Source organism: Schistocerca serialis, chromosome 1, assembly GCF_023864345.2.
Source record: "Schistocerca serialis cubense isolate TAMUIC-IGC-003099 chromosome 1, iqSchSeri2.2, whole genome shotgun sequence".
Classification (NCBI taxonomy): Eukaryota; Metazoa; Arthropoda; class Insecta; order Orthoptera; family Acrididae; genus Schistocerca; species Schistocerca serialis.
This window is the reverse complement of record NC_064638.1, coordinates 342,060,512-342,132,600: the sequence shown is the minus strand read 5'-3', so window position 1 is coordinate 342,132,600 and position 72,089 is coordinate 342,060,512. Positions and strand designations below refer to the sequence as shown.

The 72,089-nt window shown below is 43.9% G+C and overlaps 2 protein-coding genes across 3 annotated transcripts in view; both read left to right on the top strand.

Annotated features, from left to right (window-relative positions):
- The window catches only part of LOC126471567 (putative inactive carboxylesterase 4), a 164,236-nt gene extending 160,989 nt beyond the window's left edge, over positions 1–3,247 (top strand). Inside the window, exon 8 of the mRNA XM_050099829.1 lies at positions 2,961–3,247. Coding sequence (XP_049955786.1) covers positions 2,961–3,247 — 287 coding nt within the window. The remainder of the gene's footprint in view (positions 1–2,960) is intronic.
- A 33,867-nt stretch (positions 3,248–37,114) lies between these two features.
- LOC126457373 (bile salt-activated lipase-like) lies at positions 37,115–56,120 on the top strand. Of its 2 annotated transcripts, none has more exons than XM_050093638.1 (4): positions 37,115–37,232; positions 39,226–39,358; positions 54,453–54,582; positions 55,722–56,120. In XM_050093638.1, the coding sequence occupies exons 2-4, from the start codon at positions 39,238–39,240 to the stop codon at positions 55,873–55,875; spliced, it is 405 nt and encodes a 134-aa protein (XP_049949595.1). In that variant the 5' UTR covers positions 37,115–37,232; positions 39,226–39,237; the 3' UTR covers positions 55,876–56,120. The 2 variants fall into 2 exon arrangements, with proteins under 2 accessions (XP_049949595.1, XP_049949585.1); XM_050093628.1 differs by having other exon boundaries at positions 37,201–37,236.
- Positions 56,121–72,089: the final 15,969 nt, after the last annotated feature.

The following is a 72,089-nucleotide window of genomic DNA, read 5'->3' as shown; positions in this document are numbered from 1 at the left end:
CCTATATAGATGCTGCCACACGCGCAAGGAACAGGGAACCGACGCACACTGGTCGAAATTTGAATGCCGATAGTTTTAATCACCCAGTACACAAGAAAGCGGCCCTGAACATGCCAATTCACAGAGAAATAGTTATTTAGGATGACGACCACCTACAATCTGTATTGCAGCACTTCAGACACGTTTTCAGAGGTCATAGTTATAGCTAGAGAGACACTGCAAACGCTTTCAGGTGCCACCAAAGAAGGACGCCTTGTGAATCGGCAGAAAAAGCTAAGGAGGCGGCTTTCCTGCCGTACTGAGGGGCAACAAGCAGCAAGTTAGCATGTGTACTGCAGAGAATTGGACTGAGCCCAGCTTCCGCTCGCCTCCAAGATAAGAGATATGCTGCGTCCTGCTAAAGACGACATAGCTCTCCATGTGCCCTGTGCGTATGCTGTCCCTTTCGAGCGCGGCAGCATGTATTTAGGTCAGAATATTCGCACAACTATACAGCGCTGTACCAAGCACAAGAGTCATACATACTAAGCAAAGGGAGCTTGAAAAGTCAGCCAGTGCTGAGCACTGCCAGGAGAAGGGACACAAGATACAGTTTTAGAACACGAGACTCCTGGCTCATGTGGCAACTTACTGAGATTCTGTTATAAAAGAGGCAGTTGAGATTAGAATGAACAGCAACAGTATTAACAGAGACCAGAGGTACACACTGAGTTGGGAGTGGGGGCGGTCTTTGTATATTGAAAGGAATCAGCGAAGAATGCTTAATGCTTGTAGGAAGGCAGGAGATGCAGTTTCAAACGTGGAGCCACCGGACGTCACTAGGTCCCGCGACAGGCCGGAGCTACTAAGAGCTGCCCAACTCGCATTGTTTTGGCCTTCTCTGATTGGTGCCAGCGGGCGTAATCGTGAGCACATAAGCGGAACATCGCACCAGCCCTGGCAGTCGGTAGTTTTACTCCTGAGGACGAAGGTGGAGATAGTGATTTTTTTTTTCCTTTATTGAGTTTCGATTCCCCCCAAAGGGGGCGGGCTGGCAGCAGCTTAGTACGCTGCTCTTCAACCTACAGAATTTGTTTTTAAAAAATGAAGATAATAAATAATAAAAGCAGGCGATGAAATCGGTGACTAAAATGGTAAAATGGTCGAGAATTGTGGAACTTAAAACATAAAAGAAAGGGTTGATGATGCTAATAAAATACACAAGAAGCAGACAGGTAAAAAAATAGACAGACAATTAAAAAACACGGTGACAGTCTGGTTTCTGTTCGCAAGAGATATGAAAATCACACCCAGTGACAGCATGATTTCTGTTCACAATACTTTGGAAAGACACATAACACTGAACATTCACTTGAACACCGCACTAAAAAGTTGGCACAAATATGACACACCACAGCCGAGAGCAGACGGGAAGCGAAGGGGGGGGGGGGGGGGGGACCTGGAGACATGGTGGGAAAGAAAAAGGGGGAAGGAGAGGAAAAACGAAGTGGGGGGAGGGGGGAAGGAGCCGACGGAGGACGACGACTCTTAAGAGGGGTGGAGGGGGCTGGACAGACACGAGAGGGAGTGGGGAAAGGCAGAGGAGGGGAATGCAAAATGACTCGGAGGGGGGGGGGGGGAGGCAGAGAGAGGGTAGGCAGGGAAAAAGCAGGATGGAAGGGGGCAGGGGAAGAGGAAGCCCGGAGAAAGGATAGAGGAAAGGAGGGGGAGGTGAGGATCAGAGTTGATAGGCGGGATAAATGGAGGGAGAGACGGCATCATCCAGGAGGGGGAGTTGATGGAAGACACCTTGGGAAAGGAGATGAAGGGTGTAGAGGTGGAGGGTAGGGGGGACACAACAGTGAAGGCGCGGCAGAGGGTGGGGGTTGAAGAGGAGAGGAGCAACCAGGGGATGAGGGGGATCAAGGCGGTGGGAGGTGTAGAGGATGCAGATATGTTCGAGGAATAGGAGTAGATAGGAGAAAGGGATGAGGTGATATAGTCATCGAAAGCTCTAGAATTTTATTTGAATAGACATGGCTTGCAAACCGAGAACAACTCCATTTTGAACATGAGCGAGCAGTGTAGGGGCAACAGTGTGAACCAAGAGCACTGTTGCCACATAAAACAGGTTAGCGACGTTCGATACTAGCCGTTTTCTTCTGAAGCTGCTTGGCTGAAATGACTCTGTGACAACAGCGTGCGTGTACAGTCTTGGCCGAGGAAACAGAAGGAAGACGGGGGGTGGGAAAGCTTATGTATCTATCCCGGTTAATTCTTTAACTGTCTTCCTTTGTTGTTTGTTTTTCCAGTCAAGTTTTCCATCTCCTCAGGCCCTGTGCCTTTGGCACGGCCCAATCTCTCCAAGTCGGCGGTACGGCCTTAATGTCAAATGGCTTACGCTGTCACAATATGATAAATGAGATTCTTTGCTCCCCACATAGAGGGGTTGGACGTTGAAGACAAGTGTTTCCAACAAGGTGCTGGCACCTGTCTCTCTCCGCATGAATCACGCTCATTGCGGCAGGAGAAATTTCAGATTAGTGTCACTTCACGTCATGGAGACCAGAGTTGGCCACCAAGAACGTGCGACATGACATCGTATAGAGATTACCTGTGGGCTTACGTGAAGTCGAGTGTTCGTGCGAACAAACCAAGAATGATTCCTAAGTGAACCAAACAGAGCATCACATTTTTGGAATCGAAAATGTCATTAAAAATGTTATAGAAAGTGTGTCAGTTTGGCAACAAGGTATTAATTTCCACTGTTTGCCAGATTGTATACCGAAGACCTGAAAATAAAAATATTTGCAGTTTTCGAGAAACTAATATGTTTTATTCAAAAATGAAATTGTGCTTTCTTATTGGGACACACTTTAATTGTAGCTTTAGCCAGCCTTTATTTTTGTACTACTTTGGCATGAACTGTATGGAACTTCCATTCAAATGTGCCTAAAATTTTCTATATTACTGCTGTGCAGCAAATGGTGAGTTATCGACGGCAGAACAGGTAGCTGATCTGGACCAGAACTTCGATCTGTACGTAGCACCTGATCTGCGTCTTCCAACCGAAGAAGAGAGAGAAGAGGGAGCGAAAGAAGTGAGACAGTTCTACTACGGGAATTCAACCATAACGCTGCAGGATAACTACACAACAGTTGCTGTAAGTGTGCACCATATACTCCTTGTTAACTTCATTGATAAACTCGGCAGTAGTGTACAACCATTTATCTACCACCTGACGTGTTACTCTCCTATAGAAATTTAGTTATTTCTTGGATTGCATCTAATATTCAAGAATATGGTAATCAGTTTAATTTCATAGAACTTGATATAAAAGAATTCCTTCAACAATAATGCAAATATCATCGTAAGAGGGAGCGTAGCGCATCATTTAGATAGTGGGAATGTGGTCTTAATGACGCACCGCTATTGTGCGTGGTATGATCACTTAAGATGCTCAGCAGAAGTTGCAGATGTGTTGATATCAAATACCTGAGCTGATTTTTGAGACCCAGCATCCGTCAGTATTACTTAGTGGAGACTGTATCTGACAAGATTGACGTCCGACAGAATCACTGACCAGAGACAATCACCGAATCATTCTCAACTATTTCTTGCACGTAGCAAGCATAAGACACACTAAAATGATCGACATTGAATCTCAGGTCTGCAATTTACTAAGCGCTATATCAAATTAATAACTAAATGCAATATGCGTTCTACCATTACGTCCCTTCACAGTACTCTGCCGACTCCGTTATGTCAGCCGAAGATATCTCAAACTATCTTAATTTGCACAAAAATATGTAAATAACTGAACACAACGTTATTCAAGCCTGTTTCACATTTAATTCTAAGCACATCTACATCTATATTCTGCAAACTGCTGTGAGGTGCGTGGCAGAGGGTACGGTCTATTGTACCAGTTAACGGGCTTTTTTCCAGTTCCATTCAAGTATGGAGTGCGGGAAGAATGATTGATTGAAGGCTCTGTGTGTGCAGTATTTATTCTGATCTTATCCACATGGTCCTTATATGAGCGGATTGTAGTATATTCCTACAGCAGTCATTTAAAGCTGTTTCTGGAAACTACGTCAATAAACTTTTTAGGAGTTGTTTACGTCTATCTTCAAGAGTCTTCCAATTCAATTTCTTCAATGCCTCAGTGACAGTCCCCCATAGATCAAACAAACCCGTGATCATTCGCGCTGTCCTTCTCTGTATGCGTTCAATATTCCCTGTTCAAAAATGGTTCAAATGGCTCTGAGCACTATGGGACTCAACTTCTGAGGTCATCAGTCCCCTAGAACTTAGAATTACTTAAACCTAACTAACCTAAGGACATCACACACATCCATGCCCGAGGCAGGATTCGAACCTGCGACCGTCGCGGTCGCGCGGTTCCAGACTGTAGCGCCTAGAACTGCTCGGCCACCTCGGCCGGCTATTTCCTGTTAGTCCTGTTTGGTACGAGTCCCACACACTTGAGCAATATGCTAGAACTGGCTGCACGAGTGGTTTGTAAGCAGTCTCCTCTGTAAACTAACAGCACTTCCCTAGTATTGTACCAATAAACCGAAGTCTACCACCTGCTTTACCCAGAACTGAGCCTATGTGACCATTCCATTTCATATCCATACAAAGTGTTACACCCAGGTATTTGTATGAGTTGGCTAATTCAACAATGACTCGATATTATGGTCACAGGACACTACGGTTTTTCGTTTTGTAAAGTGCAAAATTTTACATTTCTGAACATTTAAAGCAACTTGCCAATTTCTGCACCTCTTTGAAACCTTATTTCGATCTGACTGAATATTTGTGCAGTTTCTACCAGATGGTACTTCATTATAGATAAATGCATCATCTGCAAAACGCCTGATTTTACTGTTAGTCTTGAATATACAACATGAACAGCCAAGGTCCCAACACACTTCCCTGGGCCATACCTGAACTTACTTCTACATCTAATGATGACTCTCCATCCAATATAACATGCTGCTTCCTCCCTACCATAAAGTCCTCAATCCAGTCAAAAATTTCACTTGATACCCCAATGATCATACTTTTGACAATAAGCGGAGACATGGTACTGAGTCAAATGCTTTTCGGAAATCAAGAAATGTTGCGTATACCTGACTGCCTTGATTCGAAGCTTTCAGTATGTCACGTTAGGAAAGTGTGAGTTGAGTTTCACATGATCGATGTTTCCATAGTCCATGCTGGGTGGCACTGAGGAGGTCATTGTGTTCAAGATACTTCATTATATTTGAGCTCAGAATATGTTTTAAGCTTTCTACAACAAATCGATGTTAAGGACACTGAACGGTAGTTTTGTGGATCACTTCTATCTTTCTTGTAGACAGGTATGACGCGTGCTTTTTCCCAAGAACTGGGCACGGCTTTTTGTTTGAGGGATTTACCCGATACGTGTCTGCTCGCTAAGGCCGTCCGGCCAAAAGCCACTTGAAAAACACAAAAAGCTGCGCTCAAAAAGACAAGAGACTTTTTTTTTCAGCCACAGGCTGATTCTCTTTATCGCTGATTTCCTTGGAAGTACTTTTGTATTATATTGTTATATGGTTCTTGAGTACAAAAAAAGAAACTTACATGTATTAAAATAACCGTACTCACGAAAGATAGAATCTTACTGAAATTTACAAGAAACCTAAGTCCTTTACCAAAAGTAATATTTCACAGTGAATTTAGAAATGGCAGGTTAAATGGGAATAACTGGGCTAGACTGTGCAAAGTTACGATTATGTGGGGGAGTTATTCGTCCACCTAAGCCTGGTATTGAGGAGAGACGAATTTGTTGTAAGGCTGAATGCCAGCGGGCCCAGGTCTCAGGGCGGATCGCGTGTGTTAATTTGTGAATCATCATGTTTAACTCTGAACTATTTTGAGCTGTTGATTATTTCGCGTATTGTGATCACGAAATGGACTTAGTTTTCGCGAGTCTTCGAAGGCTATTTAGTCTGAGAATTTTGCTTCCATTGTCGTAACGCCCTCAACGTAACTATACTGCATTTGACAAGGATATTTTCTGTCTACATTTTAATTGAATACCGTAGGATCACTTCCCGTTTATTTGATGTTTCCTATCTAGAATAAACATTATTCAACATAATTCTCTGTCGTCTATATCAATTACAGACGTTAGAACAGAACCCTTGTTACGAAAATAATCGTTTAACTTTTAATTTGAATTTCTATGTATTTTATTAATTCGCAATTCTAGCCAGTGCGTTGACTATCTGATGCAGGATTACAGCTGAAGGTTATTACACTACTGGCCATTAAAATTGCTACACCAAGAAGAAATACAGATGATAAACGGGTATTCATTGGACAAATATATTATACTAGAACTGACATGTGATAACATTTTCACGCAATTTGGGTGCATACATCCTGAGAAATCAGTACCCAAAACAACCACCTCTGGCCGTAATAATGGCCTTGATACGCCTGGGCAGTGAGTCAAACAGAGCTTGGATGGCGTGTATAGGTACAGCTGCCCATGCAGCTTCAGCACGATACCACAGTTCATCAAAGGTAGTGACTGGCGTATTGTGACGAGCCAGTTGCTCGGCCACCATTGACCAGACGTTTTCAATTGGTCATAGATCTGGAGAATGTGTTGGATAGGGCAGCAGGCGAGCATTTTCTGTATCCAGAAAGGCCGCTACAGGACCTGCAGCATGCGGTCGTGCATTATCCTGCTGAAACGTGAGGCTTTCGCAGGGATCGAATGAAGGGTAGAGCCACGGGTCGTAACACATCTGAAATGTAACGTCCACTGTTCAAAGTGCCGTCAATGAGAACAAGAGGTGACCGAGACATGTAACCAATAGCACCCCATACCATCATGCCGGGTAATACGCCAGTATGGCGATGACGAATATACGCTTCCAATGTGCGTTCACTGCTATGTCGCCAAGCACGGATGTGACCATCACGATGCTGTAAACAGAACCTGGATTCATTCGAAAAAATGACGTTCTGCCATTCATGCACCCAGGTTCGTCGTTGAGTACACCATCGCAGGCGCTCCTGTCTGTGATGCAGCGTCAAGGGTAACCGCGGCCATGGTCTCCGAGCTGATAGTCCATGCTGCTGCAAATGTCGTCGAACTGTTCGTGCAGCTGGTTGTCGTCTTGCAAACGTCCCCATCTGTTGACTCGGAATCGAGACGTGGCTGTACGATCCGTTACAGCCATGCGGATAAGATGCCAGTCATCTCGACAGCTAATGATACGACGTCGTTGGAATCCAGCAGGGCGTTCCGTATTACCCTCCTGATTCCATATTCTGCTAACAGTCATTGGATCTCGACCAACGCGAGCAGCAATGTCGCGATACGATAAACCGCAATCGCGATAGGCTACAATCCAACCTTTATCAAAGTCGGAAATGTGATGGTACGCATTTCTCCTCCTTACACGAGGCATCACAACAACGTTTCACAAGGCAACGCCGGTCAACTGCTGTTTTTGTATGAGTAATCGGTTAGAAACTTTCCTCATGTCAGCACGTTGTAGGTGTTGCCACCGGCGCCAACCTTGTGTGAATGCTCTGAAAAGCTAATTATTTGCATATCACAGCATCTTCTTCATGTCGGTTAAATTTCGCGTCTGTAGCTCGTCATCTTCGTGGTGTAGCAATTTTAATGGCCAGTAGTGTATTTGCAGCGCACTAGCTGCGGCTCATGAAAGCAGACGTGCGCGGCTCGGCCATATGATTACATCAAGCTATTCTTTTTAAACAGAGCCGTGCGTTGCCCTAGTGGCTGAGGTATAAGCAATATCAGGCAAAGTGGCAACTGTCCTGCTCAACTTTCAGTTTCCTTTTTTTTCAGTATCTTGCCCTTTCTGGCTTGTCATTCTCAACTTCCATGGTATACCGACTATTGAAAACTCAAAAATACTGTCGGCTTTTTGTTGACAACAGATACAACTATAATGTGAATGTGCACCTTTACGTAATGGTTATTCCGTGCTGGCAGACAGTCCACAAGCTCATCCGCGTGCATAGGCCGGCGAACAAGCAGCTAAAAAGTATACTGGGTTAAAAGATCTTTCAATTTCTGCAATTCCGAGCCATGTTAGAGACGTTGCGCCGTGCCTCCAGCACTAGGCTCCCAACCTCTTCGGGTTTGAAGAGTAATTCTATCGTTTGCATGAACCGCCAAAATCTCTCCTCGATATGCTGTTTTCCCTCTGGCAGAATTCCTCCCTCAACCACTTCTATGAAGGGATTTCAGAAAGTAAGCAACATGTCTTGTCCCGCGCTAAACCCGGTATTACACTATCATATTTCTTAGTTAAAGCTGATCTGCCAAATATTTATGTCAAAGAAATTTGACAGTCTAATAGCGAACTTTGACAAATCTCGCCTTTCGTCAAAGAAATAAGAACAAGTCTAGAGCCTCCGGATAGATTTGCCGTAAAAGTCGTTCGTCTTTGATTTACTGGAATGTGGAATGTAACCGTTTGGAGCTTGGCATCGCTACAGCCATCTGACGTCTCGGTAGAGTGGTTGTAAACAGGGCCTCCAAGGTTGGTTGGCGTGTTCCTTCGACTCTTTTCAGTAACGTTGCTTCGACTGCGGTGGGGGGTGAACAAGGGGCACAATACATGCTATTGATCGTGTGGTACCGGCCGGGGTGGCCGAGCTGTTCTAGGCGCTACAGTCTGGAACCGCGCGACCGCTACGGTCGCAGGTTCGAATCCTGCCTCGGGCATGGATGTGTGTGATGTCCTTAGGTTAGTTAACTTTGAGTAGTTCTAAGTTCTAGGGGAGTCCCATAGTGCTCAGAGCCATTTGAACCACTTGATCGTGTGGTGATGGCAAGTGAAATATGCTGCAGGCGACTTCAAATCCACAATCATAGCTGCAGCCATCACCTCTATTTCTGGAATTATCCAGGCAGTTTTACAGCATGCCTGAACAGCATTCCACACTCTAAAATAAGTTTTTTTCTTAACTTTCCGTTCTACGTTCTACATTTTTAAACTCTGAATGACACCAGTTAGAAAGCGCTTAATCTATTTCGTACTTTTTATTAACTTTGTAGCTCTTGAAACACTAATTCAGTTAGTTAAATTATTCAAAAATAAAAATAGTCTTATAGTGTACTAAACATTTATTTACTTTCAGATGCTCCTTCTTTAGTGCTTTATAAATCGGGTCACACGTTTCTGCAATTATTTTGGTTAATGTGCACTGTGGCATTCGAATGCTGCATTGTGAACTAGAGTAGCTCTCTACTGCACCAAGAAATCTCAATGTCACCGTGAGCGTGTCTTCTGCACATACAGCATTTCTGAAGTGAGTATTCTGTTTTGTAATATCATAAGCCACTTTACTGAGCAAGCTCTGAATTGCACGCTCAGCCATTCGTAAGTAATTTATATTTTTCTTTGTCAAAGAAATATGATAGCGTAATTCCGACATAAGACTACTGCCGGCCGGTGTGGCCGAGCGGTTCTAGGTGCTTCAGTCTGGAACCGCGCGACCGCTACGGTCGCAGGTTCGAATCCTGCCTCGGGCATTGATATGTATGATGTCCTTAGGTTAGTTAGGTTTAAGTATTTCTAAGTTCTAGGGGACTGATGACCTCAGATATTAAGCCCCTTAGTTCTCAGAGCCATTTGATTTGAGCGTAAGACTACTGCGCAATGGGAGTGGCGCATTCTCCAAAGTCGGTCCACGTTCCGGGTCTCCTGCAGGCACAGTTCAGCTGCGGTGCAGAGAAGTGCACCACGGTGTGCGAATGTAACTGCGCAGCAACTGGAAACATATTTCGCATATGAAGTACGCAGGACTGTACGATCCTTCTGCGCAAAAAGTCTTAATTGCTAACAGACTCACCGTGAAATTCTGGCCGTGTATGCAGCGAATGCTATGTTACGTCAAGACGTAATGATATGATGCCAACAATTCGATCAAGTCGACAAAGAGGTGGACGATTGTGATCGGGAAATCCAGATCTTGCACCATTTGATTTCCACCATTTCGGCAAGCTGAAAGAACATGTGGGAGGAAAAGGATTTCCCAACGCTGAGGACCTTCACACAACAGTTCTCGAAGGGCTCTGTGACCAGGAGCAGATTTCTGTCGTCGAGGAATTGAACGATTGGTAGAACGGTTCGACCGCTGCTTGCAGAGACTTGGTGACTATGTTGAAAAATATTGCCATGTGCCTGTGCCACTCTCAACTACAATGTAGCTTTCAATAAAATTTACTTGGTCTACCATACTAATGTGTAACTCGCATTTGAAGTCCCCTCGTACATGTTACCAAGGTCAGAAGCAGTGGTTATGGAAGTGGACTTGAATGCTATTGAAATGCCTGTCTGGCCATGCCAATGTAGGATTTACATGCTTTTCCTACATCATTTGCCGTAAGATGGGGTAATACCGAAACGAATTTTAATATTCTTTAGCTTTGGAAAGACTATTAAATTCATGTGTCAAAAATCGCGAGATATTTGTGATGACACTGGAGAATAATATGATGAAAGTACATGTACTAAAAATAATGTTGAAGTAACTAGATCGTAGCAAATAAAACTGTCCGATGTTGCCCCGAATGATGGGGTAATTTGGGAAATTCATTGATTAACATCCAATATTCCATATTTCTCTCTCTAATCGGGTAATTTCGAACACAATGTATCTTTTTAAAAAAGATGCACGCTTTGAAATTTTTTTACATCTTTAGAAAATGATTTACATATCGTTACAAAATATTTGACTCATAATTAGAAAAAAGTGGTACACATATATAGAAAATATTTAATTAATGATGACAACCCACTCATACCATAAATCGTTGCCAGTGAATAAAACTTCCTCCTTTTTCTTCTCTAAGAGTCGACAACACCCTTAGTTTGGTGTTTGTCTACATCATCTGGAATCTCATGAAAAATGAACACCGATTTTCTGCCTTGATATGGACGCAGAAATCTGAATTCCACTTCTGTTGTACCCACTTCTGTTACGATTTCAATAAACTGCCGATGTAGTTGCGCCCTTACAATCATGTGTGGATAATCAACAAGAACAAAGCCTTCATTTCTAGAATAGCTTCCTTTCTTCTGCCCCTTTCTTCACCACGTATTAAATCATTATTCACAGGCATTTCAGGCACTGATTCAACATTACCTCTGCTGCTCATATCAATGTGCAAAATGGATTTTCCTGGAGCAACATATAATTTTCGCTTTCGTTGGGCATTTGTTTTATTTTTTGCTCCTAATCGAACGTTCTGAAGTATATCTTCAAAGCTCTAAGGTTAAGCATCCAAAGAATTTTTTTGAGAATTTTATCCATCAGGCGATTTTCTGAGGATGACAAACGGAATTAATTCCACTGTACTTTATTCTCTGTTGTTGAACGTGATGTGTTACATTTCCTTGATGCCTTTCTATACAACAGTTTTTCCTGATCTTAATAAGTCACAGCCGCAAAATACTAACGCGAATTCTTTACAGACGGATGGAAAAACTGATAGAAACCGACCTCGGGGAAGATCAGTTTGGATTCCGTAGAAATATCGCAACACGTGAGGCAATACTGACCTTACGACTTATCTTAGAAGAAATATTAAGGAAAGGCAAACCTACGTTTCTAGCATTTGTAGACTTAGAGAAAGCTTTTGACAATGTTTACTGGAATACTCTCTTTCAAATTCTAAAGGTGGCAGGGGTAAAAAACAGGGAGCGAAAGGCTATTTACAATTTGTACAGCAACCAGATGGCAGTTATAAGAGTCGAGGGACACGAAAGGGAAGCAGTGGTTGGGAAGGGAGGGAGACAGGGTTGTAGCCTCTCCCCGATGTTATTCAATCTGTATATTGAGCAAGCAGTAAAGGAAACAAAAGAAAAATTTGGTGTAGGTATTAAAACCCATGGAGAAGAAATAAAAACTTTGAGGTTTGCCGATGACATTGTAATTCTATCACAGACAGCAAAGGACTTGGAAGAGCAGTTGAACGGAATGGATAGTGTCTTGAAAGGAGGATATAAGACGAACATCAACAAAAGCAAAACGAGGATAATGGAATGTAGTCGAATTAAGTCAGGTGATGCTGAGGGAATTAGATTAGGAAATGAGACACTTAAAGTAGTAAAGGAGTTTTGCTATTTGGGGGGCAAAATAACTGATGATAGTCGAAGTAGAGAGGATATAAAATGTAGACTAGCAATGGCAAGGAAAGCGTTTCTGAAGAAGAGAAATTTGTTAACATCGAGTATAGATTTAAGTGTCAGGAAGTCCTTTCTGAAAGTATTTGTATCTAGTGTAGCCATGTATGGAAGTGAAACATGGACGATAAATAGTTTGGACAAGAAGAGAATAGAAGCTTTCGAAATGTGGTGCTACAGATGAATGCAGAAGATTAGATGGGTAGATCACATTGTTGGAATAATGTAATACATTTATATCGGATATGAGAAAGTTCCAGAACATCGTTCTAGAATAAGTTATATCGAGTATGTTCGAGAAGTATCGATTGTGGTGACAGCTATGTTTGTGTATATATGCGTGAGTGATGAGGCGCAATAGACAGTCTTCGTGTGTCTTTTGTCGACCGCTGCTAAAACCATGCTGCTCTCCTCAGCCACGCTCTGCTACCATGTTTTGTTTTACGTTCATTTGTTCTATAACCAAACCTTCTTGACAACAGTATGACAACAAAATCTTTAATGTTTGCATATTGGTTACTGGAGAATAAATATCCTCAACGACTTCTTTTTGTTGAGGATATTTATTCTCCAGTAACCCATATGCAAACATTAAAGATTTTGTTGTCATACTGTTGTCAAGAAGGTTTGGTTATAGAACAAATGAACGTAAAACAAAACACACATAACTAATGAGGAGGTATTGAATAGAATCGGGGAGAAGAGAAGTTTGTGGCACAACTTGACAAGAAGAAGGGACCGGTTGGTAGGACATGTTCTGAGGCATCAGGGGATCACAAATTTAGCATTGGAGGGCAGTGTGGAGGGTAAAAATGGTAGAGGGAGACCAAGAGATGAATACACCAAGCAGATTCAGAAGGATGTAGGTTGCAGTAGGTACTGGGAGATGAAGAAGCTTGCGCAGGATAGAGTAGCATGGAGAGCTGCATCAAACCAGTCTCAGGAATGAAGACCACAACAACAACAACAGTAGAAACCGCTATTTCGAGATTTTGAGACCGTAATTACACTTCAGAAGAACATCCTTTTATGAGTCGGTGGTATTATCTGATGTGTCCCCTAAACGTATGTAGATATCTGTAACTAGTTTGTTGGAAGTTAGTGCACTTGAGAAACGCTGACAAACTACATTCACATTTCTTCTTAATGTTTAAATAAGTAAAGTATAAGAAAATTACGCTTACGACTTACTTCTCTGATAGTACAATGACGTAAATATTCGCATAAAGATAACTAACTGTTATTGTATACTGCACTGAAAACTGCTAACTCCAAAATCTCAACTTCAAAGTACAACAATTTATGTTAGAATCTGCTTGACAGTACGTAAGTTGTAAACGGCAAAGCGCGCGCGTAACAGTTTGCATTCAGTGATACTAACGTAAGAAGAGAAATACAGTGCTGTTTCTATCCCCTTGTCCAGTATTTACTCGTTTTACTGTACAGTGAGTGACGTATGGAGTCTTTCAAATGGACACCGCTTCATCCTTCCTCAGCCGTGTACAATGCGAGGTTGTAGTCTTCCTCTAATGACTTCGTCATCGACGGGACAACAGACCATAATTTTCTACGAATTTTATTTGAACATGTTACAGCCAAAGTAATTTACTTACTGAGTTACGTTTTAGCACTGACTTCACACTTAGTTCTTTTGTTGTGTTATTTGAGTTTTATCTGAGAAACTGCATCTTCTTATTTCTTCTGCTTGAATTTTGTTCTTGCTGGCATTGTGAACGGTCCGCTAATAAAAAGCATAGAGTAATCTTGAAACTGTCATACTTTATAAAATCTACTCCCTTTTTATGTTTTGCTATATAAGATTTTTGTTACTTTCCAGCTTAAATGACGCAGCCTCCGAAATATTTGGAGTGAGAGTCTTGTTTATTTAGAAGAGTTTGTGATCCTACCAATGTTTTATACTAAATGTCATTTGGATTTTTCCATTTAGATGTTTATATTATAATCTGCACATCGTTTGTACAACTGATGTACATCTCTTTGTAGGTTGGGTTTCTTGTCAAACTACTTGATGATCAGGGAATTACGTGTTATTTCATGAAAGAATGAACATAGATTTAGTCTCACTTGATATATGTAAGATTCTGGATAACTGTCTTGCACAGAAATTAAGAATTTTGCCGATGTCCAGTTCTTCTTTCGTTGAAAGTGTCAGATATATGCTGAAAACTGTAACAAAAAGTCATTTAGCTACGTTTGTCACCGTGAAACTACGAGGGTCACTCCAAAAGAAATGCACACTATTTTTGTAAAAATACGGTTTTCATTCTGCATGTGTGAAAGTTTTACGGTGTGTACACACATCCTTCCCGCTTGTTTTCAAACTTAGCTCAACCTGTTCCCGTCAGTGGCGCCTCACAGCATGTCTTCAAGATGGCTCCTAAACTTGACGTTCGCCAGAAGCAACGTGCTCTCATAGAATTCCTGTGGTGTGAAAACGAGACAGTGGGAAACATCCACAAGAGGTTGAAAAAGGTGTATGGAGATGCTGCTGTCGATCGCAGTACAGTTAGTCGGTGGACAAGCAGCTTACGTGATGAAAGTGGGCACGGCAGTATAGAGAATAGTCCTCGCAGCGGCAGGCCTCGATCTGCACACACTCCAGACAATGTTCAGAGTTAACGAATTGGTGACTGCTGAAAGACGCATCACAGTGAGCGAATTGTCACGCTACGTTGGGATAGGGGAAGCAAGTGTTTGCAGAATACTGAAAGTGTTGGCGTTAAAAAGGGTTTGTGCCGGGTGGGTTCCCAGGATGTTGACAGTGGCTCATAAAGAAACTAGAAAAACGGTACGCAGCGAACTTTTGGAACAGTACGAGAATGGTTGAGATGAATTTCTTGGAAGAATTGTGACAGGTGATGAAATAGGGTTCCACCATTTTTCACCAGAGACGAAGAGGCAATCATGGAGTGGCATCATGCAAATTCACCTAAGGAAAAAAAAATCAAAAGCGCACTTTCTGCTGGAAAAGTTATGGCTACGGTGTTTTTCGATTCCGAAGGACTCTTGCTTGTGGACATCATGCCAAGTGGAACCACCATAAATTCTGACGCATATGTGACGACACTGAAGAAACTTCAAGCCCGACTGAGTCGTTTTCGACCACATCGGCAAAAGCAGGATGTTTTGCTGTTGCACGACAATGCACGGCCACATGTCAGTCAAAAAACATGGAAGCGATCACAAAACTCGGATGGACAACACTGAAACACCCGCCTTACAGTCCTGACCTGGCTCCATGTGACTATCATCTCTTTGGGAAACTGAAAGACTCTCTTCGTGGAACAAGGTTTGAAGATGATGACTCCCTTGTACACGCTGCCAAACAGTGGCTCCAACAGGTTGGTCCAGAATTTTACCCCGCAGGTATACAGGCGCTGGTTCCAAGATGGCTTAAGGCAGTTGAGAGAGATGAAATTATGTGGAGAAATGAAAATATTGTTCCTAAAGGCTGTATCTACACACTGTAAAACTTTCAGAGATGTAGAATAAAAGATGGATTTTTAAAAAAAGTAGCGTGCATTTCTGTTGGAGTGACCCTCGTATATGAAACGTTGTTCTGAATTAATTGTGATTAATGCACAATAAGTGTGAAACAAAGTACAGGCTTATAGCTGAAGAGATCCTGAATGAAACGCATTTGTCTGTCAAAATGGGAATTCATGAAGCCATTAACGACTATCGTAGCACAATCTTATCGAAAGACCTCACACAAAACCCAAAGACATTCGGTTCATGTGTAAAGGCCGTCTAAAATCTCTGTCTGAACAGGCCTCGGAATGCCCAACGGCACCGCCGTGTTGTCCTCAGTCAATATGCGTCACTGGATGCGTACGTGAAGAGGGACACAGTCAGCACAACGCTCTCTTGGTCGTTGCGTTTTCGTGACCGGAACCACTCCTGCTCAGTCAAGTAGTTCCTCCAAATAGCACTTCCGGTCAGTTTTATCACAAAATACCTGTTTTTTTCGCAATTAAAGTTTAAAAATCATTCAATTTCAAGATTTGGCTACGTGATCGAAAACGCTCTGTTACTGGCGGAAACTCTGGTGACGTCATAAATTTGGTTTAAGACGAAGATATATTTGTGTTATAGGAGTGTTAGTCGAAGTTACTAGGTTTTTAGCTACTTAGTGAGGGAAAGCCCATTTACAGCTTTTGAGAAACAATGGAAGGGAATTCTGTGAACGCCTATAGGGAAACCTTTCGAAAGCTGACGCGCTGATATGTTTGGAGCAGCGATATGTGCAAGAGTGGGCATTGTCTTCTCTGCTCGCGGCAGCGTCATTGAACTTGGTCAAAACTAAGGAACAGGAGAACGTGTTGCAAGTAGGTCTGTAACTTATATCTATATTGTCGACAATCAGATTCATGTGAAATACATTTTCATAAATTAAGATGAGCTTAACCTCTGAAATGTGCCAGCGTTCATTGTCACTGCAGTCATGAACTGTGACAACAGATTGTAAGATTCCAGGTGCAAATTCTGGTAAGGTCATTATCTTCTTAAAAGTTCGAATCCTTAAACTTTAAAGTGTTACAGGAAAGACGAAAATAGAGTTAGCTAGAATTTATTGTGGCAGTTGTTTCGTTGATAGGATGAATTATATATAGCTTCGCTTTAATTTTAGTCGGAGAAATGGACACCTGAGGGTAAATGCATTTAATTTGCGTACACGCAATTCACTTTTCTGGAAAGCATTGCTAGTGGTGAAGGTACTACCACACGCCCACAGTGCAAGGGGATGTAAGGTTATGAGATTTTGTACGCGGAGAGGTATATAAGCATTTACAACATGCAGGTAACACAAACCTTGGGGACGAGGTATTTGTGAGTGGAAACTAACGTTAGTATCTCAAGCAAACTTAACTTCATCTTTAAATGATGAAACTTTAAACAATAAGGGACTGTTTCCAATTAAATGAAAAGTCTGCGGTACATTAATTAAAAATTCTTGAAGGTGATGCTTGTAAACGGTGACTGCATATGTAAGCGCACGTAACCCACAGCGTGAACTCAACAATACTAATTTCTATGCAGTGTTGTTGAATTTTGTAAACGTGATTTGGTTTTTATACAAGATGTTGAGACGTATACAAGTAAGGTAAAATATTGCCTCGGGACGGATCTGAACAAGGAACCAATGGACAACTGCTTATTAACCATTACAGTTCACCGCTCTGCCAACTTCTTTTATTTTATTTATATAAGCTATTCTTATTTCAGCCTTTCTTCTCCCATTATAGCCCGTCCATACGCTAATTTTTTGCCTTCTTTGACTAACTTCTATGCTTTAGTAATTTTTCTGTTGAAGTAACCGAATAACATAACTGATCTAAAAGAAATGTCCAGGGTGTCATCACCGCTTAGTGTCGTCTTCCTAGACGAAACCGTCTGCCTTGCCGATTCCAACGGCATTTGTAAATTGCTGTGGTTTCTTTTTTTGGCGTCTGATTTCCCCTGACGGTCGGCGAAACTGTTAACGTTAGTCATCTCAGGGTGCCTTGTGTTCACTCCGGTGTGTTCCTGTTTTTTTACCCTGCTGTTTTCCTTCCTGTTCTTTCCTCGGTCGTCAGCTGTAACTTCAGCTTTCCACTTTGCTGAGGAATTCACAACTGCTTTTATGAAAAAGTTTGCGTGTATCGTCCTGTAACGTGGGATTCGTTGAAGTCGATAGTGCTTTGTTTTCAGGTATGTCCAAATGTCCCAAACACTCCGTTCAGTATTGGAGAGAATGTAATATACTGCCTTCCTTTCAACCAATTGACGGCGTTTCTCTTCGCATTAGGGTAAAGGTCAACCTCCGGGAATAACAGATATTAAGGGTGATGGTGTGCGGTGACCACGTTAGAGAAATGCCAAGAAGTTTCAAACAGCTATCCATATTTCATGCGCCGTTCCACATGGAAATCGGTGTTCATCTGTATCTTGCGCGTGACAAGTTCCACAGAGGGACGACTCTGTCAAATGTATCACTTACAATGGCGAACTCGATGGGAATTTTCTATTGGCCACATAACACCACAAGGCCCTCGTACTCGTTGGCAAATATAGATGATGGAAAGTTTTCCATATTATCTTCCAATCGATCCCTTCTATATTGTTCTTGGCATGCGCCATGATCAGATATTTGTACACTAGTTGAACATGTGGCCGCGGCTGCCAAAGTGACCGAAGGCTCCTAGTGATCTGTTTGCTATCGTGTGAAGAGGGGGGAGAGAGGTTGTTGTTGGGAGCACTGCTGCCACACGGTTTACTTTAGATATGAGAGAAACGTTGACTAAGGGCACTAACTGTAGTTCGTCCAGGGATCGGAAGTTATTTTGACATGTACAGGCGGGTACTTTATTAAGTAAATCTTTGTAATTGACTGCAACTATGCATCGAATGTCTCTAGTGAATTTCCTCCCAGGCTCTTCATGACCGTGATCTCATTTAACTGTCCTTAAATGGGAGCCCCTAATCTTCGGCCGATAATCAGGACACCGGACTTCATCACATTCAGCTTAGCTCCCGCCGTTTTACTATACTGTTGACAGAAGCGCAACCCTTCCACAAATTGCTGCAGATTTCAATGCTGGGCCATCAGCAAGTGCCAGCGTGCGAACTATTCAACGAAATATCATCGATATGGGCTTTCGGAGCCGAAGGCCCACTCGTCTACTCTTGATGAATGCACGACACAAAGTTTTACGCCTTGCTTGGTCCCGTCAACACCGACAATGGACTGTTAATGACTGGAAACATGTTGCCTGATCAGACGAATCTAGTTTGAAATTGTATCGAACGAAGGGACGTGTACTGGTATGGGGACAACCTCATAAATCCATGGATCCTGCTTGTCAGCAGGGGACTGTTCAATCTGATGGGGGCTCTATAATGGAGTGGGGCATGTGCAGTTGGAGTGATATATGACCCCTAATACGCATAGATGCGACTTTGACAGGTGTCACCTACGTAAGCATTCTGTCTAATCACCTGCACCCATTCATGTCCGTTGTGCATTCCGACGGACGTGGACAATTCCAACAGGACAATGCGGCACCCCACACGTTCAGAATTTCTACGGAGTCGCTGCAGGAACACTCTTCTGAGTTTAAGCACTTCCGATAGCCACCAAACTCCCTAGACATGAACATTATTGATCATATCTGTTATGCCTTGGACGGTGTTATTCAAAGAGATCTGCGAGCCCTCGTACTCTTACGGATTTATGGACAGCCCTACAGGATTTATGGTGTCAGTTCCCTACAGTACTACTTCAGACATTAGTCGAGTCCAAGACACATCGTGTTGCGGCACTTCTGCGTGCTCGCGGGACCCCTGCATGATATTAGGCAGGTTACCAGTTTCTTTGGCTCTTCAGCGTGTATTACTTCAGCTGTATTAGTCTCTTGTTGTTGCAGCGGCATTCGTCCGCCCGCCGTTCGTAGTTCAATGATGAGCTTCCTGCGGCTACCCATTCGCTCCTTAATCAACTGGTGTATGGAAGGCTGTTCGCTTTGGAAACCGACTCGAAGTCGCATCCTAATCTGGCTCCCTTCTGATCTTTTCCATGCTAACGCCGTAATCGTGGCCTTCACCTATTGTACTTCCTGCTGGTTGTCGACGACCGGTGCGTCTGGTCGGAATAAGTTACGGAGAACCTAGAAATAGAAGTTCACAATGCAGCTGTAGATTCGATTGTCTCACAGGAGTATCTCGTTTCCTGGTGAGTGGTAATCTTGTGGAGGTCTATGTTCCTCATCTCTTGCAGTAGGACCATATCTAATTCAGTGGTGTACAGTATGTCACGTAAAGTCTGGAGTTTCAAGCTGTTGCTGATACTGTTGACGTTGATCTACTCTATTTTTTATGCTTGTGTTGGAATTATTCTTTGAAGGAAGGCTGAGTGTCCCTGTTTAGTTTTTCTCGCACGGGGGGTCATTGCCCCATCCATGTGACCGCTGAATTAGTGCACTTCCTCTGTACCGACGCCTGTCGTCGTTTGCTCATTTATGGCTTCATCTGTCGGATCTACGAGGTGCGGCTAGAAAAAAACCGGACAGATGCTGGAAAAAGCATTTATTTACAATTATTTACAATTTCATGTTATCTCCTTCAATGTACTCTCCTCCTCGGTCTCTACACCGCTCCATACGAATTTTCCACTGTTCATAGCAATGCTGCAGATCATTTTCGGTAAGTTCATACATTACTTCCGTCGCTTTTTCTTTTACTGCTTCAACAGTCTCAAATCTAGTTCCTTTCAAAGCTGACTTGACTTTAGGGAAAAGAAAAAAGTCACAGGGGGCCAAATCAGGTGAGTAGGGTGGATGATCTAAGATGGGAATATTGTGTTTTGCTAAAAACGTCTTCACTGACAACGCACTGTGAGCTGGGGCATTGCCTTGGTGAAGGATCCATGACTTTTTTCTCCACAAATCGTTCCGTTTTCTCCGTACTCGCTCACGTAGGGTAGCCAGGACGCTAATGTAGTAATGCTGATTCACTGTTTGTCCCTCTGGTACCCAATCAATGTGCACAATCCCTTTGATGTCAAAAAAAAAAAAAACAATCATCATTGCCTTGAATTTCGATTTTGACATTCGTGCTTTTTTTGTCGTGGAGAAGTAAAAAACCGCGATTCATCGCAAGTAATAACATTTTGTAAGAAGGTGGGATAACTTTCAATGTTTTCCAGGATGTCAGAACAAATCATTCTTCGGCGTTCCTTCTGTTCAATTGTGAGACACTTTGGAACCATTTTTGAACACACTTTGTTCATGTTGAAACTTTCATGAAGAATCTGCCTAACACTTTCCTTGTCAACTCCTGTTAACTCAGACACTGCTCTGATTGTTAAACGGCGATCTTGTCGAACAAGTTTACCGATTTTTTCAATGTTTGCATCAGTTTTTGCTGACAATGGTCTGCCAGTGCGAGTGTCATCACTGGTGTCTTCGCGGCCATCTTTAAATCGTTTAAACCACTCAAACACTTGTGTTCACGATAAACAATCATCGCCATACACTTGTTGTAACATTACAAACGTTTCACTTGCAGAGTTTCCTAGTTTGAAACAAAATTTGATGTTAACACGCTGTTCTTTCTGTACACTCAACATTTTCGGACGCACAGACAAAACGTCAACTACTTAAAACAGACGCCACGGGCAGACTGAGTGCAGGAGGCAGATGAAACTCGAGCAGTAGGAGGAGCGAGAGTCACGTGACAGGCCACGCGACTTTCAGCCTTATTGCATTCGTTTTATTGTTTTACCAGTACTAGTCCGGTTTTTTTCTAGCCACACCTCGTATATTCCACTTCATCTGCCCAACTGCTGTTGCGCCGCTGCGCAGCTAGCCTGTTCAGTGTCGTTTCTTTTGTCCTGTCCACTTCTGTCTGATGAGTGGGAGGATTCCCTTCATCGCCCAGCTCAGGCATGGCGGCCACATGAGGTAGCCTGTGAATTCCGTCTTGGCTGATTAATTAATTGAGGGGGTTGTGGGATCAAACGGTGAGGTCATCAGTCCTGCAATTCCAGAGCTACACATGGAAGAGAGTCGGTCTGCTAAAAGTGGACGGATCCAGTCAGATGAGTCAATCTATAAAAACGATGACTTTGAAACATAAAAGGTAGTCCAAAACTAAAAACTGGGAAAGCAGAGGGATAAAAGAGCGGTCTTTGCAAGGGTATGGTCTTGGCTCCCAGACTGAGAAAACGTGAAGAGACGCCACAACCACAACTACCCTGCCACTCATCTAGGACTAAAGCAAAACCTTATATCTGAAAATAAAAACCACTTTTGTGGAGGAAACTGAGGACCAGTTCAACAATCTGCGAATCGCAGTTGACTCCTTGATTGCTGCTCATTGAGTTGGTACATATTAAAACACTGTGGAGGGGGGCCTGAGAAACAAAACGGAGGGCCCTGTTGATGGCTAGTAGCTCTGTTGTGAACACACTACATGATCCCAGCAATAAATGGTGTTCTAAGTCAGTAGGAGACGTGAAAGTGAATCCCGCCTTATCTATCATCTTAGAACCATCACTGTAGAAGATGGTGACACCCTGGAACTCTGCAAGGATGGAACATACAAGACACCAGAAAACCATAGGGGTGAAAGAGACCTTAGGACCCTGGAACAGGTCGCTTCCAACCTGTGGTCTAGGCGCTGTCCAAGGGAGGGTGTAAGAGGAAATACATGGGTCACATTCCAGTGATTGGAGATGGAGAACCCAACAGAGGGAAGTGAGACACATTCAAACCAGCAGTCACATCCATGGGCGGTCATCAGGAGGAAGGCATCCATCGTTTGCAAAGAGTACAGGGTTCACAGAATGTTCAGGGAATCGGCGAATGGCGATGGCATAAGAAAACAGGAACTGCTCCATCGTATCTGTAGAGGGTGAATCGTCACCTTTGCGAGGAGACTTTCAATGGGACTAGTGCGAAAGGCACCAATAGCCAGATGTGCACCCCACAATGGTGAACAGGGTCAAGTATTTTCAGAGTGGAAGGAGCCACTGAGCCATAAATCTTACTACTATAAGGCAAGACCAGAGTGTGGTTAAGATGGAGAAGAGTAGCACAGTCTGCACCCCTAAGATGTGTGGGCCAGGAGGCGGGCAACATTAAGGTTCCACATGCATGTAGTCTTCAGGTGATGAATATGGGGCAGCCACATCAGCTTTCTATCAAAAATAAGGCCCAAGAAACGGGACTGTCTACAACTTCAAGGAGCTGGTCGTCTAAATAAAGGTCTGGATCAGGGTGTGCTGTGAGTCGATTACAAAAATGCAGAACCTGCGTTTTGAACGGAGAAAACCAGATGCTGTGGTAGACTGCCCACACAGAGGCCCTTTGGAGACGCCTTGGAGCCGGTGTTCAGCTGATGCCACTGAGTGGGAGCTGCACGAGATACAAAAATCGTCGGCATACAACGCCGGGGTAACCGCCGGCCCAACAGAGGTTACAAGTCCACTGATGGCTATGAGGAAGAGTGTAACACTTAACACAGAACCCTGTGGGATACCGTTCTCCTGAATCCGAGGGGAACTGAATGAAGTGCCAACTCGAATCCAGAAGAGCTGGTGGGATAAAAACACGCGGATAAAAACAGGAAGGGGGCCACAAAAGCGCCAGTCAGGGAGGTTAACTAAAATGTGATGGTGCCAAGCCATTTCGTATGCTTTATGTAGGTCAAATAAGACTGTGAAGACCATGACAAGGTGTCGGCAATAGTAAAATCGTGTCGGATTGTTGTTTACAAACCGAGTAAATGGTCAGTAGGAGATCATCCTTCCCAGAAGCCACATTGATATTGGCACAAAAGGCCCTGAGATTCAGCTACCCTACATAATCGGTAGCTAACCATCCTCTCCAGCAGTTTACAAAGTACGGTCGTTAGGCTAATTGGGCGGTACCTGTCGAGAGACATTGAGTTCTTCCCAGGCTTAAGGAGGCAGATAACTATACCGTCTCGGCATTGTGATGGGAAAGCACACGAGAGCCAAATGCAGTTGAAGACCCTGAGTATGTCTTACCTCTGAGTAATGTTCAAGTGTTGGATCGTGTGGTTGTGGATCGAATCCGGGACTGGGGCCATGTCATGTGAAGAGGTAAGAGCCTACAGGAATTCCTATTCAGTGAAGGTTCATTACAGGGTTCAGAGTGGTGGGTGTTGAAACAGAGAGAGCTCTATTCAACTTGGCGTTTCTGTCAGAGAAAGATTGCAGGATAGGAAAAGGACACCGATGCTATTGCAAAGTGTGTTATAAGGTCTTCTGCAAGGACCAATGGATCAGTGCACAGAGCACCTTTGAGGATAAGACCCTGGACAGCTGACTGTCGCTGGCAGCCCAAAAGACTATGGAGCTTGAACCAAATCTGCCAGGAAGAGCATATGTCCCCAGAGAGGAAAAATAGCGCTCCAAGCATTCCTTTTTACTCTGCTTGGTAAGGTAACGAGCCTTAGCACATAGACGCATGAAAGCTAGGAGACTGGTCTGTGAGAGGTGACGTTTAAATCGCTGCAGCGGTCATTGGCGGTCCTGGACAGTGACTGCTACATCCTTGGTCCGCCACGTTACCGGTTGACGACGAGGGGGACCTGTGAATAGGGAGACAGCAGTGCCAACAGCATGAAGAATATTGGCAGAGACGACCTGCATGACTGCATCAATGCAATTCGAGAGAGAGGTGTCGAAGTGCACAGCTGACGTATATAAAGGCCAATTGGCCCTGTGGAATGCCCAATGTGGGGGCCTGTCTGCCTGAAAGTAGTCAGTCTCACAAAGATCATGAAGGGACGCCATGGAGAGCAGGGGAGGAGACAGTGAGATTAGTATCAGTAATGGTGCCATGAGCAGCACTGAAGTGGACAGGGCAACCGTCACTGAGGAGACGCAGATCAAAGTCTGTAACAAGTTGGTCAATTAGAAGACCCCTACCCATTGAAGTGAAACTTACCAAAGGGGGTGGTATAAATTGAAGACCCCAAGGGGTAGAAACAGGGGTAGGAGTTGCTGCACTTAGGCAGATAGTTTAGCATAAGGAAGTGGCCTATCTGGAAGGAAACAGACATTGCAAATGGTGATTGCTGGAGTCGTTTGCACTCTAACCACTATTGCTTCTGGGTTGGTACGAAGGGGGATCCAGTCACTAATGACATCAGAGCGAACCAAAGTGTAGACCACCCCAAATGCTATCCTGGGGCTGGCACAGTTCCGACAGAATGCGTAATAACTACAAAACGTTGGAGATCAGTCGTCACAGAATGCGTTTCTTGAACAGTAAGACAGAACGTAGAATAGGAGGAAACAAGATGTCGTCTTTCCAGTAGGTGACAGTAGTATCCATTGGAATTCCACTGGATTATCGTTTGGTGAAAGACCAGGTTAGGCATAAGTAAGCTGAGAGGAGGTCGTGTCACTTGGTCAGTGGTCGTCATCAACAAGTATGGGGCGACATCCATAATGAAGATGTCAGACTCAGGTTGTGAGAGGGGAAATGGCACCTCTGGGGGCGCTGGGGGACCTTGTCTTGGGACTTAAGTTTCTTCTATTTTGGAGGTGGAGGAGGGCAGGGCACAAAGGGAGTACAGGCTTCTACAAAATCTGGAACCAAAAGAAAGCAAACGATCTTGGGTCACACAGGTGGCGCATCTCGTGGCCGAGTTGTGATAGGAGGCTTCTGGTCTGAGAGACACTGGGGAGAGGGGTTCCAGGGGGAAGTCCCATCACCGGCAGGTGCAAAAGAAGGGGGGTACCCCTTCAGCTGGGGAGGGGGCACAGCCCCTGAAGGGCAGGTTGTGAGAATTGCAGGAGAGGGGGAGTGGAGAGGGGGATGAGGCTGGGGTAAGGAGCAGGTAGGAGGGGGAAAGGATGTAACAGAGGCAAAAGTTTAAGAAGTTGACACCAGATGGAGTCACTCATATGTTTGGCGAGCCTCAGCAAAAGACTCTTGAAGCATCTTTTCTCTTTTGTAAGCTGGGCAATCTGGCAAGCGAGAGGAGTGGCTGTCATGACAATTGACACACACAGGTGGCAGAACACAGGGGCTTCCCCCACGGAGTGGGTGTCGACAGTCACCACACAGATGGTCGGCCTGCTGTACAGTGGGAAGACATGCCCGAGATGTAAGCACTGAAAGCAGTGGTGAGATGTACAGTTTCATGTCACATCTTTGAAAATTGCCTTGACCTTCCTTCTCTAGGAGGGTATCCCCCTCGAAAGCCAGAATGAAGGCGCTGGTAAAAAAAAAAAAAAAAAAAAAAAAAAAAAAAAAAAAAAAAAAAAAAAAAAAAAAAAACACCGCATTACTCCAGATTAGCCTGGGGTTCCTCATGTTTGCAGAATGAAGTCCGTATGCAAAATCACTGTGTGGACCATATTCAGAGATTGGTGAGAGGTAATAGACACTGGGACATTGCCAAGACGATACAGGCATGACGAGCTGCAGATTAGGTGGCAGATGAAGCTTTGATCAACAGGAAGCCCAGGAGCATCTTACTGAGAGACTCACTTAACCAAACTTGTCCTCGATATTCTCAACATAAAACTAAGGCTTTGTGGTGGTGAATATGTCCCCGTCCATTATAGTACAGACGAGGTAGTGGGGAAAGTGTTTCATCGCAAGAAGGCGAGCCTGGCCCTCCTCCCAAGGTGTAGCCAGGGAAGGGAAGGCTGCTGGGTCTTATGAAGCAGCATTCAAAGATCCTTCACCATTTGAAGATATGGCCGTTTGAGAATGGCCAGATTTTTGCAGCTTGATACGCTTCATGCGCCAAGCATCCGCCCTGATACCACCAAGGGCTCTCCCAATGGGCGCCACCCAGCCACAGCAAGGACAACTTGGCATGGTGGCTGTTGCCAGGAGTTCCGCTGCTCCAAGAAGGCAAGTAATCACTCCTGTACGTACATGAGGGGGGGGGGGGGGGGCAGCTCAAGTAGCAGTAGTATGATCCATGTGTTGTCAGGGGGCTCAGTCAGAATGGTACATAACAGCCCCACCACACAGATTGGCTTCACGTGCTTGTGACTTACCAGGGAGCTATGGCGAGGAAGGCAGGGGGGAAGAAAGGTTGAGGAGGAATCCACACTGTAGACGCTAGGGAGGGAGTTCTTCCCCATATGCCTCACACTAAAAATAGAAAATTTAGAAGTGGAGTCAAACTTCAAGTGGAGATGTAAGTGCCAAAAAGAATGAAAGAAAACAGGCAGGAGGAACAAAATTACAAGCAATATAGGAAACAAGGTGGATAGTCAGGTCAACATAAATCAGAACACCGAGAGAGCGAAAGGAGGGGACACTGGTGAAGGAGGGAGGACAGGGAGGGAGGGGCACAATGAAGGAAATGTAAGCAGGGAAGGAGGCATTGGCTGCAATAGCTCGAGCCTCGTCTGCACCAGGCACGAACTCACGAAAGAACTGTGAGTCCCCTGGAGGAAATTCCGTCTTGGTAGCCGTCCAATGTTCTTCCAAGGTGTCGGCGATCCCCTGCATTCTTTCACGAATTTTCCTCGCCATTTGGTTTGCTATTTCTTGTATTTTGCTAGCGATGGCTGCAGTCTTCCCGCGTCATAATCTGAGTGGGTGCTCGTGTTCGGCAGCCTCAGGTCTCCCACCTCCTGTCGCCCGACTTGTTCAACAGATAGCTCTCTGAGTTGTTCTACTCCACCGCTGATTGCCCGTTGTTCCATTGATTCAATGGATGATTCTGTCGCCTTTGGTGTGACACATTTCCTAGTAGCTATCTCTCGTAGATCTTCCGCCTTGTATTGTCCCCGTGACTGCTCTAATGTAAGTCACTGGTAATGTCGATAATTGCGCTGGGGCAACTGCTTCTCCCACTGGAAATTGAGACACACTCTTATGGACACATTCAGATCATACATGTCCTTCCTTGTCACATCCTCAACACATTCCGTTCTAACCTTCATATACTACGATCGCTCTACATCCAGAGACGTTAATACACTCCTGGAAATTGAAATAAGAACACCGTGAATTCATTGTCCCAGGAAGGGGAAACTTTATTGACACATTCCTGGGGTCAGATACATCACATGATCACACTGACAGAACCACAGGCACATAGACACAGGCAACAGAGCATTTACAATGTCGGCACTAGTACAGTGTATATCCACCTTTCGCAGCAATGCAGGCTGCTATTCTCCCATGGAGACGATCGTAGAGATGCTGGATGTAGTCCTGTGGAACGGCTTGCCATGCCATTTCGACCTGGCGCCTCAGTTGGACCAGCGTTCGTGCTGGACGTGCAGACCGCGTGAGACGACGCTTCATCCAGTCCCAAACATGCTCAATGAGGGACAGATCCGGAGATCTTGCTGGCCAGGGTAGTTGACTTACACCTTCTAGAGCACGTTGGGTGGCACGGGATACATGCGGACGTGCATTGTCCTGTTGGAACAGCAAGTTCCCTTGCCGGTCTAGGAATGGTAGAACGATGGGTTCGATGACGGTTTGGATGTACCGTGCACTATTCAGTGTCCCCTCGACGATCACCAGTGGTGTACGGCCAGTGTAGGAGATTGCTGCCCACACCATGATGCCGGGTGTTGGCCCTGTGTGCCTCGGTCGTATGCAGTCCTGATAGTGGCGCTCACCTGCACGGCGCCAAACACGCATACGACCATCATTGGCACCAAGGCAGAAGCGACTCTCATCGCTGAAGACGACACGTCTCCATTCGTCCCTCCATTCACGCCTGTCGCGACACCACTGGAGGCGGGCTGCACGATGTTGGGGCGTGAGCGGAAGACGGCCTAACGGTGTGCGGGACCGTAGCCTAGCTTCATGGAGACGGTTGCGAATGGTCCTCGCCGATACCCCAGGAGCAACAGTGTCCCTAATTTGCTGGGAAGTGGCGGTGCGGTCCCCTACGGCACTGCGTAGGATCCTACGGTCTTGGCGTGCATCCGTGCGTCGCTGCGGTCCGGTCCCAGGTCGACGGGCACGTGCACCTTCCACCGACCACTGGCGACAACATCGATGTACTGTGGAGACCTCACGCCCCACGTGTTGAGCAATTCGGCAGTACGTCCACCAGGCCTCCCGCATGCTCACTATACGCCCTCGCTCAAAGTCCGTCAACTGCGCATACGGTTCACGTCCACGCTGTCGCGGCATGCTACCAGTGTTAAAGACTGCGATGGAGCTCCGTATGCCACGGCAAACTGGCTGACACTGACGGCGGCGGTGCACAAATGCTGCGCAGCTAGCGCCATTCGACGGCCAACACCGCGGTTCCTGGTGTGTCCGCTGTGCCGTGCGTGTGATCATTGCTTGTACAGCCCTCTCGCAGTGTCCGGAGCAAGTATGGTGGGTCTGACACACCGGTGTCAATGTGTTCTTTTTTCCATTTCCAGGAGTGTATATGAGAAGACATGTCGCTGGTGGTCAGTCTTAACCTGTGTAATACGGTTTAGGAAGGGAAGATCTGGAAACTTGTCCATTTTTCCGCTCTGTTACTCAGTACTGTGCCACACATATTACGAACTGAACAGATTTACTCTGGAGTCACTTTGAAGGGAAGGTCAAAGATCCTTATAGTCTTGATCCCGAATCTCGCCATTTCTGCTGTTACTTCCGCCACATTTCTGTAACAATGATTCGTCAGCAGCTCGTGGTCGTGCGGTAGCGTTCTCGCTTCCCGCGCTCGGGTTCCCGGGTTCAGTTCCCGGCGGGGTCAGGGATTTTCTCTGCCTCGTGATGACTGGGTGTTGTGTGATGTCCTTAGGTTAGTTAGGTTTAAGTAGTTCTAAGTTCTAAGGGACTGATGACCATAGATGTTAAGTCCCATAGTCCTCAGAGCCATTTTTTTGTAACAATGATTGAATGTATATCGTCCTCCTGTTAATGCTAAGACTCCTTCACAGCATTCTGTGTTTATTATTTTCATATAGACCGTGCCACTTACTATTAACAAATGTATCCCAGTCGTTTGCGGCCTTGGGCGTGTGATGTGGGATACCATTCTTACGTCAATATTACGTCTGATAGGTTCTAGCAACCGCTCTTCCCACCAAGTTTACTACTCACCATTCGCCTCGGCGCCCGGCTAGCAGTGGGAGGGGGGGGGGGGGGGAAGTGTAAACAGCGTGATCTATGTCCGCGCAGCTCACCTGCCACAACCATACTGCCCAACGGGGCTGCCGAAGCTTCCACGCAAGATTGGATATAATGAGAGTCAATTTTCCCAATTGTCACTGCAAGTTTAATTTTGTCGTTCCGTTCACCAGTGGGAAAGCATACCTCGGAGGTAAATTAATGTTTACTTAAAAGTGCAAGACATTCTTAAGTTAGGGAAGTTGTGCATCAACATGGTGATTTTTGCAAGTACAATGCAACCACGTTTGACACATCTCAACATTCCTTGGAACACTCAAAAACAATTTTTTGGAGCTTTTATAGATGGATAAGTCCAAAGTGGTACTACACACCGTTTGTAGCCTATTTTCCGAAACTTAAATTCCGAAACTAGGTATCACTGTGAATAAGCTTGACGACAGTAGGACCAGTGAACTAGCCAGCGGCGTCACAGGCATCACATGATTCAAATGGAGCGTTTTAGCGGTATTTCAGATTATTTGAATTTCATTTCAGTTTTTTTATACTGACATAAAAGAGGGAAAAGCATGTTCTGAACATAAAATTACATAATTAATCATTTCAGACGATTACCTGAAAACAATAAAATACGTTATTGGCCTCAGATGGACTGAGTGCACTCCACTTGCCAACAGAGCTCCACAGAAACGGACAGTCACACATCGTAGTGCTAGCCATGCCTGATAGTGCTTAACTTCAGTGATATGACGGGAGTTGGTTTTACGGCTGAAGCAAGCCCTTTGTCATATAAAAGCTCTCACTGGTGCCAAAGTTAGTGTCCAGAAACGCATGGATGTGAGAGGAACCAAAATTGAGTGCAGCAAAGCAGAAGTAGAAAAGCTGAATTTCTCTTTCATTTTTCTTTTTTTTTTCTTTTGAAAATTAATATTTGTGAGTAGTGGGCCAGTTCCAATGTAATCGTTGCACTACTATTGGCTGCAAGTAAGCGCACCGTAGATACCACACGTTTACAAGAACGGTAGCACAAGTGAGCCATGAAACTAGAGTCAGATATCGCTTACATCCATCTATTTCAGAATCCTAGAACATATTTTGGGGTCAAACGTGATGATATATCATGAACAGAATGATTTCTCCATCCCAACCAGCAGGAATTCCGGAAACATCAGTCATGCGAAACCCAACTCGTACATATCACACACGACATCCCGAAAGCCGTGGATGAAGGAAGTCAAGAGAATGCATTACTTCTTAAATTCCAGAAAGCACTCGAATCAGTACCACTTCAGCGCTTATTAATAAAAGTAGGATAATATGCAGTATTGAACGAAGTTTATTACTAGATTGCTGATTATTGGTAGGGATGATAAAGCATGTTCTCTTCTACATCGACAAATGTAGAAGGAACTTCCGTCAAACATCAGGTAAGTGCGTTGCGATTTTTGATTATTAAAGACGCGACAGACAATAGGCCAACTGATACTGTTCTGGTGATCTTTGTTTTTTGGTCATTAGGGCGTGGTACATGGCGTACTTCTCTGCATGAGATTTGCAATGTCAACTGAAAATATTCTTTTAACTGACTTCATAAACCACAAACGAAAGGGAATCACGAGCCAAAAATATGGATAGTGTTCGGGCATAACATCGATTGGGGCGTGTCGTAGTTCGTCACGGCCCAATGTCAACATATACCTCTTTATTTGCTCGGGACTGGAAAGAGGTACCGCTCTCCTTCCACCATTAAAAACAATATCGATATGTTAGCTTTATTTTCTACACAGCAATCTACGACCTAAGAGCACCTAAACGTAAACTGGCCAGCGACCACATTGTTCACCGTGGAGTTTACAAAATTTTCCTGGTAGTTTACTTGTTGTGAAGTATTACAATAACTATGGGAACTAACAAAAGAAGACCAGTTCACTATCAAGCTGTGCTGTCAGACTGTTTGATGCAGACTTCTTTTTCTTTTTTTCCCCTGAATAGTTACGTAAAATAAGAAAGAGTGTTTAGCAAGGAACACGCGAGAATCCCAAAACAGCGGTTTTTAATTTTTCACGCAGAAAGGAAAAGTTTCATTGAGAAACTAACTACAGAGACGGATGTAGCTCTACATCATCTCGCATTTTGACGCTTCAGTTTAATGAAAACAGTAAGGCGCTCCTCGTACGTCTTCGTCTCCTGTCGCTACGTTGCTCGGACCACGAAGCGATGCTTCCCCGCCACGAACCTCCGTGTGAACTGCTTCATTTGTTAACATGGAGGCGGCTTGAAACAACGCCACGTTCCCGCTATACGTCCGCTCCACGCAATTTTTGTGAGAAACTGGACCTAACATTTCGTCTTCCAGTCCTGGCGCCATCATCAGAGGCTATAACAACTCAAAAAGCAGTTACAACCTCTAACAAGATAAGCAAGCCGAATTGTTTATATGTATCCACGCAACGGTCGGTTCGTGACGTGACGAGGTTATTGTCAAAGGTCGCGGTGTTCGATGGAAGTTATGAAGCTTGCTGTGAGGAAGAGTTGGCACTGTATGTTTTATTTGGTACCAAGGCCCACAACTTGTCTAATTTCAATCCATCTTGTTTTCTGTTGAAGTTATTTTTGCGCTTTTGAATGGCTAGTTTGTACAATCTTAGCATAGTAATGATCAGATATTGATAAAAGACTAGTATCAGAGAAACGAATTTGGTGGTTCCCTGGTCCCAGTGCATGATCTCCTACTGCCGGTTTGTCCGTGTTGCATAGAGAACAGTACTGCTCTTGCATTCCTTAAGGCAGGTTTTAACGCATCTTTTTGTAGTTCCTAAGTACACTTGTCCCGAAAGTGCAGCGGATTTTATATACTATTGCTGTGGCAAGTGGCGTGTGTAGATCCTTAACAGTGTTCAAATATTGTCGCAGCTTTATTGCTGGTTTGCATACTGTGTTAATAATGTGTTTTTTAGGTATCCCGTCAATGCGACCTGTGCTGTGCCCGTTTTTCCCAGTGGGAGCAAAACATTCTCTTAAGCTGTTTCTTTTTAAATAGAAGTTCTAAATCGTTTAGGGTGTATAGCCCCACTTATTTCTTTGTCGGAGTAACCGTTTATTCTGAAGGCTGTTCTTAAACGATCGAGCTTGTCCTCCCAAGTACTTTGGTCCACCAATGTTTTGATTACTCCTCTTTTCAGCTAGGGATGGTGATTGGGATTTTTGTGAAGGTACCCAACCATTTGAATGAGCTCTCAGTAAACTTTATGTCTTGAAGTTCCGTGAGACCTTCTAGTATCTGTACACCCAAAAATGAAATGTGACCTCCTTGTTCTTTTTCCATAGTAAACCTTATAGCAGGATTTATATCATTCAGAAAATTTAGAAACTCGGAGAGTAATTTTTCTCCATGAGGCCTTTTAGCAAAAGTGTAATGAACTGCACTGAGAGTGTTCGTCATACCCACGCCATCTGTTTGCTCTTGAAATTTATATCCCATTGAAAGTAAGCATATGCAAGGCAAAGTTTAAAGAGTTCTGAAAAAAATTAAACGATCGTAAGGCATTGATGATCGGCTATCCCCGCCAGGGGAAGTTCAGTCGCCGAGTTGCAATTCTTTTCAGTTGCCGCCATATTGGGCGACTTGCCAGTCGATTATTGGGCAACTTGCCAGTTGATGACGATGAAATGGTGATGAGAACAACACAACATCCAGTCTCCGAGGGGAGAAAATCTCCTTTTCGGCCTGCATGACAGTCAGACATGTTGACAACTTATCAATTTCTTTTTCTTTTAAATTTACTCCTTAGGGGAATCGTACCAGGAACTTTCGATTACCGGGCTTCAGCACTGGGTTTTTTTCCCAATTTTGTTCGGTATTGTTCTCGATATTTGGTCTGAGCGGACGTCACAGACGGTTCCTCAAGCTCATCATTGAATAATTCAGTCACTTTTTTTTAACTACAGAGGGATCCAGCCTTCGCACCGAACACGCTGAGTTACTGTGCCGGCTAACCACTGAGCTAAAAGAGATCTGCCATAGGCATACATAAAAACAAATTCAGCAGAACGCAAAAACCAGCCACGAAAGCGCCAGTAGTATGGTAATGCAAGCCACGCGAAAAGGAAAAGTTATATTGAGAAACTAACTACAGAAACGGATGTATCTCTAAATCATCTCGCATTTTGACGGTTCAAATTAACGAAAACAGTAGCGCGCCCCTCGTACGTCTCCGCCCCGTGTCGCTGCGTCAGAACTTCTACAGATGATCTCGTTATTTATAATGAAGTAATATCGGAAAAAAACTGCACAGATACCCAGTCTGACTTGAAAAGCACCGTGTGGCACCACCTGTAATCTCGATAATGGCCTCATTTAAGCGAGAGACCACAGAGTTCTTCAGATATGCCTCTCGTTAATAGTTAGATTCCATAGAGGTATCAAATTACGAGGATCGTAACTGTTAGGTTTTGAGATAAGGATTTGGTGATTTGGTCGCCTAGTGGAGGTTCGACATGTTATGTGTTCGGCAGGTTGACTCCGCTTTCGTCAAAGAACGAACGTTGACGCCTGTGTCCACGGTTGTTTTCATCTTGGAAGAAGGTAGTGTACACAGCATACTCATCAAGAAGATGTTGAAGAAAATGGAACACATTGCTCACAGATAATGTTGAAATGAACATCCTAGTTCATGTTCACGTTAACGTGAACGAGTGGGCAGGAAAAGCATCGCAGTCCCACCTACGGCCTGAACTACATGTATATTCACAATATACGTAAATGACCTTGTGGATAACATCGGAAGATCACTGAGGCTTTTTGCGGATAATGCTGTAGTATAACGAGAGGTTGTAACAATGGAAAATTGCACTGAAATGCACGAGGATCTGCAACGAATTGACGCATGGTGCAGGGAAGGCAATTGAATCTCAATGTAGACAAGTGTAATGTGCTATGAATACACAGAAAGAAAGATTCTTTATCATTTAGCTACAATATAGCAGGTCAGAAACTGGAAGCAGTTAATTCCATAAATTATCTGGGAGTAGGCATTAGGAATGATTTAAAATGGAATGATCACATAAAGTTGATCGTCGGTAAAGCAGATGCCAGACTGAGATTCATTGGAAGAGTCCTAAGGAAATACAATCCGAAAACAAAGGAAATAGGTTACAGTACACTTGTTCGCCCACTACTTGAATACTGCTCAGTAGTGTGGGATCCGTACCAGGTAGGGTTGATGGGAGAGATAGAGAAGATCGAACGGAGAGCAGCGCGCTTCGTTACAGGATCGTTTAGTAATCGCGAAAGCGTTACGGAGATGATAGATAAACTCCAGTGGAAGACTCTGCAGGAGAGACGCTCAGTAGCTCGGTACGGGCTTTTGTTGAAGTTTCGCGAACATACCTTCACCGAGGAGTCAAGCAGTATATTGCTTCCTCCTATGTGTATGTCGCGAAGAGACCATGAGGATAAGATCAGAGAGATTAGAGCCCACACAGAGGCATACTGCCAATCTTTCTTTCCACGAACAATACGAGACTGGAATAGAAGGGAGAACCGATAGGGGTACTCAAAGTGCCCTCCGCCACACACCGTCAGGTGGCTTGCGGAATATGGATGTAGATGTAGATGTACACTCCCCATATTTTGCAGGTTATACGCCTCGCTTTGCCCCCGGTGCACTCGACGCCTTGCATCATCCGCTAAAAGACGAAATTGCGTGTCGCACCAAGGTACACGTTTCCAGTCAGCTATTATCTAACTCATGTGTTGTTTGGACCACTGAAGACACGCAGATCTATGTGCTGCTGTGACTTATCGCCTTTGCGAGATGTCCGACTTTAGATGTCTACTGTATGCATTGACTTTCGCAGTGTACGCTCAGACACTGGTTGAGATGGCTCTGCATATACTGACAGTAGTAATTTGCATCGTGTTTGAAACAGATTGCCATCGAAAAGATGACCAATGGTGCAAAATTCAACAAAGAGAGCTGCCAGTTGTGGCATGATCAGTAGTTTCAATCTAGCAGGGGGTCGAGAAGAACTGACCGGGAATGACAGTTACTGATATGTGACTCTATACTGCTTCAACGCAAACGGAGAGTTCGTCAGCCGGAGTTGCTGGCGAGTGGTGGTTGCTCGGTAATGTACAAGCAGATGACCAAACAATTTTCAAAGTACCGTACTACGTTATAACGAAAAAAAACTGTACTGGAGAAAGCAACGTATCACCAGGGTTACAATGGCCTTCTGCTCGGGGTACTGATGTTCTTTACCTGTATGGAGTCGCTTATATTTTGTCATTGCTGCTGACTGGGCATGGCATTACGTCATAATTTTAGAAGTTCGTCTTTACGATTGGGCACTTGAAGCGGAAGGAGCGGGAACTTCATTATAACAGGTTGCTACGGTGGACAGAGTGGGGATCTGCTGTTGTCTGTTGGTAACTTGCACTGTTTGCTATGATTGGTGCGCATCGGCGAATGAGGCGCGGGCTCGTTTTCCTCCTGCTGGACGCAGGCCGCGCGGCGGCAGTGACTCGCCGGTAGCCCTCGCGTCACGTGTTGTTTGTGCAGCATGTTAGACTCTGAGGTTTGGGAGCTAGGATGGGGTAAGCCTGCATCCATCGTGTCGATTCATGTCGTGAGGGTGTTTTATTATTTCTGTGGTTTCTCTGGTCTTGCATTTCTTCACTGACCGGATTGATACACTTCTCCGGGTTAGTGTCCAGTTTGTCTACTACTGCAGTCGCCAGATCCAGGATGTGCTAGGCTCCACGAGGGACAAGATACATAACTTTACACACAGCAGATATGCACAAGGTGGAATGTCTGCGTGGCGAAATATACATCGTTGAGACCGGCAGGCCGACAACAACGCGCATACGAGAACATGAGCGTAACATGCGTGGGCCGGCCGAGGTGGCCGTGCGGTTCTAGGCGCTACAGTCTGGAACCGCAAGACCGCAACGGTCGCAGGTTCGAATCCTGCCTCGGGCATGGATGTGTGTGATGTCCTTAGGTTAGTTAGGTTTAAGTAGTTCTAAGTTCTAGGGGACTGATGACGTTAGAAGTTAAGTCCCATAGTGCTCAGAGCCATTTGAACAACTTTTGTTACATGCGTGTGAGGCAGCACAGCAAATCTGCAGTGGCCGAACGCTGGCAAGGCTGCGGCAAGGAAATCAAATTTAACGAAACCCGGTTACTGGCCAAGCAGCCGACATCGACGAATCGCAATATCAGAGAAGCCACAGAGCTAATAAAACCCCATTAGAACATGAACAGAGAGGCTTGCCCGATTCTGGTTTCCGGCCCGGCCAACAGTCCGCACAAACAGCATGTGACGCGAGCACTACCGAAGAGTTACTGCCGCCGCGCGACCTGCGTCCAGCGGGAGGGAAAACAGGAGCCCAAGCCTCATTCGCCGATGAGAACCGATCACAGCAAACAATGCAAGTTAGCAACAGACTACAGCAGATCCCCACTCGTTCCACGGTAGCAATCCATAATAGTAAAGTTTCCTCTCCTTCCGCGTCAAGTGACCAATCATAACAAAAAAATGGCTTTGAGCACTATGGGACTTAACTTCTGAGGTCATCAGTCCTCTAGAACTTATAACTACATAAACCTAACTAGCCTAAGGACGTCACACACATCCATGCCCGAGGCAGGATTCGAACCTGCGACCGTAGCGGTCGCGCGGTTCCAGACTGTAGCGCCTAGAACCGCACGGCCACTCCGGCCGGCCCAATCATAACACCGGCATTTTACAATTATGACGTAACGTCACGCTCAGTGAGCAACAATGACAAAATATAAGCGATTCGACACTGCTAAAGCTCATCAGCCGCTGTAACTGTGGCCGAAACATTGGTTTCTCCCGTATAGTTTTTACGTTATGGCGCGATACGATACTCAGAAAACTTTTATGTCAACTGACTCTGGCCACAGAAGCCTATGCAATTATATAGAACTACCAGATGTTTTAAATACGTGAGAGATGTAGAAAACGTGCTGGTCGGGGCAACAGTCGAATACCCTCCGTATCGAGATAGGTTAGGACAGCATGGGCAACATGCGGTCTTGCATTATCTTGTTGAAAGATTACGCCACAGAGATCTAGAAGACAGTGCACAGCCACAGACCTTAATGCACCTGAAATCTAGCGCATGCTGGGTATATTACCTGGTAAGCGAACGAACGAGAAGCGATCGTGTCCTGCACCCAGTGGTGCCCCATGAAATTCCGCCAGGTGGTGGATTCGTACGGCAGTTACGAATGAAATATGGCATCGTTCGTTCTCCTTGGAGAGTTCAAGCATGGATAAGTCCACAGTGATGCTTTATGCAGAACCGGGACTGATCTAAAAACACGACTTGGTGCTACTCCTGTATCCAGCACAGGACATTCCAATTCGGAAGTCGTTAAGGAATTCAATATTCCGAGATCCACAGCGTCATGAGTGTGCCAAGAATATGGCCGGCAGCCTTAACTTAATTACCGAGAGCAGCGGCGTTTGCGTGGAGTTGTCAGCGCTAACAGACAAGCAACACTGCGTGAAATAACCGCAGAAATCTGTCTGGAACGTACGAGGAACGTATCCGTCAGGGCAGTGCGGTGAAAAGCGAAATTTGGCGTTAGTGGGGCGTAGCTGCAGTTGACCGACGTGATTGCCTTTGCTAACAGAACGACAGTGCCTCTAGTGCGTCTCCTGGGCTCGTAACATCTTGCACCGGCAACACTTTAGCAATTATGGACGCTTATAGTCGCAGCATGGCTCAATATTTCTGCAGGGGGCTTCTATCAACTTGTCGAGTCCATGCCAAGTCGAGTTGCTGCAAGAGGAAGTCCGACAAGATATTAGGAGCTATCCAGTGTCTTTTGTCACCTCAGTTTATAACAAACAGAGGTGAATTCCATACAGTGGAATAACAACTGTACCTATTTAATTGTACTTTGCAGTACAAAATTACCAGCCTAGTACACACTTTTATCTTCGGCTGAAGTATGAAGAAGACACGATACGTATGTCGCATACTTAAATCAGAGATATTAGAGAAAGGCAGGCTTTCATTTCGATTCCGTACTAATGTAGCTTTATGTTCTCATACATCATTCCCACTTTTTCTTGAGAAAGTATGTCGCGCAGAGGCATGAACTGTCATCCCAAATATAAGTTACCATGAGGTGAGGGAGAAGTTGTCTCACACAGAATAACCACACACACAGCGATAGAAAATGTTTTGTGTTATAGTGTAATATGTTCAACAATTGTACCTGCCCGTTAGATCACAGATTTTGTTGTTGACTGGAAAATAAACGTTACTGGCCTCATGTTACCGACTTCTGCTGACTGAGAACTAGGGAGCGGTGGACCCTAAAAGTAATGCTTGTACTGTGTGTCAGATTGAGTGTACTTATGTACTTTGTTTACGATGTTTGCAGTTTACGAGCGACATGGTTTTTGGCGAAGGGATTGATCTCGTGGTCCAGAGGATGGCACAACATGGCACTCAGCCTGTCTATTATTACCGATTCTCTTACGTTGGTCCTCTCACAGCTTATCCTGGATATGATGGTAGGTAACATATTACTTTTATTAGTGTTACAGAATTATTCTTTTCATAAAAATTAAAAATGACTCGAGCAAAAATGGGGATAACAAATCGGGAAAGAACATCAGGCCCATTAATGCTAGTGTAGGCAGTGCTACAAATACATCTCAGCTGACAAGCGGAAATGGTCGCAGCTGCGACATGAATTTTGTCTCCTTTAGCATAGACCCCATGTACTATATTCTCTATGACATTATTATAGTGGGCGTCACGAACATGCCGTTCCCTTTGGTAAGTGTTGTTACTACATTAGATTCATGTTAACACGTATCACATGCACCATAAATTTTATGATGCGGAATTATATACACAAACTATGGGGAACTTGTGACTTGTGCTTTGTACCGAGTATCCACAGAGGCAGAAATGACTCGTAGCGATACTAATTGTTTTGTGTTATACCATGATACGTTCAACAACTTCACATACATAAACTTGTTTAGTCAATTACAAACCCATAAATGGGCACATGTGTATACATGCCCATTTACAGGTTTGTAATTGATTGATTATTTATATTCAAAAATACCTCCAAAGTATAGAAGGAATTGTTGAGCATAAATTACTTCAATACACATTTGATAACGCTTCTGCTACTATCTAACAGACATTTACGAGTAATAGGCAGATTAGCAACGAATTTTATAGTTGAATATTGGCGCGCCTTTCTATTCTAACTTTATATTCTTTAGCAGGAAGTGCACATCATTTGTCCTTCTACTATTGTATTGGTGAAAATCTCTGTTACTCTGAAACTGCATTGGATTGTTGACACGACATTTAATGAGACAGTATATGTACTGCAATGCTGTGGTTAATATTCCTAATTGTTTAGTAACATGTACTTGTAATTAATTTGAATACCTCTTGCTTATGTGTGGAGTCAACACAGAATATTATCTCGTAGTACATCTGTGAACGAATGAAAATATCTTAACTCAATTAATTTAATGTCCCCAAAGTTGACCATTATTCCTATGACGGAAGTAGCTGAAACTAAACCTTTCAGAAGGTTTGGTACACGGTTTTTCCAATTTCAGTTTTCATTAATAGGGCACCTGAAGTCTCAGAACTTTCTGTCCTATTTATTATTTTTCGTTGATAAACTACATTCATATAAGGTAGAGTATTTTTTGACAGAACAAGACTGAGTCAACTGTTTTCTGTAAATTTTTAAGATGGTTCATTTGTGCAAAACCAGTTGATAACTTGCGCAAAAATATTAAGTACAACTTTCCTGCGGATGCTCCTTTGATCAGCTTCACAATAATGCTTGTATATCTAGTAAAGTACTAATTTAACATAGAGCAAGTACAGTAATGGGCCCATGCTCGAACTCTGTGGTACGCCCATTGTCATTTCTCCCCATAAAAATGGTTTAGTGTCCTTATTTGTATTACTCAAACAACCTGATGCAACTTTTAACCTCCTGTTTCTTAAGCAGGAACTAAACTAGGTATTTGCAGAATCATGTGTCCAATAAAAACTTATGGTCTGGAATAAAATATAATGATTGACACAAACAAATGCATTTGATAAGCCACAGAAGATCTGAACCGGTGATATTTACCGTTTAAAATTGTTTTATTGCGTGCTCAGTGAAAATACATACCGCTTCCTCGGTAGAGCAGCACTTTTGAATTCTCAACTTTGCTTCACTTAGTATCTCACGAGGCAACCTGTAGACGATGAGTGAGCGCTGCCCACTGTTAATATGTTGTCTGCTGTGTTCGCCAGTAGATGTGGCACACAGTCAAACACATAGAGGCCTCAACTCGGCAAGACCAGCGTACAGTGTGTCACAACATAGTTATGGTCACACGTCACAGAGGGCACACATAACGCCTATATTTTGCTTCAGGAATAAGTTTTTCAAATAGTCCTCTACATCCGCCATAGATATGCTTTGAAGTCACAGAGGGCGCCTATAACAGGGTCTGTATTGTGCTTCCGCCTGACGTCACGCAAATAGTTCGCAAATAAACATTCATCCACCAGTCGCGGATTTAAGGGGACGTACAGCTCCCTTGTAAGTCAGTTTCTGTATAATCTGACAGTGTCACTGCATCCGCCGAGTGTCAGAGTGTGTGTCTCAACAGATAGTGCCAAGACTTACAAACTGGTTTGCGCTTTATTTTTTCCCATAATTATGGGGAGCCATTCGACTAACTGCGACAGTTGCTAGTATGTAGTACTTTGGCTAATTATAGATAGCAGGACATCACTAGAAGTATAATCCTTGCACAGTACAGCCCATTGCCCAATGGCTGACATCATATCAGTGGACGACATGGAGAGCGATTATCAAGGAAAAAGTTGGATGCCGTGGTTTGTGTGGAAGGTGCGTGTAAACACTACGGATATTCACAGACGTTTGGTGACAGTGTGTGGAGAACGTGCACTGTCCCGAAAAGTGCTCTTACAGCACTACAATGCTCGTCCCCATATGAGTAGGAAAACCATGGCTGCCGTCGCTGAAATGGGATTCCAGGCACTGACACATGCACCGTAGTCTTCTTCTGATCAGCAGCTATTCGGGGCTGTGGAGAAACCTCTGCACATGTATCCTGTCGCAGAATTCCAGGAACAGTGAGCATATAACCTGCTGTGGTTGTGACAGGGTCCAAGAAAGTGGTTCGAGAATGACTAATAAATATTAAAGGGCCCAAATCGAGAATACCTGGAACCGCATTTCAACGATGGCAGCCGTGGTTTTCCGACTTTTTTGGGGGCTAGCGTTGTCCTGTTCCAAGAGAACTTTTTGTGACGGTGCACGCTTTCCACATACTGCCACCAATGATCTGTGAATATCGGCTGGATTTACACCCTCCTTCCACAATCCGTCATCCGGCGCTGTCCTTCATGATCGCACTCCATGCTGTCTATGACAGCAGTTGGGAAACGGGCTGTACAGTGTAAGGGTTACACTTCAAGCGATATCCAGCCACCTACTGTTTGACCAAAGCACTACTACGTACTTGCATCTCTGGCTGTGAGTCAAATGGCGCTCCATGAATGACGTATCAATGTGGAACACATCTCGTACTATCACCGCGAGCAGGGCCAGATTGGACATACTATATTGGCTTAGTTAGTCATTCTTCAGTGGAATCGGAAATTAGGCCAGTGTTCAAAGTTGTATTTGTGGTAATTATAACTTTTTATCACGCCTTATCATCCCCATTATCAATCTAAAGATAAGTACTTGTAAATAATCTTTAATAAATTAAATGTATCTTAATCTGTGTTGCCTTAAATTTCTGTTCATACCTAATTATCCTTGTGACGAGACTGCGTGCTTAAACCTAGTAACTATTTTCTGCGCGCCGGCCGCTGTCACCGAGCGGTTCTAGGCGCTTCAGTCTGGAACCACGCTGCTGCTCCGGTCGCAGGTTCGAATCCTGCCTCGGGCATGGATGTGTGTGATGTCCTTAGGTTAGTTAGGTTTAAGTAATTCTAAGTCTAGGGGACTGATCCCCCCATGAACCATGGACCTTGCCGTTGGTGGGGAGGCTTGCGTGCCTCAGCGATACAGGTAGCCGTACCGTAGGTACAACCACAACGGAGGGGTATCTGTTGACAGGCCAGACAAACGTGTGGTTCCTGAAGAGGGGCAGCAGCCTGGATGATTGACTGATCTGGCCTTGTAACACTAACCAAAACAGCCTTGCTGTGCTGGTACTGCGAACGGCTGGAAGCAAGGGGAAACTACGACCGTAATTTGTCCCGAGGGCATGCAGCTTTACTGTATGGTTAAATGATGATGGCGTCCTCTTGGGTAAAACATTCCGGAGGTAAAATAGTTCCCCATTCGGATCTCCGGGAGGGGACTACTCAGGAGGATGTCGTTATCAGGAGAAAGAAAACTGGCGTTCTACGGATCGGAGCGTAGAATGTCAGATCCCTTAATTGGGCAGGTAGGTTAGAAAGTTTAAAAAGGGAAATGTATAAGTTAAAGTTAGATATAGAGGGAATTCGTGAAGTTCGGTGGCAAGAGGAACAAGACTTCTGGTCAGGTGACTACAGCGTTATAAACACAAAATCAAATAGGGGTAATGCAGGAGTAGGTTTAATAATGAATAGGAAAATAGGAATGCGGGTAAGCTACTACAAACAGCATAGTGAACGCATTATTGTAGCCAAGATAGATACGAAGCCCACGCCTACCAAAGTAGTACAAGTTTATATGCCTACTAGCTCTGCAGATGACGAAGAAATTGAAGAAATGTATAATGAAATAAAAGAAATTATTCAGATAGTGAAGGGGATGAAAATTTAATATTCATGCGTGACTGGAATTCATCAGTAGGAAAAGGGAGAGAAGGAAACATAGTAGGTGAATATGGATTGGGGGTAAGAAACGAAAGAGGAAGCCGCCTGGTGGAATTTTGCACAGAGCACAACCTAATCATAGCTAACACCTGGTTCAAGAATCATAAAAGAAGATTGTATACATGGAAGAAGCCTGGAGATACTAGAAGGTATCAGATAGATTATATAATGGTAAGACAGAGATTTAGGAACCAGATTTTAAATTGTAAGAGATTTCCAGGGGCAGATGTGGACTCTGACCACAATCTATTGGTTATGAACTGTAGATTAAAACTGAAGAAACTGCAAAAAGGTGGGAATTTAAGGAGATGGGACTTGGATAACTGACTAAACCAGAGGTTGTACAGAGTTTCAGGGAGAGCATAAGGGAACAATTGGCAAGAATGGGGAAGGAAATACAGTAGAAGGAGAATGAGTAGCTTTGAGGGATGAAGTGGTGAAGGCAGCAGAGGATCAAGTAGGTAAAAAGACGAGGTCTAATAGAAATCCTTGGGTAACAGAAGAAATATTGAATTTAATTGATGAAAGGAGAAAATATAAAAATGCAGTAAATGACACAGGCAAAAAGGAATACAAACGTCTCAAAAATGAGATCGACAGGAAGTGCAAAATGGCTAAGCAGGCATGTCTAGAGGAGAAATGTAAGGATGTACAGGCTTATCTCACTAGGGGTAAGATAGATACTGCCTACAGGAAAATTAAAGAGACTTTTGGAGAAAAGAGAACCACTTGTATGAATATCAAGAGCTCAGATGGAAACCCAGTTCTAAGCAAAGAAGGGAAAGCAGAAAGGTGGGAGGAGTATATAGAGGGTCTATACAAGGGCGATGTACTTGACGACAATATTATGGAAATGGAAGAGGATGTAGATGAAGATGAAATGGGAGATATGATACTGCATGAAGAGTTTGACAGAGCACTGAAAGACCTGAGTCGCAACAAGACTCCGGGAGTAGACAACATTCCATTAGAACTACTGACAGCCTTGGGAGAGCCAGTCCTGACAAAACTCTACCATCTGGTGAGCAAGACGTATCAGACAGGAGAAATACCCACAGACTTCACGAAGAATATAATAATTCCAATCCCAAAGGAAGCAGGTGTTGACAGATGTGAAAATTACCGAACTATCAGTTTAATAAGTCACGGATGCAAAATACTAACTCGAATTCTTTACAGACGAATGGAAAAACTGGTAGAAGCCGACCTCGGGGAAGATCAGTTTGGATTCCGTAGAAATATCGGAACACGTGAGGCAATACAGACCCTACGACTTATCTTAGAAGCCAGATTAAGGAAAGGCAAACCTACGTTCTTCGCATTTGTAGACCTAGAGAAGCTATTGACAATGTTGACTTGAATACTCTCTTTCAAATTATGAAGGTGGCAGGGGTAAAATACAGGGAGCGAAAAGCTATTTACAATTTGTACAGAAACCAGATGGCAGTTATAAGAGTCGACGGCCGTGAAAGGGAAGCAGTGGTTGGGAAGGGAGTGAGACAGGGTTGTAGCCTGTCCCCGATGTTATTCAATCTGTATATTGAGCAAGCAGTAAAGGAAACAAAAGAAAAATTCGGAGTAGGTATTAAAATCCATGGAGAAGAAATAAAAACTTTGAGGTTCGCCGATGACATTGTAATTCTGTCAGAGACAACAAAGGACTTGGAAGAGCAGTTGAACGGAATGGGTAGTTTCTTGAATGGAGGATATAAGATGAACATCAACAAAAGCAAAATAAGGATAATGGAATGTAGTCGAATTAAGTGGGGTGATGCTGAGGGAATTAGATTAGGAAATGAGACACTTAAAGTAGTAAAGGAGTTGTGCTATTTGGGGAGCAAAATAACTGATGATGGTCGAAGTAGAGAGGATATACTCGTAAAATGTAGACTGGCAATGGCAAGTTAAGCATTTCTGTAGAAGAGAAATTTATTAACATCGAGTATTGGTTTAAGTGTCAGGAAGTCGTTTCTGAAAATATTTGTATGGAGTGTAGCCATATATCGAAGTGTAACATGGACGATAAATAGTTTGGACCAGAAGAGAATAGAAGCTTTCGAAATGTGGTGCTACAGAAGAATGCTGAAGATGAGATGGGTAGATCACATAACTAATGAGGAAGTACTGAATAGGATTGGGGAGAAGAGAAGTTTGTGGCACAACTTGACTAGAAGAAGGGATCGGTTGGTAGGACATGTTCTGAGGCACCAAGGGATCACCAGTTTAGTATTGGAGGGCAGTGTGGAGGGTAAAAATCTTAGAGGGAGACCAAGAGATGAATACGCTAAGCAGATTCAGAATGATGTAGGTTGCAGTAGGTACTGGGAGATGAAGAAGCTTGCACACGATAGAGTGGCATGGAGAGCTGCATCAAACCAGTCTCAGGACTGAAGACCACAACAATAACAACAGGGGACTGATGACCTCAGATTTTAAGTCCCATAGAGCTTAGAGTCATTTGTACCATTTATTTTCTATGCTAGAGGTGAGTTCCTGTCCCCTTCATGTTGAACACTATGTGTACATGGTAAGCACAACGTTCTCATAATGCCTATTTACCTTCTCGGGCTGGACAACAGAGGACTGAATTACTTTACGCATACTACAACAGGCACTTTAGCCAACACATATACCGAACTTCATATCACGAACACGTGCCTTTTATAAGAGGCAATCAAAACTTTTCCATTCGATGGTCTCACTTATTCCTTGGCTACAAGTCGATGCTTCGTTCCCACATCAAAAATGGTTCAAATGGCTCTGAGCACTATGGGACTCAGGGACCGATGACCTCTGCAGTTTGGTCCCTTTAATCCTTAAACCAACCAACCAACCACTTTGGGACTCAACTGCTGTGGTCATCAGTCCCCTAGAACTTAGAACTAATTAAACCTAACTAACCTAAGGACATCACACACATCCATGCCCGAGGCAGGATTCGAACCTGCGACCGTAGCAGCAGCGCGGCTCCGGACTGGAGCGCCTAGAACCGCACGACCACCGCGGCCGGCTGTTCCCACATCAAGGTCGCGGTTGCACATACGCTGCAGCAACGGTCTTAAACGGGAAATTTTTGATCATCCCTTACGTGTTCCCACAGACTGAAACCTAATAGACGTAAATCTGGGGATCGTGGCGGCCACTCCACCAGATCTCTATGACTTAGTCTGTCTCCCAGGTGGAAACTGGAAAGAGGAGTGTTGAAAGAAAGTTGGAAATTTCTCATCTTCAGTTGGCAGCGATGGCGCCACATACGAATCTGACTTCAGATAACGGGGTACTGTTAGAATAGTCTGAATGCAGCGGAGTCCAGAAGTGTGAGAATCCCGTATTCCACAACAAACCACCACTTTCGATGTGCCATCTAATTCGATGGATGCTTCCAGTGAGGTGTGACATACGGCCAGTATCTGTGATTTTGTATATTTACGTATAGTTAAATAGAAATTAGCTTCATCCATAAACAGTACCGTACAGTGGGTATGACAGTTTTGGTCCAGCTTGAATGCCACCCTTACTGAAGACTGAATACCGATCTGCATCGTCCTCAGTAAGATGTAACACCTGCATTTTGTAAGGGTGTCATTAATGGACGACTATAATTCTGATTTTTCACAACTGGTGATTGATCGTATCTAATTATGATCATTACATGACATAGCTTAGTGTAGGCTAGGATGCTTTGCTGAGGAAGGATGTTGTGCAGCTGAAGACAGACCGACGATGGTTACAATGGCTTCTTTGTCGAGGCTTGTTTACAATCATTAGTTGATGGCGCAGTGAATCCCCTGTGCGGCGACCTGCTGACTGCGCGCCTCCGCTGCAGACGTCGCTCTTGCGTCGCCGTGCTCCCGGTGACGGTGTGTCCGGCGGCTGTTGCTGCGAGGACGTCAGGCTGTGCCACGCTCTAGAGCTCTGAGCACAGTGCTCTTCTGTCTGCACCCAGGCGAAGGTAGAGAGGGCTGGATCCTCTCGTCGTACTCCCGCGACGGCGGCCAACTGTGAGAGTGCTCGTGGGGCCCATATGCTCAGACGACAAACTGCGACTCGTGTCCCTGCTAAGGCAGAAGCGTCTGCGTCATCGGTGCGGCGAGGAGTAGCGCAGGTTCGATGGCACATTACTGCCCAGCTGTTCCATCATGACGAGTTAGTTCGTGCGTCTTTAAATACTGCTTCTCTGTGTTGATGTCACGGCAAAGTCAGCGTTAGTGGGTCGCGCAGAAGGTTCTGGACCGGGGCCAACGACCTGCGAGGGCTATTCGGAAAGTAAGGCCCGATCGGTCACGAGATGGATACCACACTGAAAATCAGAAATGTTATATGCAACAGCTCGCTACACCTTCCAGCTACCTCTCTACACAGTCGCCGCTCCGACTGAAGACATTTGTCCTAGCGTTGTACGAACTTTCCAAATACGCTCGTCATAGAAGGCAGCCACCGGTGTTTTCCACCACTTCTCTACGCTGATCTGCAGTTCGCTGTCTCTGCCAAAATGTTGTCTACATGGTTCAAATGGTTCAAATGGCTCTGAGCACTATGGGACTTAACGTCTGAGGTCATCAGTCACCTAGAACTACGTAAACCTAACTAACCTAAGGACATCACACACATCCGCGCGGCTCCAGACTGAAGCGCCTAGAACCGCTCGGCCACAACGGCCGGCGTTGTCTACATTGACAGCGGTTCATGTGCACAGAGATGAACATCAGACGGAGTCAAGTCGGGCTATATGGCGGGTGATCAAACACTTCCCATTGAAAACGCAATAGGAGCATCCTAATTGCCTCTATAATGTGCTACCGAGAACTGCCATGAAGAAGGAAATGCATGACAGATACATTATGTCGTGACATTGAACGACATCATGCGAAACTTGCAGCGAACACCCATACTTGGCGGGAGGCACTACCCTGAGGTGACAAAAGTCACGGGATACCTCCCAGTATACCGTGTCGACCACCTTTTGCCCGGCGCAATGCAACATCTTGACGTGGCATGGACTCAACAAGTCGGTGCAAGTCTCCTGCAGAAATATTGAGCCATGCCGCCTCACAGCCGTCCATTATTGCGAAAGTGTTGCCAGTGAAGGATTTTGTGCATGAATTGACGTCTCCAGTATTTCTAATAAAGGTTCGATGAGATTCATGTCGGGCGATCTGTGTGGCCAGATCATTCACTCGAACTATCCAGAATGTTCTTCAAACCCAGTGACATGGCTCACTATCCTTCTTAAAAATTCCATCGTTGTTTGGGAACATGAAATCCAAGAATGGGTGCAAATGGTCTTCAAGTAGCTGAACATAACGATTTCCAGTCAATTATCGGTTCAATTGGACCAGAGAACCCAGTCCATTCCATTTAAACCAGTATGGATCCGCCACCAGCTTGCACAGCGTGTTGTTGAAACTTGGGCCCGAGCTTCGAGGGGTCTGCACCACACTCTAACGCTACCGCCAACTCTTACCAATTGAAATCGGGATTCATCTGACCAGGTCATGCTTTTCCAGTCATCTAGGGTCTAGCCGATATAGTGACGAGCCCAGGAGAGAGGCTGCAGACGATGCCGAGCTGTTAGCAAAGGCACTCGCGACGGTCGTCTCCTGCTGTAACACATTAATGTCAAATTTTTCTGTACTGTCCTAACGAATACATTCGTCGTACATCACACACACTGATTTTTGCGGTTATTTCATGTAGTGTTGCTTGTTTAGTAGCATTGACAACTCTTATGCTAACGCCACTCCCCTCGGTCATTGACTGAAGACCGTCGGCCACTGCGTTGTCTGTGGTGAGAGGTAATGCCCGAAATGTCGTTTCTTGGCATACTTTTGACATGTGATTTGGAATACTGAATTTCGTTACGATTCCTGAAATGGAATGTCCCACGCATCTAGCTCCAACTACCATTCCGCACTAATAATCTGTCAAATCCTGTTGTGCTCACATAATCACGTCGGAAACCGTTTCACATGAATCACCTGACTCGCCAATGAACTTCCCTTTCATACCTTGTGTACTTCATACGAGGGTCGTTCGATAAGTAATGCCACACATTTATTTTCTCAGAACATACTTATTGTTAAGACTCATAATTTGGTGACAATATACATCAACATGTCTTGTCCATGTCTTATTTTTCTACGTAGTTTCCATTACGTTCTATGGCTGTACATTGTGGAAGAACATGTATTCCCTGCTGGTAGAAACTCTTGTCCTATAGGCGTAGTCATGTTTTCACTGCATGACTGACACTCTCGTCATCTTCAAAGTGTGTCGCCCATAGAGAATCTTTAAGTGACCCAAAAAGATGGAAGTCCGAGGGCGCCAGGTCTGGACTGTAGGGTGATTGAGGCAATGATGTCCGACCCAATTTGGTGATGTGTTCCTGGGTCCTCAGACTTGTGTGTGGGCGTGCATTAACGTGTTGGAGCAACATTTATGCTAGATTCTTGTCCTATCGAACACGTCGGAAACGGTTCTTGAGTTTATTCAGGGTCTTCACGTATGCCTCTGAGTTGATGGTTGACCCCCTTGCCATCACATCCACGAGAATGACGCCATCACAGTCCCAGAAGACTGTTACCATGATTTTTGTGGCAGAAAAATGGTGAATGGGGATGATGCCGCTCCATGGACTGGATGTAATGACCGTTCTTTGAATGTTATGGTCCGCTATGAACATTCGTAGATCCCATCGTGAGCACCTCTTTGAATATCCGAGAGTCTCGATCACTGCAGACGCACTTCCAATGCTGACCGACAACTGTAGAGCCAATTGTCGAGTTGTGATGCGCCGGTCGGCACGAATAATGGCATCCGCACGATTCAGCATGTGTGGAGCAGTGGCTGTGACAGGTCGTCCCGAGCGTGGCTGATCATGGAGCTATGTTTCTGCATTTCCTGAGGCTGTAACTTTCTTTACCCATCGCCAAGCTGCACTCCTATCAACTGCAGCATCGCCATACACTGCACACAAACGTTTATGGATGTTCACCACGCTTTCTTTTTCTGCACTCTAGAATTCAAGAAGAATACGCTGCTTGTAACGTGAGTCGTATGTAGACGCTATTTTGACGCTGTAACACGGCTCTGCCATCTGCCAGAACGATTCGAAACTTCACCGGCGCATAGAACTAACATCACATGTGAAGCACCATCAAGGACGTTTGCCTGTGCATATTAATGGCTTTTTAAAAGAAATGTGGGGCATTACTTATTGAACGACCTCCGTCCTACAGGCACCTGTATAACTCTATATGGCTGTTCCATTACTTTTGTCACATTATTGTATTGCCCTAGACATCTTTACGTGCTCACTATGTGCTCAGGACTGAAAAGAGTGACGTGAGGCGATCAACAGGCGGACTAGACACACTACCAAAAAAAGCTTCATCGGATTTCTACTGTCGTTTCCCGAGCTATCGGACCTTACTTCCCGAACAGCCCTTGTAGTTGTCGTAATCGGGCTGCACAGCCTCCCTGAAGGCTCACGCCACTAGTAATCTGCCCGCACAGAGGCAGATGCGGAGCTGCTGAATACGCAGTCCACTCCCCCGTGCCCGTCTTGTCTGTGACCTGATTCTACCCTGGCACTGAATTACAGGTTGCCGTCGGCTGCCAAGCGGTGTGGATGGAGATGTTCATGTCCTCACCGCGGCTTGGGCCTTGCGGTTGTTTACTTGACAGAGATATTCGCGCGTGCTACGATTAACTATAGAATGGCCAATTCTTACCATAAAACGACACTGAAGTTCACCTTTTCGAACGAATATGCGAGACCAAAAGCACTCGCCATTGAGCAATTCCTACGTGACGAAGTGAAGATCTCCGTGAAGACATGATCGAAATACACCTGTTCACCGTTAGTAGCTTGGTTTACGTCAAACTGACAAACGACGCAGCTTGTGACAAGATCTTGGGACGGACGAAAGATGGCATCAAATTCCGGCATTCGTGCGGCTACAACGGGCCAGTAATTGTTGAACATACCAGGCTAGGATTATACACGATCCGCATCTTCAAACTTCCCCCGACAGAAGACGTGATAGCGTCAGCGCGTCCTTATGGAACAGTACTCGGAAATGTAGCAGAGAAGTGGGCGCAGTTCACTACATATCCAGTTTTGAATGGAGTGCGGTCAGTTACGCATTGAGCTGTTTGTGTCTGCCCACTCGTCTAATATAGGGTGACTAGGATGCGGTTTTCTCGGATCGTTACACAACAATTCAAGCAAATCGTATTAATGGAGTTTATTACAATAAGTTAAATCGACATTATTTAACTTTGCGTATTCACAAAGGTGTGTAGTAAGCAATTGGCGACATGCAAATAATCAATGTCCTTCGGTATAGACAATTTTAATGCAAGCAGAGCAATTCAGTTCATAAGTCACTGCTGTAGCGTTTGTAGACGGCTCGTATTCCACTCCGGCTGCGGCTGGGCGGCGCGGCGCTTATATTCTCTTCGTGTAGATGCCGTTTCTTTCTTGGTGTCGTCCTAGTCAGCGTACTATTGGCTGACGTCGTCAAACAGCGCTCTCTGTTCTTCCGTTCTTGATCGTCGCGCCGGCAGTTGTCGTTACGACGGAACAGAGCTAAAGAAATATGTCTCATCCTACACCTTCATTGACGGTTGCCAGGCTACAGTCACATAGTCACCCCAGACCATAACTCCAGATGTAAGTCCAGTTTGTATAGCACGCAGACAGATTGGGTACAGGTCCTCAACTGGCCTCCTTCTGACCAACACACGGCTATCATTAGCACCGAGACAGAACCAGCTTTGCCGGCCATGGTGGCCGAGCGGTTCTAGGCACTTCAGTCCGGAACCGTGCGACTGCTACGGTCCCAGGTTCGAATCCTGCCTCGGGCATGGATGTGTGTGATGTCCTTAGATTAGTCAGGTTTAGGTAGTTCTAAGTTCTAGGGGACTGATGACCTCCGAAGTTAAGTCCCATAGTGCTCAGAGCCATTTGAACCAGATCCAGATTTCATCAGTTTAATAGTGCCCTGTATAACAAATTACTTGTTGCTGACAGATCAACAAAATGTCGTTAACGTGCAGTTATTAATAAAGTACACTGCATTTCAATGGTATAGCAATAAATGTACCATTGAAATGCAGTGTGTCAGCCAGTTGGTAATTGTTAGACAACAAACTCTGATATATTCCAGAAAAAAATAGAAGACTGAAATACGTAAGGGCACACTTCAGTAAAGAATTGCATGCTTTAAAAGGCTTCTGTTTAAGCACAGTTTAAAAAATAGATGACATTTAGTAATTCGCTTACTCAAAAGCCATTCTTTACATCACTGAAGCTTATTATAAACAAGAAATTCTTTGTTAATTATGAGTGAAACCGATGTAACTATAGAGCTTTTTCATCAAGAATGAAATCAAAATGCTCAAACAGAAGGCACGCACTCTTTTACCTGTAATAGAGTTACTCTTTTGTAAGTGGTTGACATATTATGAAATGGCAAAATAAGAACACTATTATCAGCTTTGCGTGACAAAGAAATTAGAAGTTTTTTGATAGACTAAAGAAACAGATACATATACTTCTGATTTTATCTCACTTTTAGGTTAACAGGCAGATGAGTAAGTACAAACATACCAGTACAATGTAGAATCATCAAATCTATATTAGTGTTCAGATGTCGGCCGTAAATAATATAATATTATTAATATTAATAATATTCACACCATATATAATAGATTATACAACATACTATAATTTATTCTTGGGTCATCAGTCTTCTGACTGGTTTGATGCGACCCGCCACGAATTCCTCTCCTGTGCCAACCTCTTCATCTCAGAGTAGCACTTGCAACATATGTCCTCTATTATTTGGTGGATGTATTCCAATCTCTGCCGTCCTCTACAGTTTTTACCCTCTACAGCTCCCTATAGTACCATGGAAGTTATTCCCTCATGTCTTAACAGGTGTCCTATCGTCCTGTCCCTTCTCCTTATCAGTGTTTTCCACACATTCCTTTCCTCTCCGATTCTGCGCAGAACCTTCTCATTCCTTACCTTATCAGTCCACTTAATTTTCAACATTCGCCTGTAGCACCACATCTCGAATGCTTCGATTTTCTTCTGTTCCGATTTTCCCATAGTCCATTTTTCACTACCATACAGTGCTGTACTCCAGACGCGCATTCTCAGAAATTTCTTCCTCTAATACGGCCTACGTTTGATACTAGTAGACTTCTCATGGCCGGAAATGCACTTTTTGCCACTGCTAGTCTGTTTTTGATGCCCTCCTTTCTCCGTCTGTTATTTATTATTTTACTGCCTAGGTAGCAGAATTCATTAACTTCAACTACTTCGTGACCATTAACTTTGATGTTAAATTTCTTGCAGGTCTCATCTGTGCAACATCTAATTACTTTAGTCTTTCTTCGATTTACTCTCAGTCCATACTCTGTACTTATTAGATTGTTCATTCCATTCAGCAGATCATGTAATTCTTCTTCACTTTCACTCCAGATAGCAATGCCATCCGCGACTCGTACATTGATATCCTTTCACCTTTAATTTTAATTCCACTCCTAAACCTTTCTTTTATTTCCATCATTGCTTCTTCGATGCACAAATTGAACAGTAGGGGCGAAAGACTACATCCCTGTCTTACATCCTTTACATAATGTACGTAATATTTATATCGATGGATTAAGAAAATTTGGAATATAAATTCACTTCGTTGATTTCATTGATAGGTGCCAATCACAGCAACGATATAAATTACATGTTCGTTGGAAGAGGCGCTGAGACACTGGAAGACGGATCTGAAGCCGCTCTTGTCAGAAGCAGACTCATTGCAATGTGGACAAACTTCGCTAAATACGGGTAAGAGCCCAGTTATGCTGCATGTCGCTTTATATTACACTTTGATACTGAACAAATCCAAGTATAGCACTGGCACTGCGTTTATCTAGTTAATAAATAGTTTTGTTTTACGGTTTCCCATGGAAACATGTACACACTTCGTGCTGATTGACAATATCTCTACTAAATATGGCTATTTAAATAAATAAGAGAGCAAATCTCAGTATAGTGCTCAATGCATTCCTATAGTTTGTAATATCTCTTTATATTCGATGAATTATTCAGATACAATTCTACCCTTGAATGCCGTTTACTAATTTTTTATCTTCATACTCGCGGAATCCATGCGGAAAGTAGCTCATACAATAGCTATGCCATGAACGCATAAGTATTCTATGTAGTACTCTCTCTGGTGGTTGTTAAAAAAAAAAGAAAGGGAGTTTCCGAGATTGTCTTCGTGCCGATTAGCCTGAGCTTGGTTTGGAAGAACTGTAATCTGATTATTGAGATTTATCACAGAAGATAATTGATACGAACTGTACGATTAAAAGGAAATATATATAGACTGCTTCTTCAAAAAAAAAAAAAAGGTGTGTATTTTAAATTTGAGAGTTAATGATATTTATCGATATATTGCGTAGTTGTTAATCAGAAGGGAACTTCCGAAAGACTGGATACGAACCTGCATTTAATAATCCCAGAGCTCCATTACTTCTTCGGAAAGTTAAACTTCATCAAAGCCAAATATCCGCTTGATATGTTGTTTCCCGACTGATTATACAACGCTCCCAAAATTACGAGGCATTTTATTTGTACAGATTAGCAGACTGCCGCAAAGCACGAGCCTGCAGAGAAGAAGAATCATCGCATGATTTCATTCTAACAAGTAAAATTTCAGAGTCATTTTGAGTGACTGAGCTATGACTGTGTTTCCTATCATGAATGATTGATTGCTCGAACGAATTCAGATCTACAGAATTACGTAGAATAGATAGGAGAAAAAAAATTACAAGTTCTTAAAAATGTAGTAAAAAATCTTACCAAGAAACACAAAAATGATATGAATTCTACTAAATACGCAAATCAAAATAACAGACAACAAAGTATTAATGAATTTTTCGGGTCTTATATGTTAATAACGGATTTATTGCTTGTTCCAGGAACCCAACACCTAATGTGGACTCTGTAGTTACTCAAAACTGGACTCGATACACCACAGAAGAGGCACCTTATTTGAACATCGATGCGAATTTAACTCTTCGGAACAAGTTAAAACAAAATGAATATGCATTTTGGCACAGTCTTTTGCCGTAGGCCTACAATGTGAAGCATTTAAAGTTGGAATTTCTTCCCTCTTGTTATCTACCAAATGACTGTCCACTTTCGTTTATCTACCCGTCACTCCGCCGAAATGCAGCTCACAGCCTTAACAACAGTTCCAGTGAATCGTACCCATTGACACAAAACATTAGTTTAATGTTTACGTAGAACTTCCTGAGAGTCTCTCTGTGCTGCTGCTCCATTCTAATTTTGATTTCATCAGCACACGCTGTGTTTTTCTCCCTGCTTCAATGAAACTTAACTATGAGCTCCAGTTGCAGAAGAAGGTTTTTGTTCATATATTAAATGTCAGTAAAATTATGTAAATGGAAAAATATATACTTTGTATTTAAATAATTGTTACTTGTGAGATATAAGATGACTATTAAAAAGTATGTAAGTGATTAGCATTGCAATTCCTTGTGACAAGTCTAGCCACCACCAGACTGCATTAGTGTTGTTCATTTTTATTTTTGTTACCAGGCCTGGTAGGATATATAAGGAACGTGAACAGCACAAATGCACCCGTCCCCCATGCAGATCCTCTACAACCTGATTCCTTTCCCCCATCTGCTCCTATTCCTCCAACATATCTGCATACTCTACACCTCCCGCTGCCTTGATCCCCCTTATCCCCTGGTTGTTCCTCTCCTCTCCAACCCCCACCCTCTGCCGCGCCTTCACTGTTGTGTCCCCCCTGCCCTCCATCTCTTCACCATTCATCTCCTTTCCCAAGGTGGCTTCCGTCAACTCACCCCCCCCCCCCCTGGATGATGCCCTCTCTCCCTCCATTTATCCCTCCTATCAACACTGATCCTCACCCCCATCCTTTCCTTTGTCCTTTTTCCGGGCTCCCTCTTCCCCTCCCCCCCCCCTTTATCCTGTTTTTGCCCTGCGTACCTTCTCTCTGCCTCCCTTCTCTCCCCCGAGTCCTTTTGCATTTCCTTCCTCTGCTTTCCCCATTCCCTCTTGCGTCTGCCCTGCTCCCCCCTACTGAGTCCTCTCCTTTCGTTAGTCCCCCCCCCCCCCCGCCTTTCGTTTTTTCTGTCCTCCCCCCCCCTTATTTTTCCCCTCATCTGCCCAGGTCCCAGTCCCCCCCCCCCTGCCCTTGCCTGTGGTGTGTCATCTTTGTGCCAACTTTTTAGTGTAGTGTTCCCAGTGATTGTTAAGCGTTGTGCGTCTTTTCCGAAGTGTTGCGAATGAACATCATGCTGTCTAAGGGTGTGATTTTTCTGTCTCTTGCGAACAGAATCCAGACCATCGCCGTGTTTTTTAATTATCTGCCTACTATTTTCCCTGTCTGATTCCTGTGTATTTTATTATGATCGCCCACCATTTGTCTTATGTTTTAACTTTCCACAATTTTCCACCGTTTTACATTTTACGTCACTGTTTTATCGCCTGTTTTTATTGTTTCTTATCTTCTTATGTTTTAAAAATTCTCTAGGCTGAAGAGCGGCGTACTAAGCTGCTGCCAGCCCGCCCCCTTCAGGGGAAATCGAAATCCAATAAAGGAAAAAAAACACAATTGCAAAGGGCACGGAGATGCCACATACTCGTGTGCGACAGCATTTCAGCACATTCTGGGTCTTTATTTGACCGAATGGTCGAATCGACCTATATCCAGAGTTTCGCGGGATTCATATTGACAGTTGTCAACATGGGGACAGGCACGCACACTCGTCGTCATGATTCCAACCGACCACGTCTGACCACCAGGAGGGAGAATCGCCGCATTGTGCACCTAACACACCTTAACGTCTTCACGTTTACGCCTGTCAACTGAGGAAAAGTGATGGGTTCCCTGCAACAGTCTGTGTCATCATGCACCATTGGTCAGAGGTTAGCAGTAGCCGGACTAGGCAGTTACCGTCGATGTTGTGAGATAACGAGCGTTTAGCTCTCATTTAAGTAAATGGTCGAAAGAGTCAGCCTTCAGGAATTGACAAACGAACCCTGTCGTCCGGGACTGTGTGCCACAAAGAGCGCAGCTTCGCCACGAGATGGAGAAATTCACAGGCGTCTATTATGCTGAATGAGGGCTATGTGCAGTAGTGTGCGAGAGAGACAGACGATACACTACGTCATGGGGAAACTCCGTAGAAGCTGCTTGTGGACAGGGAGACATAGCAGTGTTCAATATGGCGGACCTAAGATCAGCCATAAAGGGAAACATTCATGAAAATTATTTAATTCTGTGGTAATTCAGGGAATGAAGCCATAGTGATTTTATTCTACCATCCTTCATAAAACTGCATGGTGATCCCAATAGAACTTGAATATTGATCATGTCTAAAATTGTTTAGGATTTACTGTGAAAGTGAAATTAACAAGTTTAGTAACAAAGACCTGAATGCTAAAATCTGAAAGCTTTGGTCGATCTTAACGATCGACATTTCATATAGAAGCGCATCATTAGAATGACAAATATTGTAAATATCAACTCTGTAACTTTATTTGTTTAAAAGGTATAGTAAATTTAAATTGTCAGTATTTTCAGTTAAGCATCAGACACCATTTCCTCAGTAAAAACACATTGAACGATGGCAGCATGACACGTTATTGAATCATTAAGTAACAGAATATTTGTTGTAAAGTTTAGTGCATAATAGTTACTTTTGTTCTTTATTTATTTATCAAAAAGCGCATTGGGGCCAGGCTACTGGCCATGACATTCAAAGCTAAGAAGGAAACTGTATTGGTTTTATGTAAGAGAACTTAACATTTTTTATGTAATGGATATCAATGTTACTTTATTTGGTTAATCTTTGATTATTTAAATATGTTAAAATGTAAAATAATGTAGAATAAGCTGTAGCCAATCAGATGGACAGCTTCAGGAAAGGGAACTGCCCTAGTCAGTTGAGTGAAGATGTTTGGCACGCGGGAAACGCGACCGGGGACGGGCAGAGGGACAGTGCTGGTGGAGATGCGAAAGCGGACGGTCGGTCTTTAGGTAGGTAGGAAGTGAAACGACTCCGAAAATTTCGCGTTGTGTGGTATCACGGGACTTAGCGGTGAACAGCCACGCGCCTGGTGTGAACTCTTAACTTTCCGCGTAGTTAACGAGGTGGAGTATTGGACTTGTAATTCGCGATGAGATTGTGAATGATCGAATTGTGTCAAATGGATATGCGCTCGAGTGTAATAGCAATTCTAAATGTGACCACTTTCGCTATTAGTTTGCTTTCTGAATCGTTAATTTGGCTCCCGATATTATTATTACTGTTGTTATGTGTTATATTAACATTGTATGTTTCATACAATTTCGCAAACTTAGCATTAGCCAGACAATTTAACCAAAGGGTCACAAGTGTCTAATTTAGGGGTGTAATACGACACATGCGGTGCAACCCCTAGACGAGTTTTAGCCAAGACGTTTCGACGAAGAGGAAACGCGTGTGAGCCCGAACATCTTTGGGATGATAGCTCACAACTGGGTACTCGTCCGGGATAGGAACTAGGAAAGTGTTAGTTGAGAGATAAGAATCTTGCAAAGTGTTGGAACGGATTTGATTTTGGAAAGTGTTAGTTGCGGAATATGAACTCTGGAAAGTTTTGGAAATGGTTTTGAATACTACAAAGTGTTTCCAAAAGTAATATCTGAACTTCGATAGGCAAAACCTCTCGCAAAAGTTAAATGTGAGATCGATTCAGGACTGAATATTAGGTTTCTTTAAGAGTTGTGAAATTACAATTGTAATTCTCACAGTTAACGACATTCTGTGATCTAGGTCTCACTTCTGTAGCATTAAGTTCTTCAGCAGAATGAGCTTTATGTTATTGTGCTAATTACGGTATGGAAAAAATGCAACAAATACGAGGTCCCCTAGAACACTGAAGATATTTGCACATGTCTGTAGTCATCAATGATTGCCAGCTGCCACAACACTTTACTGAATTCATGCGGCAGGCAACCCAACAGTAAGTGCACTTCAGGCTCATTCAGTAAGTCGTTTGGAGACGGACGGAAACGTCAAATGAACGTCGCTTTCCGAGTCGTATTCAATCCAAAATAAGGTGTTATTAAGGTAGTCGAGCGTTCTAGCAATTACACTTTGATAATCCCCATATGAGTATTCTGATAGCCAAAAGAACACGTTAGTGTGAAACTATAGGGAACTACATTAATATGAAACTGCAAGAACTCTGGACAATACGTAAACTCTTCTCTTCGCTGGGTAATCTCTTACTGTTATTTAGGATTCTCTATATCCTAGGCGTAATGCAAATAGAATTTGACTTTCATGAGGCGCTTTCCACTATTCTTGACAAACATCAGCAACGTGTAATCACTGCGAGTAACAACTGTGTGATGTCAGTGGATGTGGTGGTGTTATGTTGTCAAACTGCTTACAGTAACGTTACATAATCTAGCGCTGACTACCTAAGTGAAGATAGTGTGGCGGCGTCGTCGCTTCTCTTTATTTGACATCAGCTGGAGTAATCTGATTTAATGAACATAGTATTCCATTCACGAGCTACTAATGATACAGTGCGACTACAGAGATCATCGTGTCGGTATTACATTAATTCTGCAGTGAATTGTTTGACAAATATTACCCGTCAGCTATGCAGCTGAAATGACTTACTACACAGGTACTCTATGTTGGACTTGGTTAAGTGATCAGCTCGCTGCAATCCTGCTTCTACTGTTCGTAAATACTTTTATACTGACCATTCGTTCTTTGACTACATACGTGCTACAATATGATTCGCATGTATATGACATCGGTTAGCGCAAGCACAAACCAATGAGTACGGAATGGATGCCGTTGAAGTCCCTTTACATTGATGGCGAGACAAATGTTCGCAAATCACCTGTATTGCCTCAAAAAACAATTTCATTTTAAATATTGAAGGACAGACGTCCACACTGTCACAGGGCGTTGAAATACAGCAAAGACGGCAGATGAAATATGTGACCGACCGAGGTTCGAACCTGGACCTCCTACATACTAACCATACGCGGTGACCATTGCACTATATGGACACAAGGGCCAACCTGCCTGCTGGACCTATCGACACACGCTTCTCGCCAGAAGCAAATTCCCATCTTTGGCGCATACCACATAAGTGGTACCCCCCCCCCACGCCCCGTCTCCTCCCCCCCCCCCCCCCCCACCGGTCCATTATTCCATTCACTCGCAGCCACACTGTATTCCCGCGAGGGTTCTGAGACGATTACGTGAGTCTAGCACTGAAAACTTTCGATGGCCCGTCGACACCTCAATAATTATACAGAATGTTTAAGGAGGATTAGTAAATATTGTATGAGGTGATAGTACAGGCAGATTGCAGAAAAACATGCCTTACGACACGTGTCCAATTTTTATTGAGTACATGCAGCTGGGTTCAATGCATTTTCATTTCGTTTGTTGGTCCTTATAGGACTCCGTTGTCTACACTTCCTTGAAAATGAGCTTCCAGCTTTATCAGTAGATGCTCCTTTGGCTACAAGAATGCGTTTCTTCCTCCAGCTTGACAGGGCTCCTGCACATTCTAGTCGTCAGGTGACACATCATCCAAACCTAACATTTCCTGGAAGATGGATCAATCAATGGGCACATTTCTTGGCCACCAAGGTCTGCGGACCTTATCTCTTTTGATTTTTGCTTGCGGGAATGGTTTAAAGGCGAAGTCTACAAAGAATAAGTAAACACAAGAGCCGATTTGATCGTTCGGTTTATGAATAGTGCGGCCCTCATAAAAGAAAGCAAAGAAGACCTCAGTTGAGCTACACATGGTGTTATCAAGAGAAATCAAACGTGCATTGAAGTTGGTGGAGGAATTTTTGAAAACCAACTTTGAAGGTCCTCATTTGCCTTTGCTTCGAGTTTGTTAGGGTTACATACTAACAGCCGTATCTCTACACTCAATAAAAAGTGCACGCAGTTATATGGAACATTTTACACAGTTCGTCTACATTTCAACCTGCTAAAATATCTGCTATTCCTCCTGAAATACTCTGCATGTACATATATGTGTGGTGTCTGTTCTTTCGGACATATCCGAAAGAAAAGACACCACGAATCCGGGTTCGAACCTGGTCAGGCAAAAATTTTCATCTGCCGCCGTAGCTGTATTTTAACGCCCTGTGGCAGCCTGGACATCCTTCGATATTTAAGTGATTAACAAAATTCGGATCTCCGGGAGGGGACTACTCAGGAGGACGTCGTTATCAGGAGAAAGAAAACTGGCGTTCTACGGATCGGAGCGTGGAATGTCAGATCCCTTAGTCGAGCAGGTAGATTAGAAAATTTATAAGGGAAATGGATAGATTAAAGTTAGATATAGTAGGAATTAGTGAAGTTCGCTGGCAGGAGGAACAAGACTTTTGGTCAGGCGAATACAGGGTTATAAATACAAAATCAAATAGGGGTAATGCAGGAGTCGATTTAATAATGAATAAAAAAATAGGAGTATGGTAAGCTACTACAAACAGCATGGTGAACGCATTATTGTGCCCAAGATAGACACGAAGCCCACGCCTACCACAGTAGTACAAGTTTATATGCCAACTAGCTCTGCAGATGACGAAGAAATTGAAGAAATGTATGATGAAATAAAAGAAATTATTCAGATAGTGAAGGGAGACGAAAATTTAATATTCATGGGTGACTGGAATTCGGTAGTAGGAAAAGGGAGAGAAGGAAACGTAGTAGGTGAATATGGATTGGGGCTGAGAAATGAAAGAGGAAGCTGCCTGATAGAATTTTGCACAGAGCACAACTTAATCATAGCTAACACTTGGTTCAAGAATCATAAAAGAAGATTGTATACATGGAAGAAGCCTGGAGATGTTGGAAGGTCTCAGATAGATTATATAATGGTAAGACAGAAATTGAGAAACCAGGTTTTAAATTGTAAGACATTTCCAGGAGCAGGTGTGGACTCTGATCACAATCTATTGGTTATGAACTGTAGATTAAAACTGAAGAAACTGCAAAAAGGTGGGAATTTAAGGAGATGGGACCTGGATAAACTGAAAGAACCAGAGGTTGTACAGAGTTTCAGGGAGAGCATAAGGGAACAATTGACAGGAATGGGGCAAAGAAATACAGTAGACGAAGAATGGTTAGCTTCGAGAGATGAAATAGTGAAGGCAGCAGAGGATCTAGTAGGTAAAAAGACGAGGGCTAGTAGAAATCCTTGGGTAACAGAAGAAATATTGAATTTAATTGATGAAAGGAGAAAATATAAAAATGCAGTAAATGAAGTAGGCAAAAAGGAATACAAACGTCTCAAAAATGATATCGACAGGAAGTGCAAAATGGCTAACCAGGGATGGCTAGAGGACAAATGTAAGGATATAGAGGCTTATCTCAATAGGGGTAAGATAGATACTGCCTACAGGAAAATTAAAGAGACCTTTGGAGAAAAGAGAACCACTTGTATGAATATCAAGAGCTCAGATGGAAACCCAGTTCTATGAAAAGAGGGGAAAGCAGAAAGGTGGAAGGAGTATATAGAGGGTCTATACAAGGGCAATGTACTTGAGGACAATATTATAGAAGTGGAAGAGCATGTAGATGAAGATGAAATGGGAGATACGATACTCCGTGAAGAGTTTGACAGAGCACTGAAAGACCTGAGTCGAAACAAGGCCCCGGGAGTAGACAACATTCCATTAGAACTACTGACGGCCTTGGGAGAGACAGTCCTGACAGAACTCTACCATCTGGTGAGCAAGATGTATGAGACAGGCGAAATACCCTCAGACTTCAAGAAGAATATAATAATTCCAATCCCAAAGAAAGCAGGTGCTGACAGATGTGAAAATTACCGAACAATCAGTTTAATAAGTCACGGATGGAAAATACTAACTCGAATTCTTTACAGACGAATGGAAAAACTGGTAGAAGCCGACCTCGGGGAAGATCAGTTTGGATTCCGTAGAAATATTGGAACACGTGAAGCAATACTGACCCTACGACTTATCTTAGAAGAAAGATTAAGGAAAGGCAAACCTGCTTTCCTAGCATTTGTAGACTTAGAGAAAGCTTTTGAGAATGTTGACTGGAATACTCTCTTTCAAATTCTGAAGGTGGCAGGGGTAAAATACAGGGAGCGAAAGGCTATTTACAATTTGTACAGAAACAAGATGGCAGTTATAAGAGTCGAGGGACATGAAAGGGAAGCAGTGGTTGGGAAGGGAGTGAGACGGGGTTGTAGCCTATCCCCGATGTTATTCGATCTGTATATTGAGCAAACAGTAAAGGAAACAAAAGAAAAATTCGGAGTAGGTATTAAAATCCATGGAGAAGAAATAAAAACTTTGAGGTTCGCCGATGACATTGTAATTCTGTCAGAGACAGCAAAGGACTTGGAAGAGCAGTTGAACGGAATGGACAGTGTCATGAAAGGAAGGTATAAGATGAACATCAACAAAAGCAAAACAAGGATAATTTAATGTAGTCGAATTAAGTCGGGTAATGCTGAGGGAATTAGATTAGGAACTGAGACACTTAAAGTAGTAAAGGAGTTTTGCTATTTGGGGAGCAAAATAACTGATGATGGTCGAAGTAGTGAGGATATCTGATGTAGACTGGCAATGGCAAGGAAAGCGTTTCTGAAGAAGAGAAATTTGTTAACATCGAGTATAGATTTAAGTGTCAGGAAGTCGCTTCTGAAAGTATTTGTATGGAGCGTAGCCATGTATGGAAGTGAAACATGGACGATAAATAGTTTGGACAAGAAGAGAATAGAAGCTGTCGAAATGTGTTGGTACAGAAGAATGCTGAATATTAGATGGGTATATCATATAACTAATGAGGAGGTATTGAATAGGATTGGGGAGAAGAGAAGTTTGTGGCACAACTTGACTAGAAGAAGGGATCGGTTGGTAGGACCTGTTCTGAGGCATCAAGGGCTCACCAATTTAGTATTGGAGGGCAGCGAGGAGGGTAAAAATCGTAGAGGGAGTCCAAGAAATGAATACAATAATCAGATTCAGAAGGATGTAGGTTGCAGTAGGTATTGGGAGATGAAGAAGCTTGCACAGGATAGAGTAGCATGGAGAGCTGCATCAAACCAGTCTCAGGACTGAAGACCACAACAACAACAACAACAAGATTGTCTATTGCGATTCGTAGTGTTTGTTATTTCGGACATGTACGAAAGGACAGACACCATACACACATACACACTCACATATATATTTCTTTCTTAAGTGCTATTCGGAAAATGTTTGGCAACTCAATGATAGTGACGGACTGGAGCTGCATTAACCTACTCATTTCACTAGATATAGTTGAAATTTTTTGAACAATTCCTGTTTAATAAGTGACAGCAACAGTGTCTCTCACCGTTTACTTTGTGGGAAACTTGCTTCTTTCTGCCCAAGCGTATACTGCAGCAATGAGTGAATGCTCACATTTTTGATACTTCACTGGATGTGCTACTGCGACTGTAACCAAAGATTCAAATCCCGCTGGGAAAGCATATTTCAAGTCGTTTTGCTTCTCCTCTACTGTCATTGAAAACTATCACAACGTAATTAAGTATAGGAATCCTACGAAACCCTTGCGTTCATACTGCGGTGCTGTGCAGATGAAAAGAAAAAATAGCTTTTCACAATTATCAGATGACAGACGGAGTTTGTCAGATTCCGCTAAGTTATAACTGCATTATTAATTGTTGGTTCACAGGCGTTTTTCTGTCGCTTATTGTAACAGTTTTTTGAATGTTAGAGTTGGAAGAATAGAAACATCGGATTTTCGCCATATGAAATACTTGAATTCACCTTAAGTCTCCAGGTTTCGACCTACGGCAGAATATCCAACAGAAAAGCTGACAACAAGAAGTCAGGTCATGCTTGTACTCTGGCGGGTATGCCAATGACAGTGGTCTCAATAATAATATTGTTTAGCAAAGATAAGTTGCCATATCAACTCCTGGTTAAAATTGCTACACCACGATGATGACGTCCTACAGACGCGAAATTTAACCGACAGGAAGAAGATGCTGTGATATGCAAATGATTAGCTTTTCAGAGCATTCACACAAGGTTGGCGCCGGTGGTGACACCTACAACGCGCTGACAAGAGGAAAGTTTCCAACCGATTTCTCATACACAAACAGCAGTTGACCGGCGTTGCCTGGTGAAACGTTGTTGTGATGCCTCGTGTAAGGAGGAGAAATGCGTACCATCACGTTTCTGACTTTTATAAAGGTCGGATTGTAGCCTATCGCGATTGCGGTTTATCGTATAGCGACATTGCTGCTCGCGTTGGTCGAGATCCAATGACTGTTAGCAGAATATGGAATCGGTGGGTTCAGGAGGGTAATATGGAACACCGTGCTGGATCCCAACGGCTTCGTATTACTAGCAGTTGAGATGACAGACATCTTATCCGCATGGCTGTAACGGATCGTGCAGCCACGTCTCGATCCCTGAGTCAACAGATGGGGACGTTTGCCAGACAACAACCATCTGCACCAACAGTTCGACGACGTTTGCAGCAGCATGGACTATCAGCTCGGAGACCATGGCTGCGGTTACCCTTGACGCTGCATCACAGACAGGAGCGCCTGCGATGGTGTACTCAACGACGAACCTGGGTGCACGAATGCCAAAACGTCAATTTTTCGGATGAATCCAGGTTCTGTTTACAGCATCATGATGGCCGCATCCGTGTTTGGTGACATAGCGGTGAACGCACATTGGAAACGTGTATTCGTCATCGCCATACTGGCGTATCACCCGGCGTGATGGTATGGGGTGCCATTGGTTACACGTCTCGGTCACCTCTTGTTCGCATTGACGGAACTTTGAACAGTGGACATTACATTTCAGATGTGTTACGACCCGTGGCTCTACCCTTCATTCGATCCCTGCGAAACCCTACATTTCAGCAGGATAATGCACGACCGCATGTTGCAGGTCCTGTAGGGGCCTTTCTTGATACAGAAAATGTTCGATTGCTGCCCTGGCCAGCACATTCTGCAGATCTCTCACCAATTGAAAACGTCTGGCCAATGGCGGCCGAGCAACTGGCTCGTCACAATACGCCAGTCACTACTCTTGATGAACTGTGGTATGGTGTTGAAGCTGCATGGGCAGCTGTACCTGTACACACCATCCAAGCTCTGTTGGACTCAATGCCCAGGCGTATCAAGGCCGTTATTGCGGCCAGAGGTGGTTGTTTTGGGTACTGATTCCTCAGGATCTATGCACCCAAATTGCGTGAAAATGTAATCACATGTCAGTTCTAGTATAATATATTTGTCCAATGAATACCTGTTTATCATCCGCATTTCTTCTTGGTCTAGCAATTTTAATAGTCAGTAGTGTAGCTATACTCTCCTCCCAGCGAGTTAGCTTTGTTCTGGCTGTATGCTGGTGTTCGTAATAAACGTGCTTTCAGCGCTGCTTCCGGATTTGGACTAGATTGTGGCAGGTTTGTTGGAGACGCCGGGCACTTCAAAACATCTACATCACTGTCGCTCCAATTAGGCAACATAGAAGCCATCGCCTACGCGAACAGGAACAGGATTATAAGCAGTACAATGTTCCCACTGACTAAATTTAGGAGACCAATGGATTCGAAGCTACCAGTAAGTCATCTGCCCATCAGATATTCATCTGCATTTTACTGAGATGCTGGTCACAACCCGACGAAACAACTGAAAAGATTTGATCGAGTTACCAAATGCAACGGATGGGATGACAGATGTGTTTGATAAATGTGTACTTTTACTTGGACGTCACTGCCCAGCACTGGTTCGAGAATAACGAAGAGAAGTTCATCAGCTGAAAGTACGACCCTTTCCTACACCAAGTATAACGTCCCGTAGAAGAAAAGATATCAGGAGGACTAAGGACAGCATGCTGGTGTTTCCACCATCGACGCCCTGGACGCTTTACAACTACTACGCCGCCAGACGCAACCATTACAACAGTAATATTCATACCAGTTCACTGCAGACAGAGACATTGTGGGTCGAAGTCCATCGCCATACCCTGGGGAGGTCACTCCCCAAGACGCTGTAGCTGTTCCCCGTCGCGGTACCGAAGTGTCAACGCTCGCCTAGCCACCGACTTTGGGAAAAGTAAGTGGGTCAACATCTACCGAGGTGAGGCAGCTACAGATGTAAATCCTCCGTGAACGACAGTCGCCAAAATGTCAGAAATCTCAATGACATCAACATCGGTGGCCAACATTTCTGGGCACTAGTTGACTCAGCGGCTTCCATTTCTGTTATGATGGATGCTTATAGTCACCAGCCAATGGTGACTATGTTCTGGGATACGAAAGCGATTGGGCGGAAAGTCGCAAAAAGGAAATGCGACCAGCTGCCAGGAACATGTATTGGCAGAATCATTATCATTGACAGAACAAAGCCCTTTGAATTTGTCGCTCTAACAGAAAGTAATCATAATTTTATCCTCTGATGCGATTTCTTTTAGGCATCACAAGCAGTCACAGAGTGTGGAAAATCGGAGCTCCAGATTTACAAAGTTATTCTAGCAAGCACACATAACAAAGATTGCTCTGGGTGGTTGCTTACCATTGAATGGGTTGTTATCGCACCGTCATCAATGAGACCACTTCCTATCGACAGTCTAGATCTACATTTACATTGTGAAGATTTTGTCAATTGCAAAAAGCTATTAAGGCTCACAAACGAAATCTACATGCCGAAGGCGATCATAAGCATTGTAGTTGGTCAAGGAGATCTTTGGATCACTAATTGTCGCCAGCAACCATAACTCATTCCTGTGTGCCTAGGGACACCTGAACCAGTCTAGGAAGGGCAGCTTAGTGTCACTGACAAAGAAATCGTTCTCCAATATCACGAAGACAACGGAGGGGAGGAAGATACCGTCAAATTGCCGGTAGGATCTGGCCCGACCGTGGAACAAGGGCGGCTAATAATAGCCATTCTTAGTCAATTTCCAGATACTTCAAGATCTGGAGTTGAGAAAAGTCAGAACAAGTGGCCCACGGTACAACGTTGTATCAACACTGGGAATCATTCACCAATTAGCCAGCGCAGTCTGAACAACGAATAATTCGTGAGGAAGCGGAGGAAATGCTGCAATATTACATCACTGAACCTTCAGAGAGTCCTAGTTGTTGATTAGGAAGAGGAAAATTGAGGGCGTGCAACCAACCTGTCTGTGCGCTCGACACACTGGACCTATACCTGGAATATGGTCTGGGGTGCGATTTCGTTTGATGGCAATAGCACTCACGTGGTTATCCCACGTTTCCTGACTGCAAATTTGCTCGTCAGTATAATGATTCGACTTGCTGTGCTGCGATTTATGGACAGCATTCTAAAGGGTATTTTCCAACAGGATAACGCTCGCCTACGTACCGCTGTTGCAACCTAACATGCGATACAGAGTGTCGACATAATGTCTTGGCCTGCTCGATCACCAGATCTGTCTGCAAACGAGCAAATATGGCACATCATCGGATGACAATGCTAGCGTCTTCCACAAACAGCAATAACTGTCCCTGTATTGACCGACCAAGTTGAGGCATGGAACTCCATCTCACAAACTGACATCCGGCACCTGCACAACATAATGCATGCACGTTTGCATGCTTGCATTCAACATTCTGGTGGTTACATTGGTTATTAATGTACCAGTATTTCACATTTACAATGGCTTATCTCGCGCTTAGATTAACCTGTGGTCTTGCAATGTTAATCACTGGAATATGTTAGATAGACAAATGTTTTTCCAAAATTTTATTTCTCTACATTAATTACTTATTGGCGTTACATTTTTGTCGTCAGCGTATTTTATGGTAACTGCAGTTTCTAATGATATTTTGGTAATGCTCAGTCTAATAGTTCTGAGTTCTTGTGCCAACGTACGCACAATGTGTTACGTTTATTTACTTTGAGGATCTACTGCCAGTCCCTACAAACAATGTCGATCTTTTGCAGGTCGTCCTGCATTTTGTTGCAGTTTTCGGGCTTTGTAACTATCCTGTGCACTACAGCGTCATCTGCGAACAGCGTCACGATGCTTCCAATATCATCCATGAGATCATTTATATACGAGTACGTCGTGAATAGTAACGGCGCTAGCCCTTAAGACACTCCAGAAGTTGCTTTCAGCTCTGGCGATTTCGTGCTTAGCCATGTCTTAATTTCTCTCTGATAGAAAATTTTGTATTCAGTCACTAATTGATCCAACATAGGTAAGCTCGTTTTTTGCTCATTATATGACAGTGTCGAACTGTGTTGAATGCCTTCCAGAAGGAAAAGACATCAACCTGGGCTCTATTGTCTGCAGTGCTCCGGAGCTCATGGACGAACAGAGCGAGATTTCACAAGATCACTGTTTTCGGAATCCATGTTGATACTCAGAGGAGAGACATCCGTTCTCGAAGAAGGTCGTAATTCGTGAGCTTAGAATTGGTTACATAATTTCAAAACTGATTGGCACTAACCATACAGGCCGTAATTGTGTGCATTTGTCCGCCGACTTTTTTTGAAAACGGTAGTGACTCGTGCTTTTTCCCAACCTCTTGGTCTCCTTTGTTGTTGCAGTCATCTATGATGAACTGTTCCTAGAGTGGGACCAAATTATTGTCATAATCAGTAGTGTGCGATACTAGTTGATCTGCTCCGTGGTTAATTATCTCACCATCTACAATTTAGCGTTCATGCAACGATTGAAAGAAGAAATGACATTACGATTTATTAAAGTGAAACATCTTCGGAAGATAGAATTCGGTATTTCATTTTCTGCCCGTCATTTTCCTTGTCGGAACAAGAACAGTCACCCAGAGACTGAAAACACTATTTTTATCTGTTTACTGACTTTACGGAATATGAAAACTTCTTATGGTTCTTCGTAAAATCTGTCGACAAAATTTTGCATCCGGTCGTTCCCCTTGCGTATATTTTATTTCGTTCACCTTTTGTTCGTCAATAGCGCGGTGACTTCGCTAAAACCTGTGATGAAACTCTCTTCGCTATTGTAACATTTTATAACGAGGCTTCTCAACCACGGTGGATCTTTCCCGTCTCTGCACGCTTGCTTCGCAGATACGTATCTAAAGCGTATTGTATCACTTTGTACCTACGAAATATATCTATTTGTGAAACACTTTTTCGTCAACAGAGCTTTATGTTTGATTTTGTCTGGTCAGATAATTTGCAGGCTGTTTCCAGTCACACTTGCTGAGCAAAAATATTTTCCAAACTTTATTAACATTGTATTGAAAACCTGTAGTCACTGACGCAATAACACCCTTATGGTCACTGATTTCATCTTCCACATCAACAGGTTCGAAAGATTCTGCTTTATTAGTTACTAGGAAATGAAACACGTTGCCCTCAGAAGTTCTTTAACAGCTGGCAGTGATTTACAAAAAATATATTCAGAAGAATCCTACGTGTTTTCTGGTTCCTGGCACCTATTTTAATCAAGTGACCAAGAAGCTGATGTCACAGTAGCATGGCTAACAAATTTAGTCGCGCTGCTCTTCAAGTTTTCACTGAAACATTGTGCTACTACAGCTGACGAGGAAAGTGATCATTAAAGCATCAGATTATTATGTTTGCCCCACCTTTGGTGCATATCTTCACCCATATTAGTTCACATTTTGCCTCTGTGAAACCTCATTAAATATTGATGAGTTATTTACCCCAACAAGTTCGGTTCTACCATTGCCGTTTTTGTATCTGCACAGATGTGATAACGCAACGAATCCGCCACTGTCGGCAGAGATGTAGCTATACTGCCTGACCATGGCTCGACTACAAAGGCGGGACACTTAATCCCAGAAGAAATAGAGAAACTCAACGTGTGAGTCAGAGCGTCCAAACACTGCTTAGAAATGAGCACAGAGAGAAATGCAGGGGTGGCCATCACGAGTGACTGACAACTAACAGAGCACGGCGTGAGGCGAAAGCCAGGTCCAAGGCAGTTGAAATAAGCATAAGAACTGACTGATCCTAGCCTGCTGCCATTGGCATATTAACACCTGGGCCAATGGTACTGCCCATATAACCCTTCACATCCGTGACAGCCTGCCACACTACTCCACTGTGAGACCCATGCTGGCTCAGCTGCAATCATATCGGTATCTACTGGTGGGTATACTAAATCCCCTCTGAAGAGACTACGTAGAGCCGAAATGGGTAAGTTTGTGCCATGAGACCTGTCATAAAACCGAAGAGGATACGAGATTTCCCAGCAGCAGATTCACTCCCGAAGAAGGAAAAGCCGACAC

Coding starts and splice junctions, on each gene's coding strand:
- LOC126457373 (XM_050093628.1), top strand. Junction 39,359..54,452: donor AGCTTATCCTGGATATGATG/GTAGGTAACATA, acceptor TTTCATTGATAG/GTGCCAATCACAGCAACGAT. Junction 54,583..55,721: donor ACAAACTTCGCTAAATACGG/GTAAGAGCCCAG, acceptor TGCTTGTTCCAG/GAACCCAACACCTAATGTGG.